At 41.1% G+C, this 72,089-nt stretch overlaps 1 protein-coding gene across 8 annotated transcripts; it reads left to right on the top strand.

Annotated features, from left to right (window-relative positions):
• Positions 1 to 27,541: 27,541 nt before the first annotated feature.
• Nr4a2 (nuclear receptor subfamily 4 group A member 2) lies at positions 27,542 to 44,562 on the top strand. 8 transcript variants are annotated; one of them, XM_048345447.1, is made up of 8 exons: positions 27,542 to 27,706; positions 39,319 to 39,446; positions 39,925 to 40,790; positions 41,616 to 41,745; positions 42,154 to 42,317; positions 43,201 to 43,403; positions 43,787 to 43,965; positions 44,113 to 44,562. In XM_048345447.1, exons 3-8 carry the CDS (start codon positions 39,927 to 39,929, stop codon positions 44,367 to 44,369), a joined length of 1,797 nt encoding a protein of 598 aa, XP_048201404.1. In that variant the 5' UTR covers positions 27,542 to 27,706; positions 39,319 to 39,446; positions 39,925 to 39,926; the 3' UTR covers positions 44,370 to 44,562. The 8 variants fall into 8 exon arrangements, 7 of the variants coding, with proteins under 7 accessions (XP_048201404.1, XP_048201403.1, XP_048201402.1 ...); XM_048345446.1 differs by lacking the exon at positions 27,542 to 27,706 and adding an exon at positions 37,120 to 37,602; XM_048345445.1 differs by lacking the exon at positions 27,542 to 27,706 and adding an exon at positions 37,120 to 37,598.
• Positions 44,563 to 72,089: the final 27,527 nt, after the last annotated feature.

Consider the following 72,089-nt stretch of genomic DNA (forward strand, 5'->3'; position numbering starts at 1 on the left):
TCTGCAGTGGGAACTCCTAAATAAAAAACAAGATAAAACAATGTTAAATGCAATGTGTTTTTTTGTTGTTGTTTGTTTTTTTGCCAGTCTTAGGCCTTGAACTCAGGGCCTGAGCACTGTCCCTGGCTTCTTTTTGCTCAAGGCTAGCATTCTGCCACTTGAGCCACTGTGCCACTTCTGGCATTTTCTGTATATGTGGTGCTGGGGAATGGAACCCAGGGCTTCATGTATAGGAGGCAAGCACTCTTGCCACTAGACCATATTCCCAGCCCCTAAATGCAATGTTTTATACAACCTCTTTTTGTCAGAAGGCCAATATTACTGCTCCCCAAAACATTGAATGTACACCCTAAGCAAGTTTAATCAAGTCGATTTGTGTAGGCCAAAAAATATAATAGCTGTTTTAAGTAATGACAGATATAAAAAGAAAAAGAATTCTATTGACCAATGACTTAGAAGCAAGGAAGCATTATTTTACTCCTTTACATTTATTTGCATTATCATTCTGTACATCATGTCAGATATTACCCATGTTCTCCTGCAATGTAATTCTCCATTAGCATTATGTCCAGAATAGGGATGATCTTAATAAAATCAATTCCTAATTAAGTCTTGATTCTTTCCATTTTCAATCTTATCCTTAAGTTAGTATAATACTTGTCAATATATGACTTACTCACAAATCTTAACTGCAATTTTAGTTAAGTGCTCAGTTTTTTTATCACCATAATGCTAATAATTACAATGATGATGATGATTATAATAATAATGATGTAAATGTGAGTGGTTTTAGGGTTAGTGATATGAGTCTAAAAATGATAACTTCATGATCTGCGTTTATCCCACATCAATAATTTTGCAACAAATTTGCCCAATTTACAAATCAAAAATAGATTTTTCTGTCAGCAAAGCAAGATAGATCTTGTATCTGAAAATCAAGCACAGCTTGTACATCATCATTAACCATAAAGGCTCTGAAATCAGAACTTAGCTGCCAATTTTGTTGATGATGCATAAGACAAAATCGAGTACAGCTGGCTCTTCTGTCCTAGGCTAGCTCTGCAGTACTGACATTAGTAAAAATCTGTTTGTTTTTTGTTTCAAGAAATTAAATAGCTATGACAAAAATGAAGCAGAGGGAACAGATATATCTGGGTAATAACCAGGTGCCATTTTTATTTTTAAGTGGGTATTTTTTTCTTGCAGACTTATTGAAGTACTATTTTGCTACTTGAATTTGGCCAGTGGCAATGGTTGACCTAAAAAAACACATAGAAAGACCAGCTCACATGATTGTCATTTAAAATCCACCTTAAATAAGCACAATTTCCTCCATGATTTTATTTCTTCTAATCTTCTAGTAGAGTATAGACAATTTTTTTTTTTTTTTTTTTTTTTTTTTTTTTTTTTTTTTGCCAGTCCTGTGGCTTGGACTCAGGGCCTGAGCACTGTCCCTGGCTTCTTTTTGCTCAAGGCTAGCACTCTGCCACTTGAGCCACAGCGCCACTTCTGGCCATTTTCTATATATGTGGTGCTGGGGAATCGAACCTAAGGCTTCATGTATACGAGGCAAGCGCTCTACCACTAGGCCATATTCTCAGCCCCTAGGCATTTTTTTTTTTTACTTTTATCTTCTTTTTATTTTCTTGGTGCAAAGTTTAAACTTGGGGGTCTCATGACTGCCTGACTGGAGTTCTAGCACTGGTACTTCCAGCCTTGCTTTTGTGAAGTTAAAGATGGAGTCCAGCAGATTTTTTTCTGCCTTAGCTGGTCTTGAACCATCATTCTCTGGATCACAGCCTCCTGAGTAGCTAGGAACATAGAGACTCAAGGCACTAGCACCTGGCTGAGAGAATTTTTTTGTGGGGGTTGGGTGAGAGGGGGCAGTCCTGGGGCTTGGGACTCAGGGTCTGAGCACTGTCCCTGGCTACTATTTGCTCAAGGCTAGCACTTTATCACTTGAGCAACAGTGCTACTTCTGGCTTTTTCTGTTTATCTGGCAATGAGGAATCAAACCCAGGGCTTCATGCATGCTAGGTAACCACTCTACCACTAGGACACATTCCCAGTCCAACAACATCCTTTTGAAAATTGGAAAACAGAGCTGGGCACCTGTCACTTTAACTTGTAATCTTAACTACTCAGGAGACTGGGACCTGAGGATCAAGGTTCAAAAATAGCCAGAGAAAACAAATCCAAGAGATTATTACCTCGAATTAACCAGCAAAAAGCTGGAAGTGGAGATGTGGCTAAAACAGTAAAGTGTTATCCTTGAGTGAAAAAAAGAAGAAGAAGAAGAGGGCTAGGAATATGGCCTAGTGGCAAAAGTGCCTCATGTACATGAAGCCCTAGGTTCAATTCCTCAGCACAACATATATAGAAAATGGCCAGAAGTGGCACTGTGGCTCAAGTGGCAGAGTGCTAGCCTTGAGCAAAAAGAAGCCAAGGACAGTGCTCAGTCTCTGAGTCCAAGCCCCAGCACTGGCAAGAAGAAGAAGAAGAAGAAGAAGAAGAAGAAGAAGAAGAAGAAGAAGAAGAAGAAGAAGAAGAAGAAGAAGAAGAAGAAGAAGAAGAAGAAAGACCAAGGCCCTTAGTTCATGCCCAAGTACATCTCATACAATTAATTAACTAATTAAAATTGAAAACAGATCAATGAAATATGTCTTTACTGACCTCACAGAGTGGAGCTGAGCTAGTAATAGAGAGCTGAAAGACATCCTCACAAATACGACAGAATTTTCAAATGATTCCAGGGACCAGTGCCTCTGGAATAATAAGACAGATTGTGTGGAAGCTGATTGAAAAGCAGACATTTCATCAATTTTCTTGACTCCACATGTGTAGGAGATTGACTCACCCCACTTGAGCACCTGGGGATGAGTACACTGATATTTCTGGATGGAGAGAGGTTAAGGACCAGATTATGCTAATGAAAATAGACCCTCATCCCCTCTTCCCACATTCCTTCTAGGACACTGACAGCCAGAACACTATCCATTGTGAGAGTGATAAGTTGACTTGTGTCCGATAACCTGACAAGTCCAACCAAAACAACTTGAAGATATTAACAAATATGCTCAACAAACCACTTTCCTGGGTTACTTTGCAGTTATGCTCAGTGGCTCTAATTCCTACACACATGTTTTGAACTCTCAATCACATTTTTATTCTCATTCTTAAGCATGAGCAAAAATTAGGCTGATGGTGTGGTAGCTCAATGGCAGAATGTGGGTTCAAGGTCCAGCACACACACACACACACACACACACACACACACACACACACACACGTACACACACATACACAAAGACAAAAAAATCAGGATTATGAAAATCTGAAGAAAGCATCTATCGTGGGAAGTAGACACCAAAATAAAAATTAAACACAACTTGAAGAAATGGATAATACACATAAACAAAGTAACACATTAATATATTCCTATACACATATGTACTAAGAAAATATATTACAGATTTGAAAAAGTAAAAAATATAACTTAAATGGAATTCTTTTAAATGTACATACAACAGTAAACAAAAATATATATGAGAGGGCTGGGAAGATGGCCTAGTATTAGAGTGCTTGCCTCATATACATGAAGCCCTGGGTTTGATTCCTCAGCACCACATATATAGAAAAAGCCAGAATTGGCACTGTGGCTCAAGTGGTAGAATGCTAGCCTTGAGCAAAATGAAGTCAGGGACAGTGCTCAGGCCCTGAGTTCAAGCCCCAGGGCTGGCAAAACAAACCAAAATGAAACAAAACAAAAAAATATACACGATACACGGGTATTCAGAGCAGCCTGATTTACAACTGCCAAAATGTAGGAGAAACCTGTCAATCAACAGAAAAGTGAATAAGCAAAATGTGGTCCATATATACAGAGAAATATTGTTGAGCCTTAAAAAGTAAGCAAATAGTTGTATTTGCTGTGATATATCTTGAAGGCATTCCACTAAAGGAAGTACAGAAGGACAAACATTGTAGGATTTCTATTATTTGATGAATCTAGAATAGTAGTAAAATCCATAAAGACAGAAAGTATAGTGTTGGTTATCAAGAGTGAGGAATCAGGGAAAGGACAGGGTTGATAACTGGGTACAGAGTTTTGGTATGCAAAGATACAACAGATAAGAGATGGATAGTGGCTATGGTTACACATGAGATGAATGTATTTAATGGCCCGGAATTGTATACCTAACCTGGGTTAAAATGGAAAATTTCATTTTGTCACATTAAAAATAAAATGAAAGTAGGACAAGCTCAAGAATCTATCATTATTTTAAAAGGTACTAGACAGAGATTTAAAAAATATATATGTACATATATATAAACGAAAATCATTAATGAATTAAAAACAAGCAAGCAAACATTGAGATTGTCTCCTTATATAGCCCAAGCTGGCTTCTAACTCCAGATCTTCCTGCCTCCAACCCTGGACCACTGAGATTACACGAGAGTGCCAGTGGGCCCAGCTCATTACTGAAGTAAGTTTGCAAACATTTTCTACATGCAATGAAAGATTAAAAAGCCTCATCCAGTGCTCAATAGAGTGGGTACCTAGAAGATCACATTGCATGCTATCACTGGAAATTCTTTTAGTACATTGGCAGTGAAGACATGAAAGTTTCCAAAGGAAAAAAATTAAGTCAGAAATTACAGTGGTATTGGATTTAACCATGAGGCTGGAGCAATACTTACACATTTCCAGAATAAAGTATTTCTACCTAGAATCTATGGTGAGACTGGCTCTTGGCCAGGTAGGAGGAAAGAATAAGGAGATTTTGTTTTGTTTTGTTTTGTTGCCAGTACTGGGACTTGGACTTGGGCCTGAGTGCTGCCCCTGGCTTCTTTTTGCTCAAGGCTAGCACTCTGCCACTTGAGCCACAGCACTACTTCTGGCCTTTTTGTATATATATATGGTACTGAGGAATTGAACCCAGGGCTTCATGTATATGAGGCAAGTACTCTTGCTGCTAGGCCATATTCCCAGCTTAAGGAGATTTGGGTTTTTTTTTTTTTTTTTTTTGAATAAAAGTCTCAAAAGCTGGGAGCTAGGAGCTGGGGGCTCATGCTTGTAATCCTAGTCCTCAGGAGGCCAAAATCAGAGAATTGAATCTTGTTTGATGCCAGCCTAGGTACGAAAGTTTGTGGAAACTCTTAGCTCCAATTGGCCACCAAAAAGCCAGAAATGGAACTATGGCACAAGTGGTAGAGAACCAGCCTCAAGCAAAAATGTCAGAGACAGTGCCTCTCCCTAGTTTCAAGTCTCAGTAAAAGCATAAAAATAAAGAAAGGAAGAAAGAAAGGGAAGGAAGGGAGGAAGGAAGGAAAGGAAAGGAGAAAGGGAGGGAGAGAGATGAAAGAAAAAGAAAGAATCTTCAAAACTTGTTCTCTCAAACACTCTGGGCTTATTGAAATAGGTATAGTCTGAGAAAGTGTTGAGAGAAAATACAGAAAATTAAGAAAAAGATAGATTTAAGAAGATCTCAGGGATAAAACAACTGCCTCGAGCGTTTGTGAGGCCCTGTGGCCTTGACTTCTATCTCCATCAGCACTAACAGAGAGAGAGAGAGAGAGAGAGAGAGAGAGAGAGAGAGAGAGAGAGAGAGAGAGAGAGAGAATTGCTTGCCAGAGGCAGCAACAGATCTAACACAAAAGAAAGGGGAGAGTTACAGGTGATTGCTGCTCACCAGGCCCATGAGACCAATGCTCTATACTCATGGGATTTTGTTAGAAAGTTTGGCTTGGGGAACAGTGTAGAGCTATTTACTCATAGTCAACTTCCCTGCTATAGAACATATGCACAGGAAAGATTCATAGAATGTGAACTAGTGCTTTAAGTGTCTATGCCTGTGTGAGGCTATCAGACTATGTTCCTACTTTACATGATTATACTAACTATTCTCAGCCAGCATCTGCACAGATACTTTTGATTCCTGTAGACTACAATGCAGAAGAAAATGCAAGACAATCTAAATTAAGACCTCTTTTATGAACTTCCAGACACACAGTAGTATGTGGATATGCATGTGTATGTGCATTCACTGAATCTTTGAATGGATGTATAAGAAGTGCTAACATTTGCTCCTTTGGGAAAAGGAAATACGTGGATGAGCATAGGAGGTATAAAAGAAGACTAACTTTTCAAAATGTATCCTTTTGTTATTTTTGAAGTTTGTAGCAGAGTTTAAAAATGTATAAATTATATTCCATAAAAAGTTATAAAATACAATTTTAGGCTGAGAGTATGCTCAAATGGTAGATCAGCTGCCTAGAGAAAAACAGGTCCCAAGTTAAACTCTAGTACTAGCAAAAATGTAGCTTTACTCTACTTTTAAGAGTTTATTCTAAAGAACTGACTATCATATACACTATTATGTTGGCACAGGAAGATCTCTGTTCTGGCAAAAGATTTTACAACAAATATCCATCTACTTGTTACTAACTAAATGGACTAAAATATACTTGTGCCAGAAGACTATACATATACAATGAGAGAAAAAAAATCAAAGCTCTTAATGCACTGATACAAAACTTTTGCCAAAGTAAGTTAAGAGAAAATAGACACCCACCCTCGAAGGGCCAACGGTGGTGCGGGACACACACGCACAATCCAGAACCAGTGAGTTCCCCATTGCCCCCTCCCCCAACGGGAGACCAGATGTCAGAGACCCAAGCCCTGAAGAGAAGTTGGAACACCCTCCCTCCCCCTCCCCACCCTGAGGGAACAAAGAACCCCCAAATCAGGCCGCAAAAGGTCCCTTCAGACTCTGGGAGGACACAGGAGCTAGCAGGGGAGGGGAAGAGCAGCACCATGGCAGCAGAGGAGCCTGAACCGGTCGCACCAGCCCCTCCCCCTTCCCAACAGGGGCCCAGGGACCGGCAGGCATTGGAAGCCCCACCTGAGGCACCTGGGCCTCCAGGACTTTTTCAACAAAAGTCACAGGCGCGCTGGTGGGCAATACCAGCCCAGCAGGGACAGCTGGGCCTGATCACGTGCCCCCCTCACAGCGGAGGCGCAGTCTGTGGGCGCCAATCTGTGCCCAGACACTTAATCCCCCTGGGGCCCACAGATACCACCCCACAGCGGACTCACGGGAGGGCGCAAGCACAACCCAACAGAGCGGGGCTCACTCTGGTAGATGTGTCCCGCACAGGTGGGCAGGACCCCCCAGCGGCAGCACCCGCTGTGGTGGGCGCACGCCACACAGGTGGGAGGGGACCCCCGGCGGCAGCGCCCACTCTGGTAAGTTCGCCCGCACAGGAGGGCAGAGGCCCCCAGCGGCGGTGCCCACTGAGTTTGGCGCATTTTGCACAAGTGGGTGGGCCGCCCCTCAACAACACCGGCCCCCAGAGCAATCCACACAGGAGGGCAAACCGCCTGAGCGGTGAGCTCCTCTGACCAAGATACAGAGTGGAAAAAAGAACCAAAGAAGAGAAAAGCCTCCACGCCACGCTGAATTAGCGACCAGCAAACCCCCACCATGGGCACGCTACGGTCAGTACAACACAGCGGCGGGACACTATCCCGCAGAGAAAGACACAGAACCTACCAGCCCCCAAGAGCAGGGAGGGTGACCACCCCAGCAACAACCGAGACGGTCACGCTCACCCATTGGGCAGTAAGGTTCAACAGCCAAACTCAAACTCAGAGCCAGGACACAGACAAGTCTCCCACTGAGGGACCAGAGGAACTAGCACAAAGCCAAACCAGGGAAGCCACCCACAGATGTCCAGATGCGCAAATCACAAAGAAATATAACGAGTTTTGTCAAAGGACAAGCCAACTCGCCAGCTCCAAAAAGGAGCACGACTGTAGAGGAGATGGAGAATAAAAAAACAACTGTGGCCATGTTAGCACAAATGATGTAAAGCCTCAGAAACGAAATCAGAAAACAATTCCAGGAGTTTAGAGTAGAAGTCTCGAAGGACATCCAGGAAGCCAAGAAAGAAATGGAAGAAAAACTGGATACAGTGCAAACCTCCATTAAAGAAGACCTTAACATCCTGAGAAATGAAATGCATGAAAAAATAGATTTAAAATATAACTCTTTAAAGGAAGAAATTTCCACGATCAGAGCTGATCTGGCAACCATAAATAGCTCGCTGACAACCATAAACTCTGCAATTGAATCCATAGCACAAAGAATTGACCATAATGAATCCAGAATCTCTCTCTCTTGGACGATGATGCAGCCGATAAGAACCAGAAAATTACAACACTCCAAGAAATGGTAAAACTCCAGGGCAGACTAATCCAGGAGCTAATGGACAAAGACAAGAGATATAATCTGCGCATAATTGGAATAGAAGAAGGAGCCGAGTACCAGAGCAGAAGGCTTCATCATATTTTCAATAAAGTTATTGCAGAAAACTTCCCCAATCTCACAAGGGACCCCACCTAGGTAACTGAAGCCTATAGGACACCTGACAGACTAGACCCCAGAAAAGCCACGCCAAGGCACATAATATTCAAGACTTCAGATCTCAAGAATAAAGAGCAAATTTTGAATGCAGCCAAAGCGAAGAAAGAAATTTATTACAATGGGAAGAGGATCCGAATAACAGCAGACCTCTCCACACAAACCTACCACGCGCGAAGAAAATGGAAGAACACCATCCAAGTTTTACAGGCCAACAACTGCCAACCTAGAATAAAATATCCAGCAAAGCTGGAGTTCATATTCTGGGGGAAAACCAGATCTTTCCATAGCAAAGAGGATCTAAAGGAGTATGTGAATAAAAAACCAGCCCTACAGCGAATTCTAAGAGGGGAATCCCACCCAACAAAAATTTTATGGGAGGGCTGGGAATATGGCCTAGTGGTAAAGTGTTCGCCTCGTATACATGAAGCCCTGGGTTCGATTCCTCAGCACCACATATATAGAAAAAGCCAGAAATGGCGCTGTGGCTCAAGTGGTAGAGTGCTAGCCTTGAGCAAAAAGAAGCCAGGGACAGTGCTCAGGCCCTGAGTTCAAGCCCCAGGACTGGCAAAAAAATAAAAATAAAAAACAAAAACAAAAACAAAACAAAAAAAAGAAATTGTACAGGACACACAGACAGAAACAGAAAGAAACTACAATAGCTAGAGCCCAACAGAAAGAGCAGCTCACTAAAGACAAGTAAAAAAAGAGGCAAAACAGCCCAACAAGAAAATGGAAGGAGAAAAAACACTCTTATCCTTGATCTCTTTGAATATAAACGGTATAAACTCTCCGATAAAGAGGAGCAGACTGGCAGAATAGATCCGCAAACAAAAAGTTGCCATCTGTTGTCTACAAGAGACCCATCTTACAGCAAGGGATAAAAACAGGCTCCGAATGAAAGGATGGAGCAAGATCTTCCAAGCAAACGCACCTACCAAAAAGGCAGGAGTAGCCATCCTGATCTCAGACAAGCTGGACTTCTCATTAAAATCAACTCAAAAAGACAAAGAAGTCACTACATTTTAATAGAGGGAAAAATCCAGATTCAACACATCACGGTGATAAATGTATACTCACCAAACAAAAGAGGCCCTACATATGTCAAGCAAATTCTCACAGAACTACAGAGCAAGATAGACCCAAACACAATCATAGTGGGTGACTTTAATACCCCACTCTCACCGAGAGACAGATCCAACATCCAGAGGATTAGCAAGGGAGCTGAGGACCTAAGTAACACCATATCCCAAATGGGTCTGACAGATCTACAGAGAATCTTCCACCCTATAGAGACCCAATACACCTTCTTCTCAGCAGCCCATGGATCATACTCCAAAATAGACCATGTCATAGCCCACACAAAGAACCTCAGCAAATACAAAAGTATTGACGTCATCCCATGTATTATATCTGACCACAGTGGATTAAAGGTAACCCTCAATAACAATGGTTACCACCGAGTCTATACACATTCTTGGAGGCTAAACCCCACACTGTTATCCAACACTTGGGCCACAGACCAAATTAAAGATGAAATTAACAAATTCATAAGCCACAATGACAATGAAAATACATCACAAAGAAACCTATGGGACACAGCTAAGGCAGTACTGAGGGGCAAGATCATCGCCCTCAGCACTCACATTAAAAGAATGGAAGCGGAACAGGTGAATAACCTCACGATGAAACTAAAACAACTGGAGAAACAAGAAATGATTGAACCTAAAATGACTAGGAAGAGAGAGATCACAAAGATTAAAGAAGAGATAAATCTGATTGAAAATAGAAAGACCATTCAACAAATAAACAAGACTAAAAGCTGGTTCTTTGAGAAAATAAATAAAATTGACAGACCCCTCACAAGACATACGAAAAAAAGAAGAAAAGAGACTCATATACGTAAAATCAGGGACTACACCAGAAAAATTACAACAAGTACACACGATATTCAAACAATCATAAGGAACTATTTCCAGAACCTCTACTCACTAAAAAAAAACAATAATTTTACAGAAATGGATCAATTCTTAGAGAAGTATAAACTGCCCAAACTGAACCAAGAAGAACTAAATCAACTAAATAAACCAATAACTTACAGCGAGATACAGGGGGTAATAAAGAACCTCCCAACAAAGAAAAGCCCAGGCCCAGATGGATTCACCAATGAATTCTATAAAACTTTTAGTGAGGAGCTAATACCAATACTCCTCAAACTCTTCCGCGAAATAGAAACAGAGGGAGAAATCCCAAACTCATTCTATGAAGCTAATATTATACTCATCCCCAAACCAGGCAAAGACCCAACAAAAAAAGAGAACTACAGACCAATATCACTAATGAACACAGACGCAAAGCTTCTCAATAAAATATTAGCTAAAAGGATCCAGAAACTAATCAAGAAAATTATACATCATGACCAAGTAGGCTTCATCCCACAGTCACAAGGATGGTTCAACATCCGTAAATCAATCAATGTAATTCACTACATAAACAGAACAAAAATCAAGAATCACACTGCTATCGCAGTCAATGCCCAAAAAGCCTTTGAAAAAATATAACATCCATACCTATTAAAAGCTCTGGAGAGAACAGGAATAGATGGAACATTCCTCAAAACAATAAAAGCCATATACAACAAACCAACTACTAACATCGTATTAAATGGAGAGAAACGTAAATCATTCCCCTAAACTCAGGAATAAGACAAGGATGCCACTCTCCCCACTTCTTTTCAACATAGTGCTGGAATTCCTAGCCATAGCAATAAGGCAAGAGGAGGACATCAAAGGGATCCACATCGGCAAGGAAGAAATCAAGCTATCCCTATTCCCAGACAACATGATCTTATATCTGAAAGACCCAAAAAACTCAGTCCCCAAACTCCTACACATAATAAACCATTTTGGCAAAGTAGCAGGCTACAAGATCAATCCACAAAAGTCAGCAGCTTTTCTGTATACCAGCAATGTACAAGGAGAAACGGATATTATGGAAACAATTCCATTTACAGTAGCCAAAAAAAGAATAAAGTACCTAGGGATCAACCTAACCAAGGACTTTACAGACCTATTTAATGAGAACTATAAAAATCTAATAAGGGAAATCAAAGAAGACACAAGGAGATGGAAAGACCTCCCATGCTCATGGGTAGGCAGAATCAATATAGCGAAAATGGCCATATTGCCCAAATTGTTATACAAATTCAATGCAATCCCTATCAAAATCCCAGTTACATTCTTCACTGAAATAAATTCATAAATTCATATGGAACAGCAAAAGACCTAGAATAGCCAAAGCAATTCTAGGCAAAAAAAGCAGTGCAGGAGGTATCATAATACCAGACTTCAAGCTCTCTATAGGGCCATCATAACAAAAACAGCCTGGTATTGGTATAAAAACAGATCGAAAGCCCAATGGATTAGAATTGAAGATCCAGAAATAAAACCGCACTCTTACAGTCAGCTGATATTTGACAAAGGAGCTAAAGACATACAATGGAATAAACGTAGCCTCTTCAACTACTGGTGCTGGGAGAACTGGGCAGCCATATGCAGAAAACTCAAAGTAGACCCAAGCCTATCACCATGCACCAAGATCAACTCAAAATGGATCAAGGACCTCAATATCTGACCTGAATCCTTGAAACTACTGAAGGACAGAGTAGGAAAGACACTAGAACTTATAGGCACAGGAAGGAACTTCCTGATTACAGTTCCAGGGGCACAAGAAATAGGGGAGAGACTCAACAAATGGGACTACTACAAATTAAAAAGTTTCTGCACAGCTAAGGACATAGCCACCAAAATAGAAAGACAGCCAACCATATGGGAAAGGATCTTTACCAGCACAGCAACAGACAAAGGCCTAATATCTGTCATCTACAGAGAACTCAAAAAACTAAGCCCCTCCAAGCCCAATAAACCAATTAGGAAATGGGCAAAGGAGCTAAAGAGAGACTTCACAAGAGAAGAAATAAAAATGGCAAAGAAACATATGAGGAAATGTTCAACATCCCTGGTAGTAAAGGAAATGCAAATAAAAACAACCCTGAGATACCACCTCACTCCAGTTAGAATGGCCTATACTCTGAACTCAGGCAACAACAAATGCTGGAGGGGGTGCGGGGAAAGAGGAACCCTTCTCCATTGTTTGCGGGAGTGCAAATTAGTACAACCACTTTGGAGAACAGTATGGAGGTTTCTCACAAAGCTCAATATAGACCTACCCTATGACCCAGCCATACCACTCCTAGTCATCTGTCCTGAACAGCAGGTCCCAAGATACCAAAAAGACATTTGTACTTCCATGTTTATTGCTGCACAATTCACAATAGCCAAAATATGGAAACAACCCAGATGCCCCTCCACAGATGAATGGATCCAAAAAATATGGTACCTATACACAATGGAATACTACATAGCAATTAGGAATGGTGAAATATTGTTATTTGCAGGGAAATGGTCAGAACTTGAACAAATAATGTTGAGCGAGACAAGCCTAGAACACAGAAAACAAAGGGGCATGATCTCCCTGATATATGACTGTTAAGAAAGGGAGACAGACAGTAGAGACCAAGTCTGTGAAACCAAAAACTGCTTGTCAAATGGTATTTCCCCGCAGGATTGGGACAGTGACCCAACAGTATGTAACTAAAACCAAACAACTACTAAACATATAAAGGTCAAAAATTGACCTCTCAGTGGAATACAATAGCGCAAAAGCTATGTATGTACATTCATATAAGACTACTGTCGACATATTGTCTAATGTTGACATTACATTTAAAGCCCTAGGCGAATTTTCTTTGGCGTAAGCCACGTGGCTACTGTATATGTTCTTGGTACATTGCATATTGTATATATGTCTACCTGACCTAGGGAAGGGAAAGAAAAACAGGGCATAAGATATCACAAGAAATGTACACACTGCCCTACTATGTAACTGTACCCTTTTTGCACAACACCTTGTCAAAAAAATTTGTGTTTAATTAATAATTAAATTATAAAAAAAGAGAAAATAGACAGCATGCATACTCAAATATGTATATTTGATGAAATTTGCTTTTATGTATCAACTGTGTATGTGAAGGATTACATACATTTTATAACATTGATTTATCCTGGAAAATATTTGATTGCAAAGAAATATAGTTAGACCAATATTTATTCTTGGAAAACAGTTTTGCACCTTTTGAACTTGGAGCATTTGAATAGGTTACCTTTGAAAAGCACAAATTAAATAACAATTTTGAAAATGTGGGGCATTTAAAAATAGCCTAGATTATTTTCACTTACTTCTTCCTATTGCAAACCAGTATGAGATCTTTTGTCTAATAATAACACTTTGGTTGTAGTTCTATAGTGCAGAAGAAATAAAATCTGTTACTCCTGCTGGGACAAAAACAGTTGTCAGCATACGTAGGCAGCAGTGGGTGAAGAGCTTTTGAATGTGAGGATATAAACTAAATGCCAAAGTTGAATGCATTATAAAGTCATTGTTGCTATAAAAGACATTTTTGTCAATGATATCTATGATTCTGTCAAGACAGACTTCTTTATGACTAAGGTGAGGACAAAACTGGGTACCATCAGTGGCATGTCATAGATGACATCCTATTTGTTGCCATCCATTTGATCAAGACAGACATGAGTTAGGAAAGGGCAGGGTGGGGGTACCAGCAATTAGTACTGGGTTTTGTGGGTGTCCCTTACAATGGCCTGCATTACTGAAATGGATGGGAGATATACATTCATAGTTTTCTTTCTTTTCAGTGTTATTGCAAACCATAGCTATTATGAAAAATCGAAATTTGGGCATGACCTCAGCTTCAAGGAAGACTTCCATAAATGCTAAAATAAATAAATAAATAAAATGGACTCTGGTGGCTCATGCCTAGGATCCTAGCTATTCAAGAGGCTGAGATCTGAGGGTTGCTGATTCAAGCCAGCCAGGACAGAAAATTTCATGACTCATCTCTCATCTAGAACCAGAAATGACTGGTAGAATTATAAAACTGGGAAAGGTTCCTCTCCTACAAACCTCATCAGTCACTAGATGAGCATTTACTTTTTCCAGCAAAACCACAGCTCTTCAAACATATCACTGCTTGTACTGTGGAGCCATCTGCCTCAAGACAGAGAACTTGAGTCATCTTTAAGTGGATAAAAATCTTTGAATGGAATGTTCTTAGCAGAACAAAAGACTTCAATTGGGCATTATTTTACTTTTTAGTTTTGATAGTTCCAGGGTTTGAACTCAGGGACTCACATATGCTAGGCTAATGTTCCACCATGAGTCATGTTGCATGAGTCATGCCTCCAAATCTGCTTTTTTTGTCAGTTATCTTGGAGGTGCAGTCTCATAGACTTTTCCATCCCAGCTGGCCTTGAACTGAGATCCTCCAGATCTCAGCTTCCTGAATAGCTAGGATTACAGGCATGAGTCATTGGTGTACAGCAAGTGAAATTTCTTGCTAGGCAAATGCTCTCCTACTTGAGCCATACTACCAGTTCACACAGTCTTTTTTTTTTTTTTTTTCTTTTCTGATGGTATTGGAGTTTGAAGTCAGGGCCTTCTGCTTTCTGGGCAAATAAGCAAATGATGTTTCTTATCCGAGCAAAATGGCATACTCATTTTTAAAATTTTAATTTAATTGGAAAGGTGATGTACAGAGGGGTTACAGTTACCTAAGTAAGGTAATGAGCACATTTCTTACCAAACACTATTACCCCCTCCCCCTGTTTTTCTCCCACTTTTCCTCCTCCCTGAATCCACTGCCCCCCAAGTTGTAAAGTTCATTTCCAACAGTGTCTCATGAGTATTGCTGTTGTATTGGATCACCCTTTGTCCTTTGTCTCACCATTTTGTTATTCTCTCCCCCTTCCCCAAATAAGATAGACATATATACGAGACAAAGGGCACCAAAATAAAAACGACAGTTTTCCTTATTTGTAATAATTTGTATATGTCTAGGATAGTCCTAGTAGAGGATTACAATAGCTCAATAGCTATATACATTTGACCCAATAAAATGATGGTAATCTAAATAAATTCCAAGATATAAAAACAGGTATTTTTTCTTTGTTTTGTTTTTAAAAATGACATACTCTTAATGGATCTACAAGAGGCCCAATTCACTACTCTGCACACCTACATCATCAAATGTAAGGAACAGCTTTCAGTAGAAGTCTTGAGGATCCTAAGAAAGTTGGTTTTTTTTTTTTTTGGTTGTTTTGTTATTTTGAGACAGGATCTGTGTCCTTGGTTGGCCTGGAACTTGTGGTTCTCCTACTTGTTTCCTGAGTTCTGGAATTCCAGGGGTGTGCCAATGTACCTGGCTGTAGAAAAGATTTTACAGATGGCTTTGGGAGAGCACTAGAGAAGGACATGAGTCAATGCAATACAAGTAGACCAGAGCCACTTTCTATCTTTTTGATAGGAGGCAATGTAGGCACTGTTGCCAAAGTCCAGGAAAATGATGAGGAAAGTTAAATCAAGAAGAAGAAACAGCCACATTTTAGTGGAGAAGAGTGACATGTAAAGGTACAATTGGCAAGAAGCTATGGTACCACTGGCAAAGTTTTCTGGGTTTTTAAGTTTGGTTCTGACTTGGTAGCATATATTAGCATACCCACTGTGACATTTCCATAAATGCATTTATCAGCATTGATTATGTACATTTTGTCTTCCATCTTTTCCTTCCCTCCTCCTTCTTCTTTTTCCCCTGTCCTCTCCCTAGGCCCTATTAGGCCCTTTTCTGCTTTTAGGCAATCTTTTCTTTTCAGTTACTGCATATGGGAGAAAAATATGCTACTTGTTTTTCTGTGTCAGACTTACTTCAATTAGCATGAAGTTCTCCACCTATTTTTTTCTGCAAATGATGGGATTTTATGACTGAATAATGCTCCGTGTGTTTTTTATTTTGTTTTTTAATAATATCTTTAAGTAGTTGTACAAAGACTAAGACATATTTACTTCATCCATTCACTTGTGGGTGGTACCTAAGCAGATTCCGTATCATGATTTTTTTTTTTGTCATCCTTGGGGCTTGCACTCAGGGCCTGAGCACTGTCCCAGGCTTCTTTTTGCTCAAGGCTAGCACTCTACCACTTGAGTCACAGTGCCACTTCCAGCTTTTTCCGTTTATGTGGTGCTAAGGAATTGAACCCAGGGCTACATGCATACTAGGAAAGCACTCTACCACTAAGCCACATTCCCAGATCCTTATCGTGATTATTATAGTTTTTTTTTTTTTCTGTACACATGGGAGTGCAGATATTCACATTGCTTGTTGGCTTGATTCCCTGACTATGGGAGCCCAGTAGAATTGCTGGAAGCTGTTTTGGGTCTTGAGGGTTGGATTTTTGTCTTTGATTTTTGCTTTATGCTGTGTAGTTACCTGCTTATCCATACCTAGTTTGAGAGCCATGTCCTCCTGAAGCGCTTCCTCAGGATGCTACTCACTGCCTTGCTTCTTCTCACACTCCTGAAGCCTTGGTCTCAGACAGGAGTGGCCGGCAGAATATAAGATTTCTCTATAGCATTAAGTCTTTTCCCTTACAATATTATGAATCTTGGTTGTTTCTGTCGTAATGCCTCTATCGAGCCTTATCTTTGATTTTGTTCATTTGGGTGTGCTCCCTTCTTTTTTTGGTAAGATTTATTAAGGGGCTGTCCATGTTGTTAATTTTTTCAAAGACCCAACTCTTGGTTTTGTTGATTCTCTCTGGGGTTTTTGGACTCTAATTCATTTAATTCTGACTTAATTTTAATGATTTGTTGCCATCTATTGGCTTGAGGTTTGGCTTGTTGCTCATTTTCAAGGGGCTTAAGGTGCTTCATTAAATTTTTGGATTGTGATTTCTCCATTTTGTTGATATAGGCACTCAGAGGTATAAATTTTCCTCTGAGTATTGCCTTTGCTGTATCCCAAAGCTAAAATATGGAACCAAACCAGATGCCCCTCAGATCAAGAAATTGATGATATATATATGTATGTATATATATATATATATATATATATATATAATGGAATTCTATGCTACTATCAGAAAGAATGACATTGCCCCATTCATAAGGAAATGGAAAGCCTAGGAAAAAATCATACTAAGTGAGCCAGACCCAAAGAAACTCTGTGGTTCCCTTATGGTAATAATGAATACATGTCTAGGAGAGTCGTAGCAGAGGATCAAAATCGCTCAATGGCTATGTACACAATTAAGCAAAATGAACTCTAAGTTATTGAAATAAATGGCTTATCATTGTTGTTCTTATTTTCAGCATATCATGTGAAAGTATACCTTTTTCTTTTGTTTCTCTTCCCTATGGTTTTACCACTGTTGTCACTGTATCTGATTTTGGAAGCCTGGATATTGCATATGTGTTTATCTGAATCAGGGAAGGGAACAGGAACATCAAATTGGTGAGACAAATGGTAAAAGGTGAACCAATGCAACAGCAACACTTACAAAACAGCATTCAGTAAACCAACTGTACAACTTGGGAGTGGGGAGAAAAGAATTGGAGAGGTGAGAAAGTGGGAGAAAATGAGGGAGGAGGAAACAAGTTTGACAAGAAACTTACTCACTGCCTTGCCTATGAAACTGTAACGTCTCAGTACATCATCTTGACAATAAACAGAAAAAGAAAAAAAAAACTTCACAAAAACAAAACCCCACCAACTTCCTCAAAAGTTCAAATGAATATAGTAACAAAAATCTTAAAATTTTTTATAGAGATCCCCTTAAAAGCATCCCCCAGTAACTATCCTGTTTCCTTGTCTTTCCATCCTCTGTGAGGGAGTCTCTCCTCAATTTTTCCTCTTACCTCTGCAGTGGGTGTCATTCAAATCTTATTTCTTACTCCTGGTACTTTGGTCCCATGGAGGGTCTATCTCTTAATCTGACTCGCATAGCCTAGAAGAGAGGTTCAGCAATTTCCTCCTGAAGCCTGTGACGGACAGACAGCAAGAATAAAACTACGGAAGACCCTCATAACACAGTCCCTGGAGAGCTTTGCTTCCTATATTGACAGTTGGTAGTGAAGATTTGCCACCTCCTCCTTTTTCTTTTGACAAGTCTTAACTTTGTAGTCCAGGATAATCTCTAACTCATGTTCTTCCTGATTCAGCCTCAGTGTTGGGCTTGCAGGCACGTGTCACTATTCTCACTCTATCTCATTCTTCTTGATAAAGCTAATAGATTTAGCCACATATATGTCTTAAGGGAACATTATTATTATCAAAGACAATTTCTATTAAGAAGGAGAAAAATTTCTCCAGATATACCACAATCTGTGCTGAGCTTATTCTAAATGCATATAACTGGATATATTTTCATGCAGTTATTATTTTCTTCCTTTACTTTGACACATGCCCAGATTCTTATAGGTTTACAAGGAACAGCATGCATTAAAAAGACAACTGCTGGGCTGGGGATATGGCATAGTGGCAAGAGTGCTCGCCTCATATACATGAAGCCCTGGGTTCGATTCCCCAGCACCACATATACAGAAAATGGCCAGAAGTGGCGCTGTGGCTCAAGTGGCAGAGTGCTAGCCTTGAGCAAAAAGAAGGCAGACGCCAGGGATAGTGCTCAGGCCCTGAGTCCAAGGCCCAGGACTGGCAAAAAAAAAAAGACAACTGCTTTCTTCCTGGACAAAGAAAATGAAATTCTGGTATTATTAAGGACTGTAAATATGAGCATGTATATGTATGTGTATAAATATATGCTTGTACAAAGAAGGTGAATGTTCATTTTTTAGATATGAACAAATTTGGTTCTGAATTTATTTATATACTCTTTGAATTGATGTTTTGATTAAATAATAATAAACATTGTACAGATCTAAGAAGTAATCAGACTTGCACAGGAAATAAAATTCAGTGATTAAAAAGGAGGTCTTCAACTTCAAATAAGAAGGAAAATAATGCCAGGAACTGGTGGCTCATAACTCATGACTCAGGAGGCTGAGATCTGAGGATCATGGTTCTAAGCCACCACAGGCACAAAAGTCTGTTAGACTCTGATCTCCAATTAACTACAAAAATGCCAGAAATGGAGCTGTGGTTCAAGTGGTAGAGCACTAGCCTTGATCGAAAATACTCAGGATAGTGACTAGGCCCTGAGTTTGAGCCCTAAGTCCGGCACACACACACACACAACACACACATGCACACACACACGTGTATATATAAACTCTTCTACATTCATTTAATTTATTAAAATATTGATTAGAACTCGTAACAAGTAACTGTTGATCAATGATCAGGCCCTTGAAATTTCAAGATGAATTGGTGAGGATTCCTAGCCTCATAGAGCACTACATAGAGTGGTTGTAGGAGAGCTAGATAAATAAACAATTGCTACTACCATCAAAATTACAGTTACACTCCTTGATACAGGTCACAATAGAAGCATGTGCAAAATGTGACATTAATGCACTTTGGAGTTTCCAGTTGGATGTATAGAAGTAGGATAGTGTTTGTAGTATGATTTCACAGGAAGTATGCCCTTGTGTTGGGTCTTGAAGGATACACAGTTCAGCAGCCTAATGAGAGAGCTGATGCAGGTGCTAATGTCAGAAGCATGGGCCTTGGGGAACTACTATTAATTGAGGACTGGAGGCTGGTGTCAGGCTACATTGAAGCAAAGATATGCTGAGAAGAAAGATATCATATATCATGTCTTCTACTTTGCCTATTGAGCTTTCTATAGTAGTGAAAGGAAGATTTACTATCTCTATGGCAAGAAGATTCTTGTTATATATATTTATTTATTTTTTTTTTTTTGGCCAGTCCTGGGCCTTGGACTCAGGGCCTGAGCACTGTCCCTGGCTTCTTCCCGCTCAAGGCTAGCACTCTGCCACTTGAGCCACAGCGCCGCTTCTGGCCGTTTTCTGTTTATGTGGTGCTGGGGAATCGAACCTAGGGCCTCATGTATATGAGGCAGGCACTCTTGCCACTAGGCTATATCCCCAGCCCTCTATGGCAAGAAGATTCTTATCTACTCTAGAAGTTTAACCAAAAAAGGGGGGAGGGGCACTTCCATTTGATTTTAACACAACACATTTGCCACATTAAATGTCCTCTTCCCCTGCCCTGTAGCAATAAGCATAACAAATCAGTGTCATGTTCATGCTCTGATATTGGACAGCAGTTAAGTTCTGTACTTACGGTGCCATCAGATTAAAATACTTTCAAAAGATAATAAAGGGGGGCTGGGGATATGGCCTATAGGCAAGAGTGCCTGCCTCATATACATGAGGCCCTGGGTTCGATTCCCCAGCATCACATATACAGAAAATGGCCAGAAGTGGTGCGGTGGCTCAAGAGACAGAGTGCTAGCCTTGAGCAAAAAGAAGCCAGGGACAGTGCTCAGGCCCTGAGTCCAAGCCCCAGGACTGGCCAAAAAAAAAAAAAAAAAGATAATAAAGGAAGTGTTAAATATTAGGGCTTTTTGCAATACAAAGAATAGGAAATTCAACTTGACTTCTGCTAAAAAGTGAACGCATTTACTGAGATCCCTTATGAATCCTATGATAGGTAGAGCTTGACCCAAGGAGGAGCTTGACTCAGGCTCAATTGTTTGCACCCTGTTCTTCCTCCTTTCTCTCTTGGATCTGCTTTTCCTCTGTGCTTTCTATTCTCCAAGAGACTTTTGCCTTGAGGTGGAAGTTTGTGTTTTTCCATGTTTAAGTACAGAAAACAGATATTCCTTCTGCTGGTTCCTACACTAGTCCTGACTAGTCATTTCGGCTACCTATGGGGTAAACTAGTTAATGGAAAAAAGGCGCTACTATAATCTCTGCTACTAATGAATGAGGTCCATGAAGAAGTTGTGTGATGATTCATCTCCCATGATGCACCTGGATGCTAAAATCCTGACCTCATGGGGTTCCTTTGCCAAGTCTAGCCGAGGCCTCTCCTTCTTTGGGCCACTCTTTCCAGTACCATTGCTTGGATACTTGTTTCTTCTTCAGGAAGCCCAGACCATTCTTTGTTTCTCTCTTGGCTTATAGTCGTATAATCACTAAGCTCTTATTTTCAGTTTCAGGAGAATCCTTTTCCCATTGAAGTTTTTTGGAACCTTTTTCCCCTGAGAATTGGGCATTTTACAAAACAAAGAAATACTCATAGATCATTTTTATTTGCCATAATTTTGCCTCTTTTGGGAACAATGAACACCAAGAAGGAGATTTTCTTACAGCGCTGGGGAAAGCAACAGTAGCCAAAAATATGGGAAGAAGAAAAATATAGGCATTATTTAGATCTCAAATATTATCCCGGGGATTCTCATACACGAAGACATTTCAGATTAGCAATGCAGGAACTTCTTTTCCTCCTCTCTCTCTTTTAAAATTTGTGGAGGTGGAGATCATTGGCAAACAAGCTGGTGACTGAGTGGGCCTCACAGAAGATGTGTCATGTAAATTAAGCCCTGACAGGTATGACATACTAACTACCCTTCTTATTAGCATAGAATTTATGTCTCATTCTCATCTAAGTATTCACCCTGTTGTGACTAATGTACAGTAAAGTTATATATTTATGTTTGTCATTTTTAATTGTGCCATGCAAATTTATATTTTTTGGAAAAGTGATTCTTAAGAATGTAAGCTAAAGCCAGGTGCCAGTGGCTCACACTTGTAATCCTAGCTTCTCAGGAGGCTGAGATCTGAGGATTCCAGTTTGAAGCCCTCTTGGACAGAAAAGTCTCTGTGAGACTCTTATCTCCAATTAACCACTCAAGAACAGGAAGTGGTGCTGTGGCTCAAAGTGGTAGAGCACTAGCTTTGAGCAAAAGAGCTCAAGGAAAGAGCCCAGGCCTTGAGTTCAAGCCTCATGACCAACAGAAAAAATAAAATAAAATAAAATAAAAAAGAAGGAGGATGAAGAAGAAGTGGAGGAGGAGGAGGTAAGCCAGGAGGCATGGGTGGTTCATGTGTGGAATTTAGCTACTGAGGAGACTGAGATTTGAGAATCACAGTTGAAAGCCAGCCCAGGCAGAGGCCCATGAGACCCTTACCTCCAGTTAATCATAGAAAAAAATGGAAGTGGAGCTATGGCTCAAGTGGTAGAATGCTAGACTTGAGAAAAAGGTGCTCAGGGACAGTGCCTAGGTCCAGAGTTCATGCCCCAGTACTGGAGGAGGAGGGGAAAAAGAAGGAAGAGGAGGAGAAGGAGGAGGAGGAGGAGGAGGAGGAGGAGGAAGGGGGGGGGAGAAGGAAGGGGGAGGAGGAGGGGGGAGGAGGAAGAGGGGGGAGAGGAGGGGGAGGAGGGGGAGGAAGAGGAGGAGGTGTGAGGTTTAGCCTGGTCAGGAAAGTCCATGAATGAATTTCCAGTAAACTACCATAGTAGGAAGTGGAGCTGTGGCTTAAGTGGTAGAACTCTGACCTTGAACAAAAATGTTCAGGATGAGCACACGGGCCCTGGGTTCAAAAACTAAATAAAATAACAACAACAACAACAACAACAACAACGAAAAAATGATTAGGCTTTCTGGATTGTGCCCACAGTGGCACAATTCTAGTTACTTAGGAGACTGAGACCTAAGGATCGCAGGTAAAAGCCAGCCTAGGCAGAAATTCTGTGAGACTGTTATCTTCAATTAACCAAAAACTAAAAGTAGAGCTGTGGCTCAAGTGGTCAAGGCCAGCCTTCATTGGGAAAATCTAAGGGACAGAACCTAGACTCTGAGTTCAAGTCCCAGCACTCACATCAAAAAAGAAAAGTATCAGCTATAGAGGTGTGGATTAAGTGGTAAGAGACGTGCCTAACAAGCATAAGGTCTTGAATACAAACATTAGGATTGATATAATATGTTAAGGAAGAAATGTATTAGATTTCTTAGATTTCTTTATGCTTTTCTCCCTCCTTCCCAGGCTAGTTTTGAACCACAAACCTCTAATTGCAGCCTCCCAAACAGCTAGGATTACAAACCTCTTTTGACTTTTGGGGGTGAACTGTGTATTAGTACTTCCAAAAAGCACATTTATAAAACGGAAATTCTAGCAAAAGAAATTCAAAGAGCATTTGGATTTTCCATGTATGCCATCCAATAACACCTGCCAGTGGGAAGTGTGTGTTCAGGATCCAAAGAGGAAAATAGAAACTGCTCTAAGTGTCCAACACAGGGAGAATTTAACTCAAGTCATTTGTAAGTAAGTAACACAAAAGTTGAGAAATCAGAAAAGTTCCTCTGTGATTTCTAACAGGATGGAACCACTGTAACTGCTAAGCTAGAGGAATAAAGGGCAGAAGCTGTGTTACGAGATCTCAGGGGCAGTGGTCATTTGGAAGGAGCCCAATAATGGGGATGCAGCGGAGAATAGGCTAACTTTTCCCATCTTCTACTTTACCACTTTTCTTCTCATTCTTCAAACTGGTCAAATCCACTTGGCATTTCTTTACTCACAAGAGAGCTGTGTAAATATGGTTTTGAGGTATGGGCAACCCTGTGCTATAAACCAGAGAGGAAAGAAGCACCCAAGGGAGTGGACCGAGGGGCAAGCAAGCCTAGAACTCTGAACCCTCAAAAAGCATCCTTAGATGTTTATAGTTGACAAATTGTGGTTTGATGTTGATAGCTTCTTTATACTGTAGTAACAACATTGTTTGCAATGGTGTCTCTCAATGGGATGTGAGATAGATTAACTATTAAAGTCAGTACACCCATATGAGTAGGGTCAGTTATGTACAACTGTCCAAACGGGAAATTGATGTTGGGAGTCCTGTAATGGTGCTGAATATAGTCAGCCTTATTTTTAAGAACATAGCTTGCTTGAATTTGTTGGCCTTTTAAATAAAGAAAGGGTCTAACTCTATAACTTGGGTTTGTCTCTTTTCTTTCATATGGAATACTGAGAAACTTCATCACTTTTCATGTTAACCTTCTGTTTATCCATTTGAAGGTTGCTAGGATTTGCTTATGGTGTAACTTCAGTGATATTTTCCAAAATGAATTTTCATTTCAATCACCAAAACTATACCGTGCACGATAGGGCAAATATTTGTGCTCATTCCTGTGAAGCCTCAGGCTGGCAGGCACCACTCTCTCTAAATATAGCTCAGGATTAACTGAGTAATAAGGCAAGAGTGCACAGTAGTTTCTCTAATAAATTTTTCAATACTGTTACCCTAAACGAGTCTTCTGGTGGATTTAACCTCAGGTAGAGTCTTTTTGGAAATATTGGGAAATATCCACATTCTAAAACATCCACCACATTAGGAAAATTGTAACAAGCTTTATAGTAGCAAGGAGAGCCAAATAAAAGATTTTTCATCTAGGCCCCAAATTTCAGTGTGATTTTTATTTTGTGTCTATTGGTCCTAGGAGAAAGCTTTTACCTTTCTCCGTGTTAGATCTACAGCTATAATAGAATACTTGAGATAAACAATTTAAAGGCAAAAAAAAACCCCACTTATTTTGGCTCGCAGGCTCAGAGAGTCCAGTCTAAGGTCAGCTGGCTCCACTGTTTTGGATCTGAGGCAGAACACCATGGTGAAAAGGTGACAAAAGCATGTGATGGTGAAGGTAGCTCACCTCAGGCAGCCAGCAAGCAAAGGCAAGAGAGGGCAAGGTAGAGCCCAATGGCTTGGCAAATCCCTAAGGTCCTACTGTCTGTACCTAGGGTTTACCTCCTATGTTTTCGTCTATCCAATAGCTCATCAAACTATGAACTTATCAATGGATTAATCTATTGATGGTGTCATAGCCCTCATGATCTAATCAGCTTCATCGTGAACAGTGGTGCATTGTGGAGCAAGTCCTCAAACAAACCTTTGGTGGACATTTTAGATACAAGCCATACTACTCTCTCCCCTAAAATTCCTTGTGTTTCAAGCTTTTCCATTCTGTTAACGTTTTTAGGATAGTGATAATGGAGAATTAGAAGACATTGTGTTAGAAGGAATAAAGAAGTAAAATAAAAAGTGAAGAACTTTACTGAATGAGAACCTGGATATTTTATGAGACAGTGAAAGACTTTTTAAAAACCAACATTTTTTACAGGGATTATAAGAAAGGACATGAAAACAGAGCTAAATAAGAGATATCCAACATGTTATGGGGGAAAGAGACAGATGTGCTTTTGGAACTAGGAAAAAAAAAAATAATACCAGTTAACTTCTAGTTGTGATCACACGTTGGTGGTGTCTATGTGAAGCAAATATTTGGCTCTAATCTTGTTTCTTCCACTTTTATGTTTTCTCCCTTCACCAATGTGGAGACAGGAGAATGAGGCATCCTCTGACTGTCCACTGAAGATTGGCCAGAAGACAGCCTTGGGTCTGAGCACTGCCACTCATAGAGAAGTCATTTAGTACCTCTCAACTGAACAATTCCCTCATAAAGACCCTGGAACCCAGAAGTAGATACAAAATTGAGGAATAAAAGTGGTCCCAGTACGTTTATAATCCATGATCCATTTCTCATATGGGAAGTTAGTGATGGAAAGGGACAATGACATCAGCGGGGTGTAAATATGTCTACTATGTAAATGAGGCAATAGTGACAACTGTTCTTTCATCTTACCATAGTTTTAACAGCATACCCCAACTCATTAATTTCCTGGAGCGCCCCAAATATATTTTCCTTAAGGGGAGGAAGAGACAAAATTTGTAAAAATGTTTGTACAAAATCTTTTTGGAAATTTAGAAGACAAAATTTGTACATTGGTTACACTTTTCATAGGAAGCACTGGGTGTTAAACTGGTTCACACCAGTTTAATGAAATATTTTTCCTAAATGCAAAGATCCCTTTTATTTTTCTAGAATATATTGTAAATGGGGGCATTTGTCCTGTATCATAAAGATGAGAAAAAAAGCAGCAGGACACTGTGATTTCTGCAAATGGTCACAGAAAAATACAAAGAAAATCAAAACACATTTCTGGACTGAAGGAAGCGGTGACATTGACCAAGAAGCATTGTCCTCATCCACCTGACTTACATAACTGTGGCGTTTTTGCAAAGCTACTGAATAATAATGATTTTTAAAATAAAAAGACTGGATCTGAAGAAGAAAAAAAAAACCCTCAAATTTCTGGTCTTCCAACTCCCCATCCAGTGCACCTTCCATTATGCCATTTTAACTGATTGTGAACTAATAATCATGTCTTCAGCCCCTTTAGCTCTCTCAATCCTTGCCCAGTCACTTGAACACTTTGCTCGTTATCTGTAAGTTTTCTATATATCAGCACCTCAGAAAACCTATTCAATATCTGAGATATGCCGAGAGATCCTAGATCTCCAGTCGTATCTTAGTGTATAAGGGATAAGATTCGAGGTATAGTTAGTGTGTGTGTGTGTGTGTGTGTGTGACACAGTGTCAGGGTACTTGACAGAAATGCAGGAGGACGGCCTTGGTGGAAGTGTACACTAAACTACACAGAGACAAAGTGCCTTTTCAGTATCCGCCTTCGCTGCAGCCCTCGATGCTGAAAGATTATAGACTTCTAGAAATTCAAAATACGCTGTGCTTCAGCCCATACAAGTTATGCAAAACTCATTGGGGATGGGTGCAAGAATCCTGGGACCAGCTCCTGCTTCTTGGGTCACTGGGACAATACCCCGTCCCATTGGAAAAGCAATGGGCCCCTTCTTCAGGAAAAAAAAAAAAAAAATAGTGCTAACGCTTAAGATTCCTAAGTTTTGCTTTTTATTTTTCATTGAGAACTTGGTGCTGCACAAAACACCTGCACCAGTGCTGGGATGGATGTGGGGAGGCAAGAAAGGCATGAGAGGTGCCCAGTGCCCCTTGGCTAAACTCATTGTCACCCCCAAGTGCGGGCCAGCCATGTACAGCCCCGCGGGACGCGTATTGACTCTGGGGCTCGGGGCGGGATGGGTGGGCACCGGCCGGCTGGGCTCGCGGCGCGCCTCGGGGTCTAGGATTCCCGGGCTAGCGGAGGTGGGGCGCGGCGGGCCGGACGGGCGGAGGGAGGCTCGGAGGCGGGCGGTGGGTTTTATTGTTTCCTTCGCCCTCCTCCTCCACCTCCGCCTCCGCCCGCGCCCGGCCCCGGCGTCACTGGAAAGCCGCCCGAGCCTCCCGGCGGCGGGTTATTTATAGAGCGGGCTGCGCGCGCGTCACGGAGCCGGGCCTGGCTGACGGGCGGCTGACGCTCTTGGCCGCGGGGCCGAGTCCGCGGGGCTGCGCGCCGGGCGGCGGCGACAATGGGCTTCTGTGTGTGCAGCTGCGGCCGCCTCCTGAGGCTGGGGGAGGGGGGCGGGCAGCCACTGCCTGACCCCCCCCTCGCTCCTGGCCACGACCCCCCAAAAGGTAACCGGCCTCTTCCGCCCCCAGCCGAGCCCCGCGGACTCCCCTTTCCCGCCCCTTATCCTCTTTTATTTTCTCTGTAAGTTCCGCTGGCCCCTGCCTCTGCTTCCCCATTCCCGCGCTTCTCTCGCTAACCTTTCGCCCCCAATTTGAAAAGAGTGCGGTCTACCCGGCCAGGGGGCGACCACTTTGTGCGCCCCGAGGAGCGGGATTCGGTGACTGTGGGGCCGGGAGCGCCAGGCAGGTAACGTATTCTGGACCGAGAGTGGGGGGCGGGGAGGGGCTTTGTTTGGGGCTAAGGGAGGAGAGCCAGGGAGGGTGAGGACGCTGGGCAGCCCTTCCGGGTCTCCACTGCCCCCCAACTCCTCCGTCCTCTTCCTCGCGCGCTGGAAGCCAATCTGGTTGGGTAGCGCCTAAAGCGGAAAAAAACTTCTGTGTGACTGACTAGACCAGCCTTCTCCTGAGAGGTCCCCCAAATAGAGACTCCCCCTGGCCGCCCCTCTCCCTCCCACTGCTCCTCCCCAGACACTCCCTCCCCTCACTGCCACCCTTCCCCACCCAGGGGACCGATCATCCGCCCCCCTCTCCCCATCCCCCACCTTCCCGCCACCTCCTGGGGTTCTACCTCCGGTGGAAGACCCCGCCCGGCGAAAGGTGTGACTAGCAAGAATTTTAGGGATTTCCTGGGATGGGGAGACCCTGCTCTGAACCACCCCCATTCAGCTGTCGCGAGCTGGGAAAGTTTGCTCGGATGGCTCTGGCATGTGGCAGGGCAGGCAGGCAGAGGACTTGCTGTGCCTTCTAGGAAATTGCAATCGATTTGTACTGCACTTTCGCTAATTGGGAGTTCAAAATTAAACTTTAATAAAGCATTTGTGTCGTCTCGTCTAATTGTGAAAGCTTCCATTCGTCCTGGTAGATAGACTCTAAGTCTCAAGTTAATGGCGCTAAGCTAGATTTCCTCCCCCAAGTACAATTCCGTCAGCCGTCGTCGGCGCAGCTGGATTTCCGTAAGGTACAGATGTTGCTAATGGCAGCTTAAGCACGGATGGGCAGATAGCATACGGAATGCAACATGTTGCCATATGGTTCCTTTAGCCTTTCACCTCCAGGGATATCAATCACACATATTCTGGGAGGAACTTAATGACTCTCTGAACAGCAAAATGAATTACCTGGTACAATTTATATCCCTTGACCTGATACGTTGTAACAACAGGAAGATAGCATCTCACAATTTCTGTGGTATAAATTGAGTTACGGAGCTACAATTCAAATTCTATAACATCTATTTGTAGTTTGAGGGGCCCTGTCAAATCAGCCTGACTGTAAAAGCTGTTTCTACATTGCCTTCCTCCTACCCCTTCCTACAGCCAACATGCAAAATTGATGTTTAACAAAGCTGTTGTCTTGGACATTGCCAATCAACTGATTAATCGATGAGGTATGGAAAATGGAACCTGTCTTTCAGAGGTAGTTAATGAAAGTTAGTGATCTTTAGGAACACCATACTTTAAACGTAGAAAACCAAAAGATACCTAGAGAAAATAGTTTTTCTATGAGTTGTTTCAGTGTAACACCTAAGTCCACTAAAAAGATTAACTCTTCCTAAACTTTGGAAATGAGCTTAAGGAAAACAGTTCTAAGAAATATGAAATCTAGGAAACCTAAGCAGGACTTTCTCAGTAATTCAGTTTCTATACACCAAACCCATGCACTTACTGTGAATCTTAACCTGAGTCATGCCTGTGATGGTACTGGTAGTTTGTCCTCCCCCCCCCCCCCCAAGTTGTTGCTTGAGTCCTAGTGGAATGATCTAGGAATGTTTCCAAGTCTTATTTTTAAATATTCTGGCCTGTAATAAAATATTTCAGCTGATTCCCTCTAACCTCAGATTATAAACTGGACTGTATTACTGTAACTCTTAATCTTCATTCAACAATGCAGATCACATTGAAAGATAACAACTTACAGGCAAAAAAGTAAAATAACATTTTAAATCTGGTTTACTTGTACTCTATTAAAGGATATCTCAAAGCCAGAGTTAAAACACTACTTTTTTTTTAGCACCTTTAAAAATGAGTTTACATTAATGTACAGAGGGATATTTTTATTGTTATATTTCTACATGTTTACAATATGTTCCAATCAATCTCAGTTTTTCTCAAACTACTGTTTAAAAAGTTTTTCCCTCCAACAATATGTAAACCACATGTGAACAGATAGATTGTACACTGGAAAATGCATAGACATGAACATTCTAAAAATTGTATTTCCTTTTAGTCATACGTATTTAAATGCCTTAATGTTTTGAAGGTTTATGCATCATATTTTTTCAGAATGCTTTTGAAATGACAAGTTGTTCCTCTCTTCCCCCTTTTGTAATGGCAGATGATTTGTTACCTAGCACTCAAGTTCAGTTATATTGTAATTATCACAAGTACAATATTATGTGTATGTGTATAGCCAAAATTCTTATATAGAACAAATCAGAATATACCTAGGTTATGGCAAGCTCTTTCTAGGGTTGTTTTTGGTCATCCTTTAGGATTTGAGGCTTTATTGTGTTCTGCAGCACATACTGCATGAGTTTTAACCAAGATCAGGTGTGAGCCTGTCAATAATCTCTATGACTTCTGAATAGTCAGCCAGGATGTTTTCTAATCAGTCACACAGAACTTGCCTTATAAAGCTGTTATTGTCATGTGCAGATATTGCATCTTTTGTCAAGGCCAAAGTGTCCCTCTTTTTTTTTATTTTTTTATTAAAGTGTCCCTCTTCCAAAAGCCAACTCCAAAGTCCTGCTGTGCTTTATTTCAGAATTCAAGTCCATTAGTAAATCAGATTCCAGGTAGCACTGTTAGCTATTTCTTAAGTTGCATCACTGCATTTATTTCATAAGTGATTTCAGGCCCTTGTAGACATAAAGTATATATTTTAGTATTTGAAGTGGCAACACAGTCAAGACATGTATGTTACAACATGACTTTAAAAAAAGACAAGATTTAAAGGATGGATGTGCATTGTTGCTCAAAATTATGTGACTGGCTGCTAAAGAGAACCCCATAGGCAGAAAGTGCTAGAATTGTTTCTATGAAGGAATAACTCTGTTTTGAGAAAGCAACTCTACCTACTTCTTTCACTATTGGCCTTCCATATTGCTAATGAGAGAATTTGAATAAGAAAACTTTTGAAAGCATGTTTGTGTGGGTCGAGATTTTTTTTTTTAAACTAGTGTTTCTGTTGCTTGCTGGTTTAGGGCATCTATCTTGAGCTGTCATGTGAGTTCTGACTGAAAATGACAAAAGTAAACCCACTGAGAGATACATATATCTTCCCTCTTTAGTAATTTTAATTGTCTTAATCCTATCTGCTTTCTGATTTTTATTCACAAATCTGCCATTTTTTAAAATGGTGTTTTTCTCAAAGTAGCATGGAGCAAGTTATAGATGGGCATGAGGCCTCTAATAGATGGTTCTATTCAAGTAAATAGAGTCAAGGGGACCTATCAGGAAGGGCTAGGCCTATTGCACTTGCCTGTTTGTTTTCCAAATTCAAAACCCATGTTGTTGCAGTGAAAACTTGTTTCTCTCTTTTGTAAGCATTTCATTTATGAAAATTTTTAAAACTGTCAATCTGTAAATATTTAACCAGCCAAGCAGGAAACTGTCTTTTATTCTCAGCTATATGCATCTTTGTTTTATCTTGGTTAGTGTGATTGCCATGTAAATACTACATAAAATTTTGACTTTGGTTGTCCATACTTTTTGACTGAAGATTGACAGGGGCTCTTTAATTAATCTGTTCTCTTTCATATTCTGTATTCAGATATTGAAATACAGTATTTTTACACATTTATAAGATTGTGTTTGCATTTATTTAATTTATGTTTCTTTTTTTAAAGCATGTAGCCTTGAATGTTTGTTCTTTTTTTTTCCACATCATTACTCTGGTACTGCTTGATGTAACTTGATTAGCTCCCTCCCCAGTCATGATTGGTAATTAAAATAGGCATTAAAATTAGTCACTTAGCAATTTTGCTGTTCAATTGGCAATTAAATTACTTAATTGCAATTAAAGTCCTAATTTTAATTGGCAAAATGATAGATGTAGATTTAAGATAATATGTATAAATACTTTAATAAGTGTCTATATAAGGATTACTTAATTACTCAACTTCAAGTTTATGCTGTTAACTTTAGAACTTTTAAGTGAGCAATGAAATTTATATTACATCTATTCAAAGGATATGGTAATTAGATTTATTACTTATCACTATAAGGGTCCTTGCTATAAGTTACTTTTGTAGTGTTAAAATTGTAAGCTCTGTAATTATAAATTGTGATGAGGGAAAGGGCATACATGTCTTTGTTTTAATATGTCAGTACTTTATTTTAGTTTTTCCTTAGAAAGGCTTATCTACCAACTGGTTTCAGACAGAAAAATAAAAAATGCTTTTTTAATCATTAAAAGTAGAATAAAACTAACCTGTGATTTACATATGGAAACTGCAAAGTATTTAGATCTTATCTGTTTAAATGCTGTTATAATACTGTTAGTGTTATTTATGTTATTAGCTACTACTAGAATTTCAAGTATATTTGATATTAATGCATAGGTACTTATTTTCAGAACCTTTGAAATGTGTTTTAAGGCATGCTCTATTTTAATGTCTTCCATGATTATTGAAATTAGCAATAGAATCTAAAACTAAAGTTATTCTTCTTCACTTAATGAGTAAGAATTGTTACTTAAGCAGACATTAGTTATATTTTAAAGCAAATATTAGGTAATAGCCACTGTGAGTGAATAATTACAGAAAAGATGAAAGATTATTATGTAAAGTACTTTTTGAGTGGCATGAGGCTTTACCATATGTTCAGTTTTATAATTTTAATTTGTAAGTAGATACTTTCAGAAAAAAAGCGCTGTTTACTTCTGTACATCTTAACACATTTCTAGAGCTGAGATGTGAATCAAAGTAAGACTATTTTAAAGTCCATGCGTTAGACAGGTTTTAGTGGGAAAGAAAATGGACTGAGTAAAATCATAACTACCCCAAATTCGACTAACAAGGAGGGAATTGACTTGTCCTCTATGCATCCTATGGGAAGGGAATAAATGACTTTTAACTGTTAACAAGTTAATATTAACGGATTAATACCCTACCAATGCAAATGAAAATGCAAAAGCTGAACACCCACAAAGGAAATCAGTATTGAAATTTGTTTTGCATTTTGAGAAACAGATTTTAATTTTTAAGTGACAGCTTCTTTCTTCTAGCACTGCTATAACTCTGCCTGGATGGCAGTGACTGCTGTGAATGGAAGTTTATCCAAATGTAATTTAAGATGGATATTTTACTTTGATATTTACAGTAAGTTCCATTAAGCAATTTTAAATGAAATACCTTAAAGTTCTACTCCTAAGGCATCATAGGTGTGTACTATGCCTGTACTGTAAGGTCTAGTCTGAATTCATTTGAGGAGAATAGTGAAATAAATCCCTACAGGCCTCCTTCCCATGCATTAAAACAGAAAATCCTATGGGATTACATCCATGTTTGCCTTCTAAATTATACCAAAAGCTCAATTTTATTAAGTATAATCTGCTTAGCTATGCATAAAATAAAATACTTGGGTTTAGATGTGATGTGTGTATTGATTTTAATGAAAATACATTTTCTATACATGTGCCACTATGTTCTACTTAATATGTGTTAATATCATAAAAGACAGTATGGCTACATTACCTTCCTAAATGCTTTTTCAGGTCATACAATTGCACTTCCTTAATAGTAAGAACATATAATTTAGTAGAATTCCAAAGAGTAGCTCCTTATAGACTTTTGCTCCCACATAGTTTAAATTTTCAAGAAAATAGGCTTTTATTATGGGGATAACTTTACACATTTATACATGGCAATAATTCAGATACTGGGTCCTAAAAAAAGTATTTTCATTTTAATTGAGTGATAAAATACTTTATTTGAACTGTTTATGTATAAGAATGTAGAAGGCTTTCATTCATATAAATGCAGAATTTCAGTTTCTTTTAGCCTAAAGCATCATTTTAACGTTTCTCTGAAAGGTTGTTCGATTCTACATTTTGATTCCATTATATGTGTAATTAAACCTCTATGCACAAAAGCATTCTCTTATGTACGAGCAAATACACCCACAGGAATCCTCTTCTAAACTGTAATTTACTTAAACATGTAATCATAGGATTTTAAAACATGCTTTCATTTTTTCCAAACTATATGCCAATTCGAACTGCTTGATTATAAAATGAGGGATTTTATTACTCTCTTGATCCCCTCCCCCGCCCTCCCTGCCGTGACCTAACAGTAACTTAAACATAGGCAGGAGGAAATAAAGAAAATCTATTGTGAACCTAACCCCACAATTCGAACTGTTTCCCTTTCGGAGAAAATAGAAAAGAATAAGAGATTTGTCGTTGCTTATGACTCTCAGCAGAACATGAATATTTGGGCCTGCAACATTCTCTCCCTCAGCTTAGCCTAAATAGTAAATAGCTAATTTGTGTGTGTGTGTGTGTGTGTGTGTGTGCGCGCGCGCGTGCGTGTGCACGTGTGAGATCCACTGTGGAGTCAGGCCCCCTACTGACGGATCAGTCAATTACAGACTGGCAGTGTCCGGAGACTTGGACGCTTCTGAATCTAGTATGGTAAACAGCAGTCTGAGATGGAGAGTATGGCCCTTCCTTACACTTTCGTTTCGGTGTATGGGATCCATTATCTGAACCCTACCGCAAACTCCAACCCAAGAAGTAGCTCATGCAAGAACTAGTTTAAGCAAGTTCATTACTGTACACCCGGTGTGTTTTCCTAAGAAATAGTAACGCTTCCCAGAAACCAGAACAAGAGCGTGAAGAGCGGCAAAACATACAGATGGAAAGAAAAAAAAGTCCCCCCTTTTCTCTCATTTTATTGTTATGCGTAATAACTCCATTTCCACTGGCTGCTGTGAAAAATACCTTTGCCTATTGGATGCATTAAGACTTCAACAAAGGTTCTTAAGCAAGAAGCCACACTCGACAGGTTACTGTTAGAGAAGAAGGGAAAAAGTCACCACAATAGTCTCCTGGTTCCTTACTTTCAGAATTCTAGAACACTTTACATCTTTTTGGTAGGGGCATTTTCGGATTTTTCTCAGACTCCAGCCTAAATGGAATGCATGTTTAGTGGTGAAGATCGAGGCAGAGCCCTGTATCTACTCAGATGTGAACGCTTTTGTTTGCAGGCTTGGGGTTACAAACTTTAAGTTTTCTCAGCCTCTGCTTGCCTAGAACTGTATTAAAAAATAATATCTGCCACCCCAGTGTGGCCAAGCTTGAGTTTCCGACTGTCTGAAAATAGCAGCTGGGAACCTGGCCCACCGCGGGGATCAAGGGAAGCTCCCCCTGGCCGCGCCCAGCTCGCGCGCGGAAGGGGAAGGGAACCTGGGAGGGCGCCTCTGAGCTGGAGTTGCTGCTATTTTGGGACCAGCCCGGCCGGTGCGTCAATGCCTGCGCCCCTGCGTCACCGCCACCCCCACCCCCTTCCATCTCCACTGCTCTCCCAACTCTCACTTTTTCCCTTTCGTTCGCGTGGAATCGCTTCTGCCCACGGGGCGCTGACGCTACCGGGCTCAAACTAATAAACTCTTCTTCACCCTCCCCCTCCCGTCCGCCCCCTCCCCCGCTCACACACCCTCCCCCGCCACCACAACACCGCCCCCAACACACTTCCTGGTTCGATTTTCTTTTCCTCCAGCCCACTAGGGCACTGCTGGGCTGCGGCGGACGCAGCTGGCAGAGCCGCCGCAACCCCTGGGGGAAACTTAAGGTGGCCATAAAGGTTTCCCCGAGGCTGCGGCGTGGAAGAGCCCGCGGCTTCTCCGGGTAGTCGCTGGGCACCTAGTGGCGAAGCCTCTCCGGCCGAGGGGAGAGGGAGTGCAGGGTGTCTGGGAGCCGGCCCAGGAAGAAGTGCAGAGGGATAAGCAGCCCCGGAACCCGGAGACTTCTACGGTCCTTTTGACCCAGGCTGAGATCACCCAGTGGGGATCGAGCTGCAGAGGGGCCGGCAGCTTGGAAGTCAGCCACGTGGGAGGAGGAGGGACCGGTAGACCGCTCTCACCCGGCACAGGGGAAAGGGGGCCCCCCAGCCCTCCCTCCCAGTCTTTTCCAGCCGAGAGAGACGAGACAGAGACACACACAGAGAGAGAGAGAGAGAGAGAGAGAGAGAGAGAGAGAGAGAGAGAGAGAGAGAGAGAGAGAGAGAGAGACAGAGACAGAGACAGAGACAGAGAGAGACAGAGACAGAGAGAGACACAGAGAGAGACAGAGAGAGACAGAGAGAGAGACAGAGAGAGAGAGAGAGACTAGGTGACCTGTCCACCGTCCAGTTTCGGCCGGGGACTTGGAGGAAAGCTTGCCTGGCGGTGAAGCTTAGCGTTTCCTTCGCTAGGAAGGGCTTTGAGCCTCCGGCAGGGCTGGCAGATTGTCTGGTAAAGCGCAGTTTGCGGAGACTCGGAGGAGCGCGGAGCGGAGCCCGCTCCCGCAGCCCACCGGACCCTCTCCAGGAAGGGCAGGGGCGCGCACTTTATGTTCTGCCGAGACCTTTCCCCCCATGCTGGTCTCCTATTTTCCTCTTGATAGCAGCTGTGGGCTGTGATAGCCCTTGTGTAACAGAGGAAAGTCAGTTTATGTCCCCTGACTCGTGGAAGGGCTGGGGCTTGGCGGGCAATGGGAAGTACGCGGAGAAGGAGAGTTGGCCAGAGGTGGGACCGAGCACCTTTCTGCAGAAGGCGCACCTGTTGCCGGCGGGGTGATAGCATTGCCTGTGGGCGGAAAGCAGGCAGGCCCTCGCCGAATTCTGGAGTCCCGGAAGGGTTTGGCCACTGTCTACCCGATCCCCTTCCTCAGCCTTCTACGTGTCCTCTCTCGAGCGTGGGCACTGCGAGAAAAGAAGGGGAAAGAAAAAGACCCCATTGTAACATGGACAGTGTGTGTGTGGGGGCGGGGGGCGCAGAAAGACTGGGAAAAAAAAGAGAAGGGGGGGAGGGTGTGCATCGAGCTCCGGAAATCCCACTTAACTGCCGGAGTCCTCTGAGCATCTTGTGTTGTGGGACATCTGCATGCACTTCCGCTAAGACGCGCGCGCGTGCGTGTGTGTATGTGTGTGTGAAGAGGGTGGGTGGGTGATCTTAGGGCGCTGTTAGGCATACCCCATTCCCTGAGGCTCCTTGAGCGGGTTACCTGGCCCACGCCCTCCGTCCCTTCCGCTCTGGCTTTTGTTGCGTCCTCCACCCACCCCACGTGCGAGCGGCCGAGGGGCTCTGAGGGGTGGGGTGGGGAGGGGGAGAGATGAAGTGTAGCAGCCCCGCAGCCTTCGAGGACCTGGTTATGGAGAGGTCACACTTCTTTCGGAAAGAAAAAAAAAAAAAAGCACCTAAGCCAGCTACCAAGGTGAACCCAGAACGGTTCCCACCTTAAAATCAGCCCTGCTCGTGACGTCAGGTCGGAAATATACCAAAGCGAGCGGCGGCCAGGAGTCCGGGGAGCGCGGCGGCGCGGCGATTGGGCGGCGGGCCGCTGACGCGCGCTGACGCGCACACTTTAGGTGCATGTTGGCAGCGGCAGCGCGAGCCACATAAACAAAGGCACATTGGCGGCCAGGGCCAGTACGCCCGACGGCTCAGCGCGCGGCTCCGCGGTCCTTCCAGCCTGCCCAGCCGACCGCCTCTCTCCGCTCCTACTCGGCTCTCGGAGACGCAGCTCCCTAACACCAGGGCTAGCCCACCCCTTCCCCGGACCCTGGCACACGGGCTCCCGGAGGAAAGAGCACTTCGGCAGAGTTGAATGAATGAAGAGAGACGCGGAGAACTCCTAAGTGAGTAGGTGCAGCTTGTGCAGCTGGCGTTCTTTTTTATTCTCCTTTTCGCATGTCTCTTTTTTCCACCCATGGGGAACAGCTTCTCTTGAAGTGGGCGCCAGAGGCTCGGAGCGCGAGTGGGACTGGGGAATGGGGAGTGGGCGCGCGCAGTTATGACCCGGTGCATTTGATGGAACTCCAGTTTTGGCGTTGTGGGGGAGTTGGCTCCCAACAGAGCTTTCCAGGCTTCTCATTGGTAGACGTGGAAAGGAGATTCTGTAGTTAGGCAAGCTGTGTACTTGTCCGCGGAAATGTGCGCAAAGTTTGCTCTCGTGCGGAATTGATTGTGGCCTGTAGGTACCGAGATTCCAAGTCCGAACTATCCGAGGGAAGCTGTTGGTAAAACGACAGAGAGAAAGTTTCTTCAGTTTATGCGTTGTTTGGGAACTGTGTCTCCTTGGCTGACCAGCATGCCGATGTGTCCCCGGGTATTGTTGAGTAAGGGTGGTGGTGTAGTGTCCTGTTACTAAGTTGACTGAGATTTCTGGTTTTGACATATGCTGTCCGTGAGTGGTGTGTGTGTGTGTGTGTGTGTGTGTGTGTGTGTGTGTGTGTGTGTGTATGAGAGAGAAAGAAAATATGAATACGTAAAGACTACAGTTATGAAACTGTGAAAGTACTAGGGAGCTAATATTCAGCACCAGCACTGGCGTATTTCCAAAGGTTGTGGGGGAGGGGGATGTCAAGTCTTCTTTCTAATTTTCTCTGCTTAACCTTCTCCTCCCTCCCCCTCCTTTTGAAGAAAGAATATGGGAGAAGGGAGAGAAGGAGTAGATGTCTGGCTTTATCATTAGCAATAAGATTGCCTATGCTGGAGAATTCCTTCCAAGTGAGAACAACTGAGAAATTTCTAAGACACAAGAATGCCTTGTTCTTTCAAATTGACATTGTGACCAGCGTTATAGAGAAGGTGTTCAACTTGCTGGGTTGGAAAGCACTTTTAATACTGGTGGCAATACTGTACAAGCAGTTTTCCCCTTCCTCAACAATTGACCTAAGATGCTTCTGGAAAAGTAGAAACCCTTTCACTAGCCCTTGGCAATTAAAGATGTTGAAAGCTCAGTTTTCTGGAGAAGAGAGCACCAACTCACCAGCATCTTCAGTCTCAGTGTGGTGTCAAAAAGCAATTAAGAAACCCAGGTTCTTCCACTCTAATTGGCTTCTTGGTTGTCCAGGCCTTACTAACATTGTGTGTGTGTGTGTGTGTGTGTAGGCGTGTGTGTGTGTGTGAGTGTAACTGTGTTCTCAATTTATGCTCTTGACTTCTGCTAACTTTCTTCTCCTTTCCCAAAAGAAAAGTCCATTTGACACAAGGGGAAAAACTGTTGAGAAGGTTTCAGTGTTATACTTTCTCTTAAGCTCCAGTTTTCACATTCACATCCAACATAAACTAAAGTAGAAAAGACTACCCCCACCCCACGCTTCACCAACATTCTACCAAAGGAGCCAACTTCTTACATCCTAAGTGTTAAATAAGTTCATGAAATATCTTTGATACTTGATGCCTTCTCTAGAGAAATTTGCATGACAGTGGATGATTTTGTCCGTTGTATCTAAGCTATGTCTTTTCACACTTCTTAACTGCTGCGCACTCATTTCCAACACGACAGTCAAAAGGCCTGCCCAGCCAAATTCCTGTCAGAAAGACACCCTGAAACTTCCTCTGTCTGTATTTCAGGGAGGAGATCTAACTCGCTGGACTCCCCACAGCTTTTCTTTAAAAAAATCTTGGAAACTTTGTCCTTCACTGAATTACGACACTGTCCACCTTAAATTTCCTCGAAAACGCCAGTAACTCGGCTGAAGGTTAGTGAACTTTCTTTCCTTCATTCATTACCTAACCCGGGTTCCCTAAATATCAAGACAGGGGCAGCATGATCCACCCAGGCCAACCCGGTGACTTAAAGGTTGCAGGACAATGTTCTTATTGTGCAATTCAACTTCATTTCTAGATTGCCGTTTCTCCAAAGCTTTCTGGTCCCCGAGCTTCAGTCTAGAAGAGGCTCATCAAAGGGGAACTGATTGTAAAACGGTGGGGGTGGGGTTACCGGGGGCTGTAGACCCTCTATAGCTTTCAAGCTCTGGGTCATTATCTGATCAGACATTTCAGGAATCAGTCATTGTACCAGTTGCTCCGCAGCTTCCTACCACTCGCCCTTCCTGTCGCGCCCTTACCCTCTCCGTGACCGCCACGGGCTGCCGGTGTAGCCCCAGGTGTACCCGAGCCCGGGAGAAAGTGTTCAGTTGACCAGGCTGAGTGTATATCACCCTGTTTCATTTCCAGCCATGCCTTGTGTTCAGGCGCAATATGGGTCCTCGCCTCAAGGAGCCAGCCCCGCTTCTCAGAGCTACAGTTACCACTCTTCGGGAGAATACAGCTCCGATTTCTTAACTCCAGAGTTTGTCAAGTTTAGCATGGACCTCACCAACACTGAAATCACTGCCACCACTTCTCTCCCCAGCTTCAGTACCTTTATGGACAACTACAGCACAGGCTACGACGTCAAGCCACCTTGCTTGTACCAAATGCCCCTGTCCGGACAGCAGTCCTCCATTAAGGTAGAAGATATTCAGATGCACAACTACCAGCAACACAGCCACCTGCCCCCTCAGTCCGAGGAGATGATGCCGCACTCCGGGTCCGTTTACTACAAGCCCTCCTCACCCCCGACACCCACCACCCCAGGCTTCCAGGTGCAGCACAGCCCCATGTGGGATGACCCAGGCTCTCTTCACAACTTCCACCAGAACTACGTGGCCACTACGCACATGATCGAGCAGAGGAAAACGCCGGTTTCCCGCCTCTCGCTCTTCTCCTTTAAGCAGTCGCCCCCGGGCACTCCTGTGTCTAGCTGCCAGATGCGCTTCGACGGGCCCCTGCACGTGCCCATGAACCCAGAACCCGCGGGCAGCCACCACGTCGTGGATGGGCAGACTTTTGCTGTGCCCAACCCCATTCGCAAGCCCGCGTCCATGGGCTTCCCGGGTCTGCAGATCGGGCATGCATCGCAGCTGCTCGACACGCAGGTGCCCTCTCCGCCTTCTCGGGGCTCCCCTTCCAACGAGGGGCTGTGTGCCGTGTGCGGAGACAATGCAGCCTGCCAGCACTACGGTGTGCGCACTTGTGAAGGCTGCAAAGGTTTCTTTAAGGTGAGCACTGGTGAGAGCAGAGGTGGCAGGTAGGGGACCCTCCACCCCCACCCCGCTCCAACCTCAGCGCCCTGCACCCTGGAGCCACCAATTGCCTATGAGCCCGCAGCCCAGCCTCAGCTCGCCTCCGACTGCCCAAGTCTCCCGGGTCAGCCTAGGGTGTCCTGCAGTCTCCTACGGGCTTCCGAGGGGGCATGGGGTGTCTGAACAGAAAAATCAGGAGGACTGGGAGACGGGAGGTCGCATTCCCCCAGTAGCTAGTCGACTGGGCGGCCCCCGCCCAAAGTTGTTGGAGCTAGAGTTGGAAGAGGGTGATTTGCATGTGCTAGGAGCTGTCTTCCCTGCTCAGATTGAAATTGGTTAGGACAGAGAACCGTGTCTGAGCTAACCAAGTGGAACAGAATTCCCTATGGTCAAATTAAGTGATCTCTTTATTTCGCCATCCTGATTGAATAATCTTATCATTTTAAATAGAGAAGGTCTCCAAGGAATGTAAATAATATGAATGCCCACGGATTTGTATTTACTGAGCGTCTCCTTCTCCTTCTCTTGGCATATAAAACACAGCAAGGAGCGGCAAGGTTAGCTCAAATGTTAACGCTATCAATTTTCTTCTGTTAAATGCCCTGGGGGAGGAAAAAGAAAAGAAATAGAAAGCAAAGGAAAAGGAAAAAAATTAAAAAAGAGAATTGTGTGTTTGTGTATGTTTGTGGGGAGGGGAGTGTAGATTCAAGCCATCCAGAAATTGTTTCTAGGTCTAGTCCGGGATGCTGGACTTTTAAGGAAGAAAATAATTTTTTTGGCCTACATTGTCTCCTTTTGCAGCGCACCGTGCAAAAGAACGCGAAATATGTGTGCTTAGCAAATAAAAACTGCCCAGTGGATAAGCGGCGCCGGAATCGTTGTCAGTACTGCCGATTTCAGAAGTGCCTGGCTGTTGGGATGGTCAAAGAAGGTAGGTTGGGACAAGCCATTGGTTCCTCCATAGTCTTCTCCCTGAAAAACCCACTGGCTATTTGTGCCCCAAACCTACTTTCTCAGAGACCGGAGTTCTTCGGGTCTCCCATCCGGGTCGGGTCTCCCACAGCTATTTGGGCGACCTCCTCGCCGACCTCCCCCCTATCTTCAGAAAGCCGACCAGGCCCTGGTCGCCTTTAACTATATGACCCAGCTGGAGGAAGACATAAAATAACCCCCATCTTTAAGGCTTCTCTTCAGTAAAGGCTTTTCGAGCAAAAGGGCTCCCAGAGCCGCCCGCCAGCCCCGGCGCCCCACGGCAGCGACCTTCCCGGGGGAGGAACCCAGGCGGCAGCTGGACCCCCGGCTCCTGGGAGCCGTGCTAACTGGCCTGTTCCCTTTGCAGTGGTTCGCACGGACAGTTTAAAAGGCCGGAGAGGTCGTTTACCCTCGAAACCGAAGAGCCCACAGGACCCCTCTCCCCCCTCTCCCCCGGTGAGTCTGATCAGTGCCCTCGTCAGAGCCCATGTCGACTCCAACCCGGCTATGACCAGCCTGGACTATTCCAGGGTAAGAAGCTGGTGGTGGGGGTATCATGTGGAGAAACCAAGAGATGGGCAGGATCCCCTCCCCGCACCCAGCACCAACACCTAGGCCCAAGGAGTACAGGAGGCGAGCCAGGTTCTATGCCTCACAGCTCTGGACTCAGACAGGCAGTGTAAGCTCCAAGTTTAGACCCTGGGGCAGGGCTGATGAAGGAGAAGGGACATGCCAGAGTAGTAGATAGAATCTCTGGGAACATATGCCAATGTCTCAAAAAAAGAAAGAAAGAAAGGAAGAAACCAGGGGCTGAGCAAAATCCTCTCTTGCCCAACTTTGTTCCCAAACCTCCACAGAGAAATTATGGTCCTTATATTCCTGCCACTGTGCAGGTAAAGTCTGTGGGACCCTGCCTGGGGCCAGGGAATGAAAAGAGAGGCGGGTAAGGAATGGCGACATGGGTTGTGGATCAAGTGGTCAAATTTCTCTTTTACTCCAGCTGTGAAAAAAAAATGTGCAGGCTTTAATTGGAGGAAGTATGTTGGGCAAACCTAGAAGCGACTGCAATATTATTAAGATTTGCGAAGGCCACCTCAGTACAAGATCCACTCTGGGACTAGCTTGAATACTAACGTGCCAATTGTTTTGCGGAGATAAGAGTGAACGTTTCCCAGGGCTGGATGGCATAGTATTTAGTCTGTATGGAAATGGTAATTTACATATTTAAAGCAGCGACCTCATAGCACCATCCCTAATTGAATTAATTGCCCCGGAACATCTAATTTCCTTACTGGTCAGAGAGAGGTTTAATTGTTATAAAAACCTGGCTCCCCTACTAGAAACGGGGTTAGCAATTTCACGGGTTATATATTTTAGAGAACCTCATTAAGTGCTTTTTAAAATGAAATTCCAGTTCCAGGCGAACCCTGACTATCAGATGAGTGGAGATGACACCCAGCATATACAGCAATTCTATGATCTCCTGACTGGCTCCATGGAGATCATCAGGGGCTGGGCAGAGAAGATCCCTGGCTTTGCTGATCTGCCCAAAGCTGACCAAGACCTGCTTTTTGAATCAGCTTTCTTAGAACTGTTTGTCCTGCGATTAGCGTACAGGTAATAAGGGAAGGAAGCAATTCTGGGAGGGTGGGGAAGGTATTAAGAAAGTCAAGGAAGGGAGAAGGCAGCGGTGTGTGTGTGTGTGTGTGTGTGTGTGTGTGTGTGTGTGTGTGTGTTGGGGGGACCTGCAAAAAAAAAAGTAAAAAGGGAGAAGAGAAGGAATGTATGTCCAGAAGCATTGGGTGAATGGAATGCAGGTGGGATAGGGTGTTCTTGATTGTTATGAAATTAAACCCTTTCAAGGTCCACTGGTCTACATTTTATTAACTCTTCAGTAATTAGGTGCCTCTTAAATCCCTCATTTATTGCTCTTCAAGTAATTAGTTGTTTAGCTTCTCTCTCTCTCTTTCTCTCCCCTCTCTCTTTGGTATTAATTGCAGGTCCAACCCAGTGGAGGGTAAACTCATCTTTTGCAATGGGGTGGTCTTGCACAGGTTGCAATGCGTGCGTGGCTTTGGGGAATGGATTGATTCCATTGTTGAATTCTCCTCCAACTTGCAGAATATGAACATCGACATTTCTGCCTTCTCCTGCATTGCTGCCCTGGCTATGGTGACAGGTCAGTACTAGAGGTGCAGGGCTCTTCCCTTCCAGGACTGCCCAGGGGATTGGTTCTGGCTTTCCCGGGTCATACATCTTCCTTGATCTTGTCAGTTCGCTAATGCTTTGTGCATTTTTCTTTTGTTTCTGATTATGTTTTCTGCAGAGAGACATGGGCTCAAGGAACCCAAGAGAGTGGAAGAACTGCAAAACAAAATTGTAAATTGTCTCAAAGACCATGTGACTTTCAATAACGGGGGCTTGAACCGTCCCAACTATCTGTCCAAACTGTTGGGGAAGCTTCCAGAACTCCGTACCCTTTGCACACAGGGGCTACAGCGCATTTTCTACCTGAAACTGGAAGACTTGGTACCACCTCCAGCAATAATTGACAAACTTTTCCTGGACACTTTACCTTTCTAAGATCTTCTCCCATGCACTTCAAAGGAACTGGAAAGAAATCTAAAAAATGGTCCGGGGGGGGGGCTAGTCACATGGGCAGAGATAGCCCCCCAGAGCTGTCTCAGCCTGTTGTTTCCTCTTTCTGTAAAATCCCCAGACCCCTGTTCCCTAAAGAAAACAAGCAAGCAAGCAAGCAAACAAACAAACAAACAAAAACTATTGCTATTTCCTAACCTGCAGGCAGAATCTGAAAGGGCATTTTGGCTCCGGGGAATCCTGGATTTAGAACATGGACTACACACAATACAGTGGTATAAACTTTTTATTATCAGTTAAAAATCAAGTTTATTGTTCAAAAGAAAGGTTGCTAATGTATGATGGGAAATGTCTGGCCATGCTTGGTTGTTGCAGTTGACAAATGTAACATATGCACACATACACATACATATACACAGTCTTAAGGGGACTTACAAGTATTGCCCTTAACAAGACTTCAAAGTTTTCTGCTGTACAGAAAGCTGTAATATATAGTAAAACTAAATGTTGCGTGGGTGGCATGAGTTGAAGAAGGCAAAGGCTTGTAAATTTACCCAATGCAGTTTGGCTTTTTAAATTATTTTGTGCCTATTTATGAATAAATATTACAAATTCTAAAAAAATAAGTGTTTGCAAAAAATAAATAACTAAATAAAAAGGGACAAGCATGTTGATTCTAGGCTGAAAATGTTATAGGCACTTGCTACTTCAGTAATGTCTATATTATATAAATAGTATTTCAGACACTATGTAGTCTGTTAGATTTTATAAAGATTGGTAGTTACCTGAGCTTAAACATTTTCTCAATTGTAAAATAGGTGGGCACAAGTATTAACACATCAGAAAATCCTGAGAAAAGGGACACATAGTGTTTGTAACACCGTCCAACATTCCTTGTTTGTAAGTGTTGTATGTATCGTTGATGTTGATAAAAGAAAGTTTATATCTTGATTATTTTGTTGTCTAAGCTAAACAGAACTTGCATGCAGCAGCTTTCGACTGTTTCCAGAGTGCTTATAATATACATAACTCCCTGGAAATTACTGAGCACTTTGAATTTTGTTGTTGTTTTTTAATGTCTAAAATTGTCAGTTAATATATTATTTTATGTTTGAATAAGAATTTTAATATTGCCATATCCTGTAGTATTTTTCTTTGTATATTTCTAGTATGGCATATGACATGAGTCACTGCCTTTTTTTCTATGGTGTTTGACAGTTAGAGATGCTGATTTTTTCCCCCCGATAAATTCTTTCTCTAAGAAAGACAATTTTAATGTTTACAACAATAAACCATGTAAATCAACAGAACCTTGTCTTCTTCCTGGGTCAGGATAAATATGACTAACAACAATAGAGTCGGAGATTGATTTGGGATAAGTCACTTATGTGACATTTCAGTTTCAAACTGACAACTTAGATCTCTTCTAACTAAAGGAAGAGAGAGAACTGATTATTTAGAGCATTCAGTAGAGATTTTTTCCCCTTTAAGTAGAGTATTCCAGTCTAGCAACCTACATTTCTCAGAGTCAACTTAGGGTATCTCATTCTTGGAATTTTGTAAGTGTAGTTTACAGAAGACAAGCTTAAGAGACCAAAAAGCTTTTGAACTTCTACAAGTGAGAAATCATGTTAAGGTGTCTTGGGCAGCATTTTGGAAGTATTTCTTTTAAATCTCAAAAGAAAGTCAACTCAGATTTGAAAAGTCTTGTATTTTATCTCTAACTTCCCAATTCCTCTGCATATAATTGGGAAGTCCTGGAAGAAGAGAGAAGTGATTCAGGTCACTTGAGCCTTGGGTCCTCTTTGACATAGAATTCAGTAGAGACACTTACTAAAACTTATCTTTTTCTACAATGAATAGTGATGAAGTATATTTTGCAGAGTTAGAAATAAAATGTCTACCTTTATACATTTGTGAGACAAACTGTCTCTGTCAGACACTGCATATGGTATAAGCAAGTTATCAAAACAGGGCCTCTAACCAGAACTAACATTCAGCAAAGAAGGAAATTGGTAACTGTTGACTTGTAGAGTTGGGCTAAGGAGCTGAACTTCCTCTTAGCCACTTTATGGGTAGGCAAGCTTAGCCTTAGGCCAGCCGAGTCCAGGACGATCTCATTTGCTGACCCTGTTGAATTACCGATGGCCTTTGGGTCACTGGAATTTACAAAGAGCATTATTGTTTTTAAAATGCGAATTAGAACAGTAAATTGCCAGGAGAGTTTTCAGATTGTTAGTTTTCCTTTGCTTCCTTTTCTTTTAAAAATAATTGTTTTTGAGGGTAGGCAAAAAAAAAAAAAAAAAAGACAAAGTGGGTCTCCGAGGTACTTGTGGTAGTGGTGGTGATGATGACCATGACAATGCTGATGATTATAATTTTACCAGACATGTTTTTCTCTGGGAAACTGAAGGGAAAGAGAGTGTATAAGAACTAATAACGAAATGTTCAATTTACTGGATTTCTTGAAAAGATGCGGCTAGTTGTTTCATTTTATTTTCACATCTCATACTCTACCAAAGTCACAAACTAATAAGGAGAAAGAGAAAGCTCTGTAGAAATGCTGGGAGTCTGCAGGGCGGTCAATATCATATCCAGGCATCTGTAGCCCAGGAAATCAGTATATTCGGACACTTAGAACTGAACTCTGATACTAGTTACCCCTCAGGGAAGCAGGGGTGCTTCACCTGAGGCCCCAGTGCACCTCTGGAGAATTTAAGGTGAGAATATGGAGGCATGGTGTGGTACCACGCTTTCAAGTGGCAAGCACCTGCGACTTCCAGTTGTGACGTTTTTCAGGTGGCAGATTCCCATGCTATTTCAACTCCCAGCGGCTGTCTGCACGGGAGTTGGTGAGAGGTATAGATAAAGATCCTCACTGGCAGCTTTCCTGTATCTTTACAGGTTCTTGAGGCTGAGGGCTTTCCTTCTCAGTCCTTCTAAAAGTAAAGCCCAGGAAAACATGCAGACACCCTACAGTGTCTAAGCCAGACATTGAATGGAACTTCTTTAGAAAGATTAAAACTTTATAAAGGGAAATCCATGTCACACTTTTCTCCCTATAGCATTTTGAGCTTCAATAATGGGAAATGTGTTGTTTCAGGCACAGCCGTAGATGGTTCCGAATTTATGGTGTTGCCCCTTAACTCAAAGCACCAGTGTGCTAGGCTCTTTGCTCTAATCCTCTCTGCCATCTGGGTGACACTGGCCACTTTGGGTGGCCTATAGAACTTTCTGGGACAGTCCATGGTTGGGGAAAAACAGTGTGTATGTTGTGTGTGTGTGTGAGAGAGAGAGAGAGAGACAGACAGACAGACAAGACACACACAGAAAGAGAGAATGAATGAGAGAATGAAAATGAATAAGAATATTATGTCTGGATTCTATAGAAGAGATACACAGTGTCCAGCATCCAGCAGAGACAGTGGCACCACATGCAAAGATCATGAAAGAGAGAGACAGAGACAGAGAGAGAGAGACAGAGACAGAGAGACAGTGTGTGTGTGTGTGTGTGTGTGTGTGTGTGTATGTGGTGTTTCTGCTTTTGTGCCCAACTCTGTCTCTAGTCTTGAGTATCTTCTCCCCTAAAAATACTCCTTACAAATTTACTAGCTACTAGTGCTTTGAGTGGCAGTCCCTCAACAAAGACAAAAGTCATTCTTGCCAATTTAAGAATGTCTGTCTGATGCAGGTTCAATTTCACAGCCTCTGCCATTTCTTGGCTTGCCAATGTCAGTCACTGCTAATATCCAGTTATCTATCGAATTATGTTTTACATCTAGGCTTCCTCGGTGAAGAAATAAATCGAAGATACAAACAGATCTGCGAAGGGAAACGTTTTGTTTTATTTCTTCGTAATATTTTGATCTCAGACCTCTCCTGTAAAGGATATATTTGCATGTCGCCAGGCCCTATTCGGAGCCCAGCACATCCAGCCGTGGGATGCGCAGAGCATCCGATTTCGCGCCACCAGCTCCACCTTATTCCTTTTTTTTTTTTTCTGCCACGCGGCAGCGCCGCGGAGTTGCCTGAGAACTTAAAAGCTGAGAGGGTCTCTCCGGTCCCGCTTAGCCTACCTCGGTGGGAGAAAAGCCAGTCTCCAGTCGATTGCTTATGAAAGCGCAGCAAAATAAAAAAGGAAACAGGTTCCCACGATAAAGCGGAAGAGAGGGTGCCTAGGCTCAAAGGATTTTTAGAGCTTTATATTTTTCAGTATTACTGAAATAGCTGAATAGAGATCCAGAAAAAGTCCAAAGGCAGCTGTAAGAATTAGTGATCCCCTATACACCTGCCCACACAGCCCGGTACCTGAGCGCGCTGGAGACTTTTTGAATAAAAGCAATCAAAACTTTTCCAGCACTCCAAAGACAGGGTGTTGACTTAGTTTTGTGGTTCACCGAGTAGGTACGCTGTTGGGAGTCCCAACCGGCTTCTAGTGCCTCCCCCCCCCCCAATCAGCCATGGCTCTGAAAATAAGGAGCAGCTAGCTGCCACGTGCTCTGCAGAGATTCGGCCTTAGGTGGGTGAATTTGAATTCCAACCTGCGCAATCACGCTTCGCAGTGATGGGCTCAAGTCGCTACTTGCTGACTTTATTGATTAAAAACAAAAAAAATGAATTCCAAATAGGTCATCATTTTAATAGCTCATTTTAAATAATAAAACTAGGACTTGAAAATCCGCTTTTTTACTTTTTTAATTTGAATAGAAACTCCAATGGGGGTGTTGATGGCTAGGCATTTATGATGGTTAAGCTGTCTGGAGTAATTTTCTCTCGGTATGGCATGTTTCCTGAGCACGACGGGGAGCATACTGAAGTCACGAAGACTTTATTCCAAGTTTGTGCATTTCCTTAGGAAAAGTCGGGTCAGAGGGCTCTTCTGGGAGCGGCGGGTGCGCTGGGAAGCAGAGCTCCATCTTAGTTTGGAGAGTCGGGAGGTAGGTGGCACGCCTGGTCCCCAGCCACCACGAGAGCGGAGGCCCGGGGAGAACTGAGAGCCGGGCACTGGCGGCTCACTGCTAGCCTTCTCAATCGGCCCCCTCTTTTCTGGACTTGGTCCGCTGTGGAGGCCCTTCGATGCCTGAAGGGGACTGATTGGGGTCCCGCCCGGGAGAAAGAGGAGGCACAAACGCTGTTGCTTGGTTCACTGCGTTTTGGAGACGGACTTGGAAGATTCCAAGTTTGTACCGGCACACTTTATCGAGAGAGCTCTGGAGGAACTCCTGCAGCTTCGGGGTCCCTCTCCCATCTCCCTCCCAGCTGCTCGCGTAAGCGCAGACGCGGAGACTTGCTGGCTCGTTGCGGCTTAGTGAAATTTGGTGCGTCCAGGAGCGAGTAGGAGCGGCTAAGCGCGCACTGGGCTTCTCCCAGCACCCCGCGATCCGAGGTCAGGCTAGGGTGTACCCGAGCGTTGATTGGGAGTCGGGGGCGTACTCTACACTGCACTGATGAAAACTGTCCTTCGAGTTGGTGGGCCGCACAAAGGGGCGGGTCGGGTCGGAGGCGCCGCGCGCACCTCGAGAAGGTCGGGAGAGGAACCCGCGTACCCGAGCTGTGCGCGCGCTCCACACGCTCGCCTACGACCCGTGCTCCGAAGGGAGATTGCGCGCGAGCCCGCTCGGCTTTCAGCTGTCCAAGTGCAACACGTGTACGCATTACTAGGCCAGGACGCTGGAGTGATCAGAGGAGACCAGTGGTCAGTGCTGCCCCTCAAGGGGCCAGGGACAACCAGTAAACCTGTATCCCTTCTGTGGGGGCACGTTCCTTCCTTTCTTGCTGAGGCCGCTTGCGAACGGCTCGCGGTCGTCTTCCCGTCTTAGCTTGGGCTGTGCTGTGCGCTAGGTTGAACTGGACAAAAAGACTTGTGCAGGGTTCAGATCTGAGGGCTTAGCCATTCCATTTCTTATTGCCATCGAAACGAGGGTTTAGATAAAGTAGAATTTCATTCCAGTGATCCTAGAAGCTACACAGTGCCCAGATTTCTGCTACAGTCTTTCCTTAGGCAGTGCAAGGTAACTGAGGGTCTGTTTTGACTGTGAGGACTTTGCAGGTCGAGAGGGACTTCTACAAGGGAAGAACCTGCTAAGATTTTCCAGCTCTGGAAGTTTGAAAGAGAGGATGGGTTGGACAACCTCAAATTAAAATGTAACATGGAGGAGGAGGAGGAGGATACCGTAGCAACAAAGTTTAAGTTGGCCATTTTCTCTTCAAACTAAGGTCCCACAATATTTCCCAAAGTTATTATCTACTGACTTACATCAGGATTTTCTTCCAATGAGATGAAAGAGGAATAGTATAGAAATTATGAGTGCTTTGTGTATGGTAGGAGAAGGATGGCAAGTCTAAGCATTGCTTGTCAAAACTTTCCTTGGGCCACAATGTACAACATATATGTGTGCACATATATGCACATGCACACATATATGAGTTATAGTTCTATAGTTTGACTATTAAACAGTTTGGCAGCCACTGTTGTTGGACTATACTCTGTAGTTACATGCTCCAACTACTTTTAGTGATGGGTACTGAGAAGGAATCTCAGCAGTGTGTTTTGTAACTATTCCTTTTCTTCCATCTGTTCTCTTCGGCATCTCCTTTTCTCTGTTTGGACCAACTGATCATCAATCAGAAAAGTGGCCTTGAGTCAAACACCTCTTTCATGTACCTCAACAACCTGTCCTTGGAAAGAAAGTGAGCAGCAAAGATGAAAGCTAGAGAGAAGTGCAAAGGAGGAATGCCTCTGGGTCCTTTCACCTCATGGCAAGCCTTGTCATTTGTAGGCTATGGCAAGTACAGGGAAGGAATCAAAACCTTTTGTAGGAAATGGGTAATGGTAGGGTTGGATAATGGTAAGCATGCTGCAAATAACCAGGTGAAGGGAGAAGATGAAGAGGCATTTAAGAAGATTTATAAAATAAAAAAATTATTGAAGGCAGAAATGGAAAGGGGGAGACTAAAATCTAGAATCACAGATGCCAGGGCATGAAAAATAATATAGGTGAATTTAAAGGGGGGGGGGAGTGATATGAATAGAGTGAAGAAACAAGGGCACATGAAGAATGTTGGGGAATGTTGGGGAATGTTGGGGAATGTTGGGCAGATATTAGATGTGAGTTGAGTATGATGGTCATGGTAGGACTACTTAAAGAGAACATAACTCTCAGTCTAAGAAGCTTTGGGCAACTGGAATCATGAAGGAGTTTCAAGCTCTGTGATAAAGAAATTAAAAGGAATAGAATTACTGGCATGTGAAGCTGCATTTCTCCGGGGCATTCTAGTGCAAGAGCTTATTTCCAGAGAGGGGCCGACCTCTCCAAGCAGGAATGACAATGACTTCTTCAAAGACTCAGGACTAGGGGGCAAAGGGCATCTTCAATGGCTTAGGAGGTTCTCCATCACAGTAACTGTATCTTCCACATGTTGCAAAGTCTGATCTCATGTGATACAGTTCTTTCAGCTTCCATGACTCCGGCATCATGTTATTATTTTCATCTTATAAATGAGGTGATAAGATCAAAGATATTGTAAAATACCCCGGTCTGTAAGTACATAGGACTTAAGTCAGAACGAGGGCATGCAATCCCAATTGCCATGTGTTTGGCACTGCCTGGCCCAGAAGAATTGAATGGAGAGGAAGAATGACACGAAATCATCATAGGGTAGTGATAACAGCATAGTGTTCTCACTGAAATTTTAAAGAAGGATTAAAAAATATTTTATAGAGTAACACTATTTTTCTTTATTTGCTTCCCAAATAGAGAATGCAAATGGACATGGCATACAATTTATATCATTGAGAAAGTAAAATAAAGGATACAAAGGAGGACGTTTTTCCACTCCAAATTATTTAAGTTTCCATATATTTATCATGTGGTGTTCAGTCACCTTCTAGACTGTCAGGAAAACTAAATTGCACACCAGTAACTTACTTTGCTGTATTCACAGCCCTGAGAAGGCCACTTACTAAAACTGGAAAAAAAAGTACTATATGTGAACCATTTACTCTTTCTTCCATTGCTCCTATGTGTGTGATGTCCAATGTTATTGTTTTCTTAAAAGCTACTATCAAAATATACCACTAAATGGGATAGATTTTGTTTAGAGTCAAGCAGAAAGTAATATTTCTTTGGAAGACTGACTACATCTAACTTGGTGTGGTCACAAGGTGGCAAAAATAAGCTTATTATATATCACAAAATTTATTAGAATGTATGTACTTGGCAAACAAAATATAGTGGATTTAGGTCAGCTGTTTGCTTATACAATAGATTTTTTTCAGATGTGACATTTAATTTAAGCTCCACTTATCTGAGAGGTCCAGGAATAGGATAACTATGTTCTGCATGAGTAATTTTTTTGAATTTTATTTTTTTATAAGACTTACTTATCTGAAGTTATTGAAAAATAATTCACTGTCAGTGGCTTAGGGACAAGGATGCTGTGTGACAAGTTCTGATGGTGCCTTTCTGAAATGAATTCTGAAGAGTTGAAATATGAAGACGCTCAGAGTTTTTTTGGGGGGGGAATGAAAATGGTTACATTTGCTTTCTTGGTCTTCTGCCCAACTATCCTCTCTGCATACTGAATTGATACAGTTAAAAAACAAGCTTCTAGAAATTCATAATGAATTTCTTCCATGCTAGGATTATATGTTCTGTGTAGCTGAGATTCTGGGCAGAATTTTCTACGTGGGCTACATGTGTGGAAACAACATCGAAAACATTTGACACATCAGTGATTTATTTTTAATATATCTGAGAAAAATAAAGTCTGCTGCTGTAAAATCTGCACTTGCAGATGTGTTAGCCCTAAATAACCTTTAAAGTTGGCGGTAGTGTGGTGGGAGATGTTGATATTCATGAGTGTTTTGACATGTTTGACATTTTATGTATGGTGTGCTGCTTTGTCTGACTTACATTTTTCCCCCAATAGTGCATATATTCTTACAAAAATATAGCTTTTCACGTTCACATTTGGGGTCCACAATTCTTCTTACTGTGTGAGTGACGTTCATTATTTATGCAAATAATATTTTAGTTCATTAAATTGTTACTGTTTGTCATGACATGAGTAGGAAAAAGAGGACTTTGAACGGAGAGGTGGATTGGTTGTTTGTAAAGAAGCAATGTATGATAAACATTTATTTGATGTCTGTTCAAATATCTCAGTCTTGCTGTGGTTCTGAATGAGTAGATAAGAAGAGAGCAAAAGCGAGGAGAGGTAAAGTTCTCAGAAGCCAAGGAGGCTGCGCCACAGAATTGGTGTAATGAGTAGGGGTTTTCTCTGACCAGTATTTAAAAATGTTCTATGTGCATTTGTTTTTGGAAAGGGTGAAAGGATCCTTAGTGGGGAACTACCTCTTAAACTGAGAAATTCACGTGGCCTTGAGATAAGAAAGCACACACCTAACTAAATGTAGAATCAGAGATTTAAAAGCATTCACTGAACAGATAAGCTTGATCCTATGGTCCTCTCTCTTCTGCAGTAGTTCTTCAGGTTGAATCTATTTTTTTAAAGTTTAAAACTGATCTTGGGTGACATGTTTTTCAAATTTATGAGTATCATGCTACTAAAAGAATAGGCATTTGTCTGTTGAGCACTGGAAAATGCAGCAACTTTGACGGAAAAGCAGCTGTTATCTTGTTCAATAAACCCTAGTGCTATACAAAATCACTTCTAAAGTCATAGTTTGTCTAGTGTTGGATTTAGCTGCAAGTTTTTAAATTCTGAATAAATATATTGCCAATTACTTTTTCTTCTTTAAAAATCCATGTTGCTCTGAATAGGACTTTCGTAGGTTGCTATTCTAAGACTGCAACTGACTCCTTGGCTTTGACATTTTTTTGGCCCAGATATTTCTTTTGTCTTTAATTTCCACTTGTCACATATCAGGACAGCACTCTAGCTCCAGGTGGAGGACACAGGGCAACATTCTCTGTCCAGGGTGTCAGGGCTGATTTTTCCTCTGGAGCAGAAGTTTTATGTGCTCTTTGTTTTGTACCCTGTCCCTGGAGACAAAGCTCATCTTCACGATGTATACAGCAATTGTGGGTCTGGGTTTGACCAGAATACTGTGTTTACTTTCAGTAAGCAAAAGTTTTAATGTCGCTTCTTGCAATTCAAATGTTATCAAGAGACCAACTTGTATGCACTCTCTAGGAATCTCCTCTTGGGTTTTCTTCTTGACTAACAAAGCCCGCATGCCTTTCCTATCCAATCTGACAATATTCCTGAGCAACATTTCATTCATACAAAATAGCAAAAAGCTGTAACATTAAACATACAGTGCTTTAAAAGAAACCACAGTGCTATTCTTTTAAAGATATTATTTTGATTTGTAGAGCAATATGAATGATTATAGTCTGACACTAACAATATTGTGAGTCTCATTTTCTATGTTATGAGTTAAGGAATACGCAAGGCTTTTTTCAATGTGCAGTGTTTTGTATGCTCAGCACTGCTTTCATCAAAATATGTACTGTTGATTCATTCATTACGTTTCTTGTCTGTACTTAACTGAAAAAACGCAAGGAAAAGAAAATCAAGTGCTTGTCTTCCCTCGAGTTAATTTCCCTTTAACATGTATTCAAAATAAGTCTTCCAGTGTAGCATAATGTAAAATAGTTATGGAATTTGATGATGATAGGAAAGTTGGTGTGGGTGAGAAATACATCATTCATTAGATTGTAAGGAGCAGTGTTTGGTGGGAAAGACAGGGTACTATAAACAGGAAGCTGTAAATAAGCATTTTTCCTTTTCTGCAACTGAATACAAATACTTGCATTATGTAGACATATTCATAAATTTTGATGATAACTTAGTAAGCCAGGATCATAAATATGGAAACGAGCATATTATTAAGTGTATATGATTTTTACAATGAATGCTTATTATTTTTAAAAGTCTGAGTTCCTATGACTTTCACTTAGATAAATCAGTCTTCCAGTACTAGAAATAGCCTAATCATTTTTTTCTCTAGCTAATAACAATAACTCCCCAAATTGAAGACTAAACCACAGCAGTCAAATTTAACAACCCTATGATCAAATTACAAAACTGAGGACTAAAAGGCACATGAAGTCTGTGATGCAGTCTCACAAAATCCTACCTGAAATCTTCTTCCCATTAACATAAGCATTGTCACAGTGCTGCAAACTGCTTGAAAGACCATAAATAAAACCCACTGTTATGTGGCAATAAGCTGACTGTGTGGAGTGATTCAGTGTGCATACTGTTACAGGGTTTTTATTTAACCTTATTATTAATAGCCCTTATAATGGGTAAAGATCATATTAATTATACTCACAAATAGTACCAAATGGAGAGGTTGGTGAGACTGGAGGAATACAGTGGACCAGAGAGAGGTCAGGATACATGGAGAAAAATAAAGCATGTTTCAGTCCAGAGAGATGAAAGGAAATACATCGAAGATGTCTCAGCATAAGAAATTTGAAACACAGAATGTGAAGGCAAAAGGCATATTTGTAAAATGCTAATGGTTCGCATGGAGGTCAGAGAAAAATTAGGTGGGAATAGTCTGAGTTAGATTATAACAAACTATCTTATGTACTTTTTAAGCCTGGGGACTTCTCTACACCAGATGAGTTGAGGTGATCATTCTTTTTTTTCTGCATAAAGCATTGGTGAGGCAATGTAAGAATCTTGAATTAAGTCCTAGCCTTCTCAGCTCCAGAAGGATGCTGGAAAGTTAGACAGATGTCAGAGAAAAACAGCAAAAATGGTGAAGGTGCTGGAGCACTTTACTTATGAGTAAAGATTAAAAGAACCAATTATATATTGCTTACCCAAACAAGGAGAGATGGGAAAACTTGGATGATTATTTGAAGAATGTAAATACCAAGATAGAAGATGAATTGTTTAGTTCCAATGTGGCAATAACTTTGAGGTAAAAGAAGGAAAACAAGTACAGAGGAAATTGGCAGATTATAAAAATAATTTGCTCTGCTGTTCATTATTATGAAGAACCAACTAACAGATTTTTTTTTGAAAATTAAGAGACAACCTGCATGTTCACTACTGAGAAAACATGTAGATGAGAAGGAGGAAAGAGAAGAAAATGTCGAGCAGAGCTCAATTTAGAATGTGAAAAACTATTTTTTTGTCGGTCCTGGGGCTTGATCTCAGGGCGTGAGCACTATTCCTGCCTTCCTTTTGCTCAAGGCTAGCACTCTACCACGTGAGCCACAGCGTCACTTCTACCTGAGCTACAGAGCCACTTGTTTTTTCTATGTATGTGGTACTGAGGAATTGAACCCAGGGCTTTATGAGTGCTAGGCAAGTACTCTACCACTAGGCCATATTTCCAGCCCCTGAAAAAAATTATATGTAGTTGAAATTAAATGTCACATTGAAATAACTGTCAGAGTGAATCATAAATGAAACTGTCCTAAAAATAGGAACATTCCCACTTCTACAGGTCTTTGTAGCATTGGATCTACTGTTGACATATATATGTATATGTATATATATATATATATATATATATATTCTCTAGTAAGTTAGTAGTAGTTCAGTCAATGTAATAAGCATGGATGTGAGGGAATATGGATGACATAAAGCATCTTGTTCAAGAAGCCAAGCAAAGGAGGATTTCTTTTAGTGACAATGAAGACCATAATAAAACATCAATAGTAAGAAAAGAAAAGTACATATGAACTGAATGCCCATAAGGTCCCCTGCTTTGTGTGCTATAGGAGGAAAGTGATTTTCCAGTGCTGAAAGCTGCAGTGGGTGAGGTAGAGATGCAGAAGGAGAATCTCATGACTATGAGCTTGCCATTGTGCCAGCAACTGAAAACTGCCTGTTACTAAACTTTTGAGGAGCCAACATATGCAGACCTCCAGGGAGTGCATTCTGCACAAGGCTGAGTGCAATGATTTCTTCATAGGATCCTGCTCAAGAATCCATGATAACATTGACTTGTACTCTATTTAAACTGGTATTTCTTATGTTCATAACTTACAGTTCTAGCTGTAAGATATCATATGGGGGGTGCACAAAGGTATTTTTCCTAGATCTATGAGCACATATTGAGGTCTGAACTTGAATTTACTTTGCTAGTTAGAGGAAAGAAGAAAAGAAAGAAAGAAAGAAAGAAAGGAAGGAAGGAAGGAAGGAAGGAAGGAAGAGAGAGAAAGGAAGGCAGGCAAGAAGGAGAAAGAAAGGAAATCTGACTGCTTGTCTTTAATCTCTGTGTATGTGTGTTGTGTTTGTGCACACAAACACGTGTGCTTGTGCATACCTGCACACCAGCACGGGGACGTGAACTGAGGTCCCAGGCACTGTTCTTTTGTTTTTTCACTCAAAGTTGATTCTCTACTACTTGAGCCACAGCTCTACTTTTGTCATCTTTGGTAGTTAGTTGAAGATGAAAGTCTCAGAGTTTTTCCTGTCTCCGCTGGTTGTCAGTCTCTTGAGTAGCTAGGGTTATTGATATGAGTTACCAGTGCCCAGTTGTCTTTACATTAAAAGGAGATTGTCATTGTTTATAGCTAGTATATGACAGTTTGTGGTAAATTGTACTGATTTAATTCTATCTTTAAATTTATAGATGTGTTTTATATCAAAACTCATGTCATAATCTTATTATTAAGATACCAAAGTGTTTGCCTGACCTCCTTTTATGGTGTTGCAGGAGTTTTCAAATGTTTTTCTTTCTTCTTCTTATATTAAAGTAATCAAGTTTCTAAAAATGGATTGTTCTACTTCAGTGAAATATATTTACTTGGAAGATGTATTAAACAGAGAGGTTATTATAAGATTTTAATATTTTACTTTTATTTTGTAAATGGTTTAATTCATTTTAGTTTGTTCAGACTCTTCAGCCTAGAGATTTAGTTTAGTCACTTTTTCCTCAAAAAGTGATAGAGAAGAAATTATACAGATAGGCTATGCTGTAAGCCAACATTTATAATTGTTAAATGGGTTTTCTTTTCTTTTTGTGTTAATAATTTTGTGGGAAATGACCTTGTTTTTGCAATAAAATTAATTAAAGTAAACAAAGCTGTTATCATTGACTTTTCTTGTAAGACTAGTGAAAATATTTTCTAACAAGAGCTGCAGTAACTGTTTGTGAATTTAAATATACCACTGTGAATAAAGGAGGGATTACTTATTGTTTTAAGTTTTATAATTAGCTTACTCCAAACATTTTTAATTCTTCTGCTCATTTAATGGAATGTTGAATTTTGGGTTAACTGGTACCTAGAGTGGAATACTTAAGAGTGTTTAAATGCAAATGCTTTTTTAAAAATCATTTGAGCTTATTTAACAACTAAGGACTTATTGCAAGTAAGAAATCATTTATTCTTTTTTTTTGCTTTTCATGGTTTTATATTGGATCTTAATTCCAACCTTTCAAGTTGTGTAGTAAGCATCATATTCAATTTAATCTTTATTTGAGCTCAGGTTTTTGGTGACACTTTCTGAAGTAACTGAGCAAGGGCTTTTCTTACTCTGCTGTTGGTGGGGGCTGGGAATGTGGTTTAATGGAAGAGTGGTTCCATTCCTCACCACATAAGGAGAAAAAGCCAGAAGTGGTGCTGTGGCTCAAGTGGTAGAGTTCTAGTCGAGCAAAATGAAGCCAGGGACAGTGCTCAGACACTGAGTCCTAAGCCCCCTCTTCCTACCCACTTCCAGAAAAAGCAACCCTGCTGTTGGTGGTTTCTTTTCACATGTCTTTTGAAAACATAAGGCAAGCCCTTTTCGGGATGAGGAATCATATTAAGAAAGTTGAGATGTATGTAATCATATGAAAGAGTTGTGTAAAGCCTATTAACTCTACTACATTATTGTGCAAAATGCGAATTTCCTTGGGTACAATCAGAATATGTCTTTAACTGTAACAACTCAATGTTTATAATGTTTATTTTGTAAATTAGATTCACTTTTGAGGCAGTTAACATTTGTTATCTTCTTAGGAAGATAAGCACTTATTTGTTTACTGAGTTGTGAACTGATAAAGCTTTTCAGCGGTCTCACAGATTGACTGAGGCCATCTTGCTTTCTCTTGGCTAGTCCTGTTTTGCTTCTCTTGAGATGATGTTGAAGACAACAGACACCTCAGTTAGATAAATGTGTCATGGAAATAGGGATTTGAAAAGAAAAAAAGTAATCATTTAATAGTTAGATGCTAACTAGTTTGAATATCCCAATAAAAGGAAAGAAAGATTTGTCTTTTTATAAATTTCTGGGGTGGAATGAAAATCCTTAGGCATTTGACTGCACTACCCTGTAGTGTATTAACATATTTATATTCTAGATAAACATTTTAGAAATAACTGTTTTTAGGCCCACTTTAGGAAGGGCATATTTTGCATATAAAATATTATGATACAGTGCAGGAATATTACATATAGCATTTAGTGAATGATTTAGTGAGTATTCTCCCAAGTGTAGGATGCCAAGTGTAGCTAAATTACATTATGTACATTTGGCTTACTTATACAAAATGTATTTATTTATAGAAAAAGTAGGTTTTTCTTTGAGATGATTCTTTAACATATGTGAATAACTTTCATTGATTTTTTCCCCAAGGAATAACTCTTTAAGTTGTTATGAATTTGAGAGTTTTTGACAATGGTGAGCTTTGTTGCTTAACACTTTCGTTGTAAATTTATAAATACTAACTTATGTTTTAGAAAATGTGCTGAAAAGTTGATTTAGTAGAAGTAGAGAGTATAATTTTCCTGGAGAAGGGTAGAGGGGAAAGGGAAAGAGAAAGGCTGGACAAAGTAGCAAACCAGTTACACGGGAGCAATAGATTGCTCTGTAGAGCAGCAGAATCACTACACTTTAAATGAATTATTGTATATTTTGTAAAAGGAAAATAAAACATTTTGAAACTTTGCAACCCAAGGAAATGACAAGTGTATAGGAGTGGGAAATGCTAATTACCCTTATTTTAGCCAGTCCTGGGGCTTGGGGCTCAGGGCCTGAGCACTGTCCCTGGCTTCTTTCTGCTCAAAGCTAGCACTCTACCTCATGATCCACAGTGCCACTTCTGACTTTTTCTGTTTTATGTGTTGCTGAGGAATCAAATCCAGGGCTTCATGCATGCAAGGCAATCACTCTTCTGGTAAGCCATATTCCCAGGCCCTAATTATCCTTATTTGATTATTATGTCTGCTGTACATGTATCAAACTGCCATACTGTAGTGCCTAAATATTTACAATTAACAATTAATTAAAAAGTAGAGCTCCTGGAGTTAAGATTGTGGATTAGACTCTTCCTCTGTGTGACTAGGAAGGATCAGGTAGCATAGGCTATGTCTCTAAAACAGAAAGAGAGGGACAATAAGGGTCACAAAAAGGGTGACAGGTCAGCCAAAAAGCCATGGAGAAACAGAAAAGTTATGCAGAACAATGCAGGAAACAGTGCACAGCTCAAACCTTGACCCCAGAGGAGGAGGGAAAGAGTGTGTGTTTCTGGGGAGAGAAGTCAAAACCTCAGCCACAAGTTAGAGCAGCAGTCCCGGTGACAATAAACAGTCCTAGCCACAGGACATGCCACATTTGTGGTAAGTTTTCTGTCTGGTGTAGGGGATTCATCCTGACAATGACTACTGCATTATTGGTTGATATTGGGGAAGAAATCTATTGCATGGTTTTCCTATATCCTGTTGTCAGTTTTATGTCTTGAGAGGGCACTCCTTGTCTGAAAATGAGCTCTTCTGGGAACCCCAAAACAGGGAAGATTTAAAAGTCAGGGAGTTTGGAGATACCTTGACAGTGTGTATGGGGATGGTGGTGGTGAAGAATATGTTTTATAGATTTTTCTCATTCCCTTCTTTACATTTCCCTATTTATTCTTTTATTAACCTTCATTTCCTTCTATTTCCCCTCTCCCTAACCCCTTCTTTATTTCATTTGTAACATTATTAATAGTGATATTATACTTTAGCTTATTTTTACTTTCAGTTTGTTTTACACTTTCCTTTCCATCTTCTTTTCTGTGGTTACTGGTGACAAGTATTATCAATTGATATTTATTTTATTTCTAGACTTGGTTCATTTTGTGTTGCTATATTGGCAGTTTGTTTCTTCCTATTTAAATGGTCCTGGTAGATGACACTGTTCAAAATGGAACATATTCAATACCTAACTTATGTAACTGTAACCTCTGTGTACATCACCTTTACAATAAAAATTAAAGCATCATTTTATTTGATCATATGCACATGGCTATTGAGCTATTGTAGCCTTCTCCCAAGAATATGCTAGACATATTCTAGTTATTACAAATGAGGGAAACTATGCAGTCTATGTTTCTTTGGGTTCTCAATTACTTTACTTAATATATTTTCCCCCAAGTGTTTCATTTTCCTACAAATAGGGCAATGTCATTTGTAGCATAGAATTATACTGTGCATATATTTCACATTTTCTTGATTAATTCATCTGCTGAAGGGCATCTGAATTGAATCCATATCTTAGCTATGGTAAATAATGCTCAAATGAACATGGTTGTGCTGGTGGCTTTAGTGTGGGCTTGTTTGTGGTCATTTGGATAAATGCCCAGGAGTGGAATTGCTGTGTCATAGGGAGGCTCTATGTTTAGTCTTTTGAGGAACCACCAAATTGCTTCCCAGAGTGGTTGAATAAATTTACATCTCCAACAGGATAGTAGTGTTCCCTTTAGGCCACATCCCCACCAGCACCTGTTATTGTTACTGTTCTTGATAACAGCCATTCTAACTGGAGTGAGGTGGAATCTCAATGTACTTCTTTTTAAAAATTTTTTAATTTAATTTATTTATTAATTGAATACAATTTTTTTTGACAAGGTGTTGTGGAAAAAGGGTACAGTTACATAGTAGGGCAGTGTGTACATTTCTTGTGATATCTTACGCCCTGTTTTTCTTTCCCTTCTCTAGGTCAGGCAGAAATATATACAATACACATTGTATCAAGAACATATACAGTATCCACGTGGCCAAGCCCAAGAAAATTCGCCTAGGGCTTTAAATGTAATGTCGATATTAGACAATATGTCACCAGTAGTCTTATATGAATGTACATACATAGCTTTTGAGCTATTGTATTCCACTGAGAGGTCAATTTTTGACCTTTATATGTTGAGTAGTTGTTTGGTTTTAGTTACATACTGTTGGGTCACTGTCCCAATCCTGTGGGAAATACCATTTGACAAGCAGTTTTTGGTTTCACAGACCTGGTCTCTACTGTCTGTCTCCCTTTCTTAACAGTCACATATCAGGGAGATCATGCCCCTTTGTTTTCTGTGTTCTAGGCTTGTCTCGCTCAACATTATTTGTTCAAGTTCTGACCATTTCCCTGCAAATAACAGTATTTCACCATTCCTAATTGCTATGTAGTATTCCATTGTGTATAGGTACCATATTTTTTGGATCCATTCATCTGTGGAGGGGCATCTGGGTTGTTTCCATATTTTGGCTATTGTGAATTGTGCCACCATAAACATGGAAGTACAAATGTCTTTTTGATATCTTGGGACCTGCTGTTCAGGATAGATGACTAGGAGTGGTATGGCTGGGTCATAGGGTAGGTCTATATTGAGCTTTGTGAGAAACCTCCATACTGTTCTCCAAAGTGGTTGTACTAATTTGCACTCCCGCAAACAATGGAGAAGGGTTCCTCTTTCCCCGCACCCCCTCCAGCATTTGTTGTTGCCTCAGTTCAGAGTATAGGCCACTCTAACTGGAGTTAGGTGGTATCTCAGGGTTGTTTTTATTTGCATTTCCTTTACTACCAGGGATGTTGAACATTTCCTCATATGTTTCTTTGCCATTTTTATTTCTTCTCTTGTGAAGTCTCTCTTTAGCTCCTTTGCCCATTTCCTAATTGGTTTATTGGGCTTGGAGGGGCTTAGTTTTTTCAGTTCTCTGTAGATGACAGATATTAGGCCTTTGTCTGTTGCTGTGCTGGTAAAGATCCTTTCCCATATGGTTGGCTGTCTTTCTGCATTGGTGGCTATGTCCTTAGCTGTGCAGAAACTTTTTAATTTGTAGTAGTCCCATTTGTTGAGTCTCTCCCCTATTTGTTGTGCCCCTGGAACTGTAATCAGGAAGTTCCTTCCTGTGCCTATAAGTTCTAGTGTCTTTCCTACTCTGTCCTTCAGTAGTTTCAAGGATTCAGGTCAGATATTGAGGTCCTTGATCCATTTTGAGTTGATCTTGGTGCATAGTGATAGGCTTGGGTCTATTTTGAGTTTTCTGCATATGGCTGCCCAATTCTCCCAATACCAGTAGTTGAAGAGGCTATATTTGTTCCATTTTATGTCTTTAGCTCCTTTGTCAAATATCAGCTGACTGTAAGAGTGCGGTTTTATTACTGGATCTTCAATTCTAATCCATTGGGCTTTCGATCTGTTTTTATACCAATACCAGGCTGTTTTTGTTATGATGGCCCTGTAGTAGAGCTTGAAGTCTGGTATTGTGATACCTCCTGCACTGCTTTTTTTGCCTAGAATTGCTTTGGCTATTCTAGGTCTTTTGCTGTTCCATATGAATTTATGGATTGCTTTCTCTATTTCAGTGAAGAATGTAACTGGGATTTTGATAGGGATTGCATTGAATTTGTATAACAATTTGGGCAATATGGCCATTTTCACTATATTGATTCTGCCTACCCATGAGCATGGGAGGTCTTTCCATCTCCTTGTGTCTTCTTTGATTTCCCTTATTAGATTTTTATAGTTCTCATTAAATAGGTCCGTCACGTCCTTGGTTAAGTTGATCCCTAGGTACTTTATTCTTTTTTTGGCTACTGTAAATGGAATAGTTTCCATAATTTCCTTTTCTGCTTGTACATTGCTGGTATACAGAAAAGCTGCTGACTTTTGTGGATTGATCTTGTAGCCTGCTACTTTGCCAAAGTGGTTTATTAGGTGTAGGAGTTTGGGGACTGAGTTTTTGGGTCCTTCAGATATAAGATCATGTTGTCTGGGAATAGGGATAACTTGATTTCTTCCTTGCCGATGTGGATCCCTTTGATGTCCTCCTCTTGCCTTATTGCTGTGGCTAGGGATTCCAGCACTATGTTGAAAAGAAATGGGGAGAATGGGCATCCTTGTCTTGTTCCTGAGTTTAGGGTAATGATTTACGTTTCTCTCCATTTAATATGATGTTAGTAGTTGGTTTGTTGTATATGGCTTTTATTGTTTTGAGGAATGTTCCATCTATTCCTGTTCTCTCCAGAGCTTTTATTTATTTTTTTTTCAAATTTTTATTATCAAACTGATGTACAGAGAGGTTACAGTTTCATACGTTAGGTGTTGGATACATTTCTTGTACTGTTTGTTACCTTGTCCCTCGTACCCCCCTTCTCCAGAGCTTTTAATAAGTATGGATGTTGTATTTTGTCAAAGGATTTTTGGGCATCGACTGAGATAACAATGTGATTCTTGATTTTCGTTCTGTTTATGTGGTGAATTACATTGATTGATTTATGGATGTTGAACCATCCGTGTGACTGTGTGATGAAGCCTACTTGGTCATGATGTATAATTTTCTTGATTAGTTTCTGGATCCTGTTAGCTAATATTTTATTGAGGAGCTTTGCGTCTGTGTTCATTAGTGATATTGGTCTATAGTTCTCTTTTTTTGTTGGGTCTTTGCCTGGTTTGGGAATGAGTATGATATTGGCTTTGTAGAATGAGTTTGATATTTCTCCCTCTGTTTCTATTTCGTGGAAGAGTTTGAGGAGTATTGGTATTAGCTCCTCACTAAAGGTTTTATAGAATTCGTTGGTGAATCCATCTGGGCCTGGGCTTTTCTTTGTTGGAGGTTCTTTATTACCCCCTGTATCTCGCTGTAAGTTATTGGTTTATTTAGTTGATTTAGTTCTTCTTGGTTCAGTTTGGGCAGTTTATACTTCTCTAAGAATTGATCCATTTCTGTAAAATTATTGTTTTTTAGAGTAGAGGTTCTGGAAATAGCTCCTTATGATTGTTTGAATATCATGTGTACTTGTAATTTTTCCGGTGGAGTCCCTGATTTTACGTATATGAGTCTCTTCGCTTCTTTTTGTTTTCTTCAAATTTTTATAATCAAACTTATGTACAAAGAGGTTACAGTTTCATACGTTAGGCATTGGATACATTTCTTGTGCTGTTTGTTACTTTGTCCCTCATACCCCCTCCCTCCTCCCCCTTTCCCTTTCCCCCCTGAGGTGTTCAGTTCACTTACACCAAACAGTTTTCAAGCATTGCTTTTGTAGTTGTTTGTCTTTTTTTACCCTATGTCTCTCAATTTTGGTATTCCCTTTCAATTTCCTACTTCTAATACCAGTATACACCGTTTCCAATATACTCAGATAAGATTACAGAGATAGTGTAGGTACAACCACACGAAGGTGATACCTCTTCTTTTTTTGTAAGTCTTGTGAGGGGTCTGTCAATTTTATTTATTTTCTCAAAGAACCAGCTTTTATTCTTGTTTATTTGTTGAATGGTCTTTCTATTTTCAATCAGATTTATCTCTTCTTTAATCTTTGTGATCTCTCTCCACCTAGTCATTTTAGGCTCGATCATTTCTTGTTTCTCCAGTTGTTTTAGTTTCATTTTGAGGTTATTCACTTGCTCTGTTTCCATTCTTTTAATGTGAGTGCTGAGGGCGATGACCTTGCCCCTCAGTACTGCCTTAGCTGTGTCCCATAAGTTTCTTTGTGATGTATTTTCATTGTCATTGTGGCTTATGAATTTGTTAATTTCATCTTTAATTTGGTCTGTGGCCCAAGTGTTGGATAACAGTGTGGGGTTTAGCCTCCAAGAGTGTGTATACCCTCTGTGGTAACCGTTGTTATTGAGGGTTACCTTTAATCCACTGTGGTCAGATATAATACATGGGATGATGTCAATACTTTTGTATTTGCTGAGGTTCTTTGTGTGGGCTATGACATGGTCTATTTTGGAGTATGATCCATGGGCTGCTGAGAAGAAGGTGTATTGGGTCTCTGTAGGGTGGAAGATTCTGTATAGATCTGTCAGATCCATTTGGGATATGGTGTTTCTTAGGTCCTCAGCTTCCTTGCTAATCCTCTATGACACTCAAGTTTTATTGAGTAAATTGCATTCTTTTTTATATGTTGTGATTCCCACCAGATAAAAAATTTATAACTTAAATCTGCTCTTTTGAACAATCAGTTAGCTAGAGACTTGAAGTTTTTCTATTTAATTCTTTCAAAGAATCTCAAGTTAGTCGGTTTTGAAATACAACTCTGAGAGTTTGTGGCACACTATGAGACAGAGAACAGTAAGAAATGACAATAAAAACAGAAGCTGGGGCGGGGTCATGTAAAAATCAGAGACAACATTCATACTACAGAGGGCCCAATGGGAGTCATTCACACATTTGGTCAGATCCACTGTCTTTCTCAAAGGCGAAGATGTTTTTCTTACTTTTCAAATTTTCCTAAAGGGGAAATTCATATGGCACATAAGGTATTCAGGCGTTACTTATACAATGTTTATAAAGTTTCATCTTTTAAAGTTTATTTTTACTAGCATGAATTAATTGAACAAAATAATGATTTCAATAATACCTTTTTGGTTTCTTTTAAAAAAATCTGTTGCTTATTTTGTTTTCTTCTTTTCTGAATAATTACTTATTTTCAAAGTGATGTACAGAGGGGTTACAGTTTCATACGTAAGGCATTGGGTACATTTCTTGTACAGTTTGTTACCTCCTCCCACATTCCCCCCTCCCTCCTCCCCTTTCCCCTTTTTCCTCTCCCCTAATGAGTTGTTCAGATGGTTTATACCAAATGGTTTTATAAGTATTGTTTTTGGTGTCGTTGTCTTTTTATCCTTTATCTCTCAATTTTGATATTCCCTTTCCCTTTTCTAGTTCGAATACCAGTATATGCAGTATCCAGGGTACTCAGATGAGATATAGTGATAGCATGGGGACAACCACAGGAAGGGGATACAAGAGCATCATCAAGAAAAGAAGCTTCAATTTCACATGGCATGCTGAATGTAATTACAACAGTGATATAACACTCATTTGCAGAACATGGAATTCATTTTACTTAACATCATCTTATGTGTTCATAAGGGCATAGCTATTAGGCTCTTGTGATCCTCTGCGGTGACTAGCCTAAACCTGTACTAATTATTCCCTATGAGTAAAACCATAGAGTCCATGTTTCTTGGGGTCTGTCTCACTTCACTTAGTATACATTTTTTCCAAGTCCTTTCAGTTCCTTACGAATGGGGCAATATCATTCTTTCTGATAGAGGCACAAAATTCCATTGTGTAAATGTACCACATTTTCCTGATTCATTCATCTACTGTGGGGCATCTGAGTTGGTTCCATATTTTAGCAATGACAAATTGTGCTGTGATGAACATTGTTGTGCTGGTGGCTTTAGGGTGTTCTTGTTTGTAGTCTTCTGGGTAGGTGCCCAAGAGTGGGGCTGCTGGGTCATAGGGGGAGCTCTTTGTTTAGCCTTCTGAGGAATCTCCATACAGCTTTCCAAAGTGGCTGAACAAGTTTACATTCCCACCAACAATGCAGTAGGGTTCCCTTTTGGTTACATTCCCTCCAGCATTTATTATTGTTAATTTTCCTGATAATGGGCATTCTTACTGGGGTGAGGTGGAATCTCACTGTTGTTTTGATTTGCATTTCTTTTATGGCCAGTGATGTAGCACACTTGTTCATGTGTCTCTTGGCCATTCTCACTTCCTCTTCAGTGAAGTCTCTTTTTAGGTCTTTAGCCCACTTGTTGAAAGGGCTGTTGGTTCTTTGCGGTTTTATTTTTGGAGGAATTTAATTTTTTTAGTTCTGCATATATTTTAGATATGAGGCCTTTGTCCATTGTATGGCTGATAAAGATCTTCTCCCAATCTGTGGGCTTTCTGTTTATCTTGTGAGCTATGTCCTTTGCCCTGCAGAAGCTCTGCAATTTGATGCAGTCCCATTTGTCCAACTTTTTTTTTTTTTTTGATTTGTTTTATTTCTGGGCCTTTGTGAAGGAAGTTTCGTCCTGTGCCAAGGAGGCCAAGTGTTTCTCCTACTCCTTCTTGCAGTATTTTCAGGGTATCTATTGTATTTCGAGTTCTTTGATCCATTTGGAATTGATTTTGGTGCAAAGTGATTTATAAGGATCCAGTTTTAATTAAAACATTTTAATTATGTATATAAAGTACCTTGATCATGTTCATTACCACATTACACTTTGTACATTTTCCACCCTGCTGCTTGCCCTTTATCTCTTTTATGTATTAGATATCACAGAGGATACAAAAATGATAAATTGAACCCTGAAATAGATGCACACCACACCATTAGTGTCAGCTACACAGGTTGAAGCAGAATTGTCTGAGTGTCGGAGAATGGGGCTTTAGTGAGATATTAAGAAGGAAAGAAGGAAGGAAGGAAGAAGGAAGGGAAGAAGAAATGAAGGAAGAAAAGAAGGAAAGAGGTAAGGCAAAAGGGGAGGAAAGAATAAGGAAGAAGAAAGGAAAAAGAATGGAAGGAAGAGAGGAAAGAAAGAAGAGTAGGAATCTAAAGGGAAGAAGAAAAGAAGGGAGGATACAGAAAAGGAAAAGACAGAAATTAGGAAATAAGGAAGAAAAGCAGGAAGAAAGGAGGAAAGGAAGAAAGAAAAATAAATGAAAAGAGTTAACTTAGTCGATGCAGTCACAGTGTCATGAAAAGGACCAGGATTAAGGCATGCTCACTGACTTATGGGAACCCTCTGAGAGGCACATATATTTCACAGTGCTAAAAAATGAAAAAAGATACACACTATTTTACAAATAAATAAGAATGATGAGCTGTTAAAGCAATTCTAGGGAATGGAAGCACCACAAGTTGTTCAATCCTTTCCTCTTTTATAAACAATATTGCACACATGAACATGACATGGCTTTTTCTCTAAGTGGGGCTGGCATAACATGTTTTAGAGCCTCATATATTTAATTTTATTTTTTTAATTTTTTCCTTTATTGTCAAAGTGAAGTACAGAAGGGTTACAGTTTCATATGTAAGGCAGTGAGTACATTTCTTGTACAATTTGTTACCTCCTCCCTCATTTTCCCCCTTCCCCCTCCCTCTTCCCTTCTCCCCTCCAAGAGTTGTACAATTACTTTATGCCAAATGGGTTTGCAAGTATTGCTTTTGGAAAAGTTTGTCTTTTTATCCTTTGTCTCTCGATTTTTTTCCCTTCCCTAATTTTAATACACGTATGTAGGGTATCCAGGGTGCTAAGATCAGATACAGTGATAGTGGGGGTAAAACCACAGGAAGGGAATATGAGAGAAAAAAATGGGGGGGAAAGGGTACAGTTTCACTTGGCATGTTGAAAATAATTACAATGATATAATACTTGTTTCCATAATGTGGAGTTCATTTCACTTAGCATCATCTTACGTGTTCTTAAGTGTATTTTGTATAAAAAATAAGCATGCTAAAAATCAACTTATAAATGAAAGTACTGGGACATATTTAAGTTTATTGTTTTGTAAATTCTGATCTACTACAAGTCTGTCTCATAGTGTTAATTTGCTAAACTTTATATTGAGCAGTCACATTAGAAAACATATTAGTCACATTAAAAAACATGCTAGAGGTGGAAATGTGAATGGAAAAGAAAGACATGGTATTGCTTATATAAAAAATAAACAATTTGGGAAATAAAGACAATAAAGCAGGAATCAAAATTCTGCTTATAAGTTGTTGAATTCTTATATTTTTTCTCACTTCTAACTATCATTTCTCAATAAATTTTTCAAGACATGATTTGAATTGATAGTAGTTATGAATGAGAATCATTGTTTTTCTTTGTTAGTGCGCTTCTTCATTTGCTTACTGTTCCTAAGAATAACTGAAAGTATGAAATTGGTTTGTGTATACAATATGAATTGTTTGCTTGTTTAAATCCTTTTGGGAGTTATTTATTTAAAAATCAATAATTGGGGTGGGAATGTAGCTTAGCTACATTATGTAGCTTTATGTAGCTACATTATGTACATAATTATGTACATTATGTACATAATGTAGCTAAGCTTAGCTACATTCCCAGTGCCTGTGTAGCATGCACGAAGCCCCGGGTTCAATTCCTCAGTACCATATAAACAGAAAAAGCCAGAACTGGTGCTGTGGCTCAAGAGGTAGAGTGCTAGCCTTGAGCAAAAAGAAGCCAGGGACAGTACTCAGGCCTTGAGTCCAAGCCCCAGGACTGGAAAGAACACAAAACAACAAAGAGGAATAATTATTTGTTGTTACCATTGTTTACTATGTGTTCTTTACAAGAATGGACCCATTTATCCATTAAAAAAGCACTGAACATATGTGTGCATGTCTGTTTTGTTCCTAATGGGGTTTTGTACATCAGGCCCCATACTTGCCAGGCTAGTGCTCCATCACTTGAACTATGTCTCCAGTCCTGTTTTAGAAATACTTCCTGTCTGAGTATCTACCTGAACCATGACCAGGTTACTTTAGGCTTCCTGTTACTGGGATCATAGGTGTGTCCAACCTTGTCTAGCTCACCTTGATGGAATCTTGTGGAATTTTCTGCATAAACTGGCCTGGAATCTCAAACAAATCTCAGTCTTGGGCATAGCTTGGGATGACAGACATGAGGCATTGTGTTCAGTTATGAGTTGAGAAGTAATGTTGAAAACTTTTCTTCCCAGGCTGGCATCAAAGTGCCACCCTCCGATCTTCATGAAGAAGGTACTTTTATATTTTTCACTTCATAGGTGAGGAAACTAAGCTCAGACAATTTAAATGAGGCTTAGTGTCAGACAACTATCAGACACTGAAGCTGAGATTTCAGCCCTGCTAAATGGACATCAAAGCTACTTCTCTCTACCAATATATACTATACAGATTCTAGAATGAAATTGTCTTTAGGTTTTCCCCAACAGATCTAGTGTGGTTCATGAAGTTTTCTGTCAGGACTACCACTCCTTTGAGGTAAGACATATTGTAACAGATCCCTCTGAAGCAAATAGTGGCCTTTTTGTGGAAACAATGGAGTTGTGGCTAGCATGCCTATGTTGTTAAATAGTCTAGATTTCTCTTAAATGGTGTGAGGAACCTTAAGACTAGTGAGTTTTTAAGAGGAACAGGAGAGTTGTAGAATCTCATACACCTATGCATGGACATTCCACTAGGGGCCAGCTCAAGGGTGGGGATCCTTTAAGTATGAAATTGGTTCCAGTGACATCTCACCCTTTAGATAATTTGGTGTAGTGTCTACTTAGGACAAGTCAGTTTTTCTACATTTTGCTTTTACTCATGCAGGTAAACTCATATATATATAGGACCTTGAAAACCCGCGTAAACTCTTTTCCTCACTGTTTAAGTGTGATGCCACTGCTTCTCAATTGGGCCTTGCTGAACTTATCATAGAGGTCCTGCCTACTTTTGATCAAATGTGTACTGTAATATTACAATGTTATTTGTTAGAACTGGTTTTACTCTTGAATGCAAAATAACTATCTTAATGTGTTTGGGATGCTAGAACAAATTATTTTCGTCTGAGTAAACAACAGACATTTATTGTGAGCTAGTATAGGGATGAGGGAAGCTCTAAATCAAACTTCTTTTATCATTTCACTAATTGTATTCATGAGGGATGTTGACCTAATGTGTTCTTGAAAACTACTTCTTAATACTATTGGGATTAGATCTAACATAAATTTTAGGGAGATGCAGACTTTTAGACCATACTAGTAGGGTTGAACATGT

This window comes from Perognathus longimembris, chromosome 4 (genome assembly GCF_023159225.1).
Source record: "Perognathus longimembris pacificus isolate PPM17 chromosome 4, ASM2315922v1, whole genome shotgun sequence".
NCBI lineage: Eukaryota > Metazoa > Chordata > Mammalia > Rodentia > Heteromyidae > Perognathus > Perognathus longimembris.

Coding starts and splice junctions, on each gene's coding strand:
- Nr4a2 (XM_048345444.1), top strand. CDS start 37,568: ATGAATGAAGAGAGACGCGGAGAACTCCTAA. Junction 37,599..39,924: donor GAGACGCGGAGAACTCCTAA/GTGAGTAGGTGC, acceptor TTTCATTTCCAG/CCATGCCTTGTGTTCAGGCG. Junction 43,966..44,112: donor TGCCCTGGCTATGGTGACAG/GTCAGTACTAGA, acceptor TGTTTTCTGCAG/AGAGACATGGGCTCAAGGAA.